Source organism: Quercus robur, chromosome 3 (assembly GCF_932294415.1).
Source record: "Quercus robur chromosome 3, dhQueRobu3.1, whole genome shotgun sequence".
Classification (NCBI taxonomy): Eukaryota; Viridiplantae; Streptophyta; class Magnoliopsida; order Fagales; family Fagaceae; genus Quercus; species Quercus robur.
The window spans coordinates 60,984,763-61,055,445 of NC_065536.1; the positions used below are offsets into that span (position 1 = coordinate 60,984,763).

General features: G+C 32.8%; 4 protein-coding genes and 1 long non-coding RNA gene across 6 annotated transcripts; 2 read left to right on the forward strand and 3 right to left on the reverse strand.

Moving 5' to 3' along the window:
* Window positions 1-12,832: 12,832 nt before the first annotated feature.
* On the reverse strand, window positions 12,833-17,094 carry LOC126718713 (protein TWIN LOV 1). The gene is given in 8 exon segments (XM_050421031.1): window positions 12,833-13,179; window positions 14,411-14,474; window positions 14,559-14,614; window positions 14,723-14,802; window positions 14,946-15,010; window positions 15,128-15,323; window positions 15,924-16,517; window positions 16,520-17,094. Coding segments are annotated over 8 exon segments (1,296 nt in total). The 5' UTR covers window positions 16,608-17,094; the 3' UTR covers window positions 12,833-13,026.
* An 11,906-nt stretch (window positions 17,095-29,000) lies between these two features.
* On the reverse strand, window positions 29,001-35,298 carry LOC126718715 (uncharacterized). 2 transcript variants are annotated; one of them, XR_007653034.1, is made up of 6 exons: window positions 35,170-35,298; window positions 31,487-31,555; window positions 31,208-31,299; window positions 30,907-31,129; window positions 30,694-30,806; window positions 29,001-29,610 (listed from the first exon to the last, which is right to left on the reverse strand). It is a non-coding gene; the product is annotated as an uncharacterized LOC126718715 (long non-coding RNA). The 2 variants fall into 2 exon arrangements; XR_007653033.1 differs by having other exon boundaries at window positions 29,001-30,806.
* LOC126718714 (pentatricopeptide repeat-containing protein At1g79490, mitochondrial-like) lies at window positions 32,349-35,177 on the reverse strand. The gene has a single exon (XM_050421032.1). It carries the CDS (start codon window positions 35,063-35,065, stop codon window positions 32,561-32,563), a length of 2,505 nt encoding a protein of 834 aa, XP_050276989.1. The 5' UTR covers window positions 35,066-35,177; the 3' UTR covers window positions 32,349-32,560.
* A 6,746-nt stretch (window positions 35,299-42,044) lies between the features above and the next one.
* Window positions 42,045-51,554, forward strand: LOC126718716 (uncharacterized). Its single transcript, XM_050421034.1, has 11 exons — window positions 42,045-42,258; window positions 44,161-44,465; window positions 45,113-45,190; window positions 45,305-45,852; window positions 47,778-48,413; window positions 48,625-48,779; window positions 49,475-49,689; window positions 49,792-49,925; window positions 50,022-50,377; window positions 50,472-50,575; window positions 51,158-51,554. The coding sequence occupies exons 2-11, from the start codon at window positions 44,177-44,179 to the stop codon at window positions 51,226-51,228; spliced, it is 2,586 nt and encodes an 861-aa protein (XP_050276991.1). The 5' UTR covers window positions 42,045-42,258; window positions 44,161-44,176; the 3' UTR covers window positions 51,229-51,554.
* Window positions 51,555-63,846: 12,292 nt separating this feature from the next.
* Window positions 63,847-69,233, forward strand: LOC126718717 (serine/threonine-protein kinase PBL34-like). Its single transcript, XM_050421035.1, has 6 exons — window positions 63,847-64,564; window positions 65,656-65,993; window positions 66,121-66,256; window positions 67,253-67,389; window positions 67,471-67,594; window positions 68,349-69,233. Exons 1-6 carry the CDS (start codon window positions 64,351-64,353, stop codon window positions 68,864-68,866), a joined length of 1,467 nt encoding a protein of 488 aa, XP_050276992.1. The 5' UTR covers window positions 63,847-64,350; the 3' UTR covers window positions 68,867-69,233.
* The last annotated feature ends 1,450 nt before the right edge of the window (window positions 69,234-70,683 follow it).

A 70,683-nucleotide genomic window follows, 5' to 3' on the forward strand; every position in this document is an offset into this window, starting at 1 on the left:
ATGTGCCTCCTTTTTCACGGGGGTCTTTCCCTTATATAGTCCCTCCATCTTCAATCCCAACCTTCCACTTGTTGATCATGTAGGTGATCTCCTGGATGATTATCCCATTAGAAACCTCCTGGAAACTTTGTGAATAGCTGTGAACTAAGATATCATTGTTCATGTGTCATTTCCACATAAAAGCGGTCAGTCGGTTAGGTGCAGAGCATTTAATGTGGTGGTAGCAGCCTTCTTCCCATATATTTCTTCCTTTGTTGTTGGTTATCTTCCTTGAAGCTTATCCATAAAAGGAATGATTACCTTTTATACAGCATTCCCAGGATGGCTGGGTTCCAATCTTCCACAATGCTTTCCTGAGGAAGCTCGGCTCCTCAGGAACTACCACCAGTTTGTTGTTATACTTTCTCGTCCTCGGCCCGTTGATCCCAAAACTTAATAAACCTTACGACCATCCTCAGGTTCCTAGGTGTTCTCGGGCGCGGCCTACAACCTAACTCATTTACTCAGCCTGCTTGCCCTCACAACTACAATTCAGCACCCCCCCCCCCCCCCAAGTGAAAACTCCTAGCTACGCCCTTAGCATTGTCGAATAAGAAGTTTGAGATTTAAATTTCGTCTATACCAAAATCAATTGGCCTTTTAGTCTGATAATAAGAGGCCAAGAGCAATCATCATCATGGAGTAAAGGTCATAAATAGTTGACATTTGAACATATTTATAAAAATAAAAAATAAAAAAAAATAAAAAATAAAAAATAAAAAAACCAATAAAGAATGGACAAAGTTTAGGTTCAAAATTGGTCGTAATCTGAAGTTACAACCTTACTCAATAATTGGTCGTAATCTGAAGTTACAACCTTACTCAATAAAATAAAAATTAATACATATTTTGAAATTTAACCGTTGAATTACATGTTTTTTACAATCTTAATACACATGTCAAATTTTGTATCAAACAGATATTATTTAGTATAATTTATAAACTTATATTTTATGTATAATTTTAAATTACAAAAACTTGCAATTTAAACAATTTATTGATAATATAGCTATTGATCTTTACTTTTCTAGAAATTTTGCAAGCATGGAGGATATAAGAAGATAATGTAATCCAATGGTGGATTTGTCCAAACTTACCTCCAATAAAAAGATATTGAGTAAGACTATATCCTTAGGCTACAACCAATTTTGTAACTAAACTTTGTCCAGAAAAAACGAATTTGTCTTTATCACTCAAAAATATATAATAAAAAAAAATATATATATATATATATATATATATCCTCCTGTGGGGCCCAATAGTTTGTGGGTTCGGCCCGCTCGCTTATGGGGAGTCCACAGACCCCAAACTGAAAGAGGCTAGGATCCAAGCCCAAAAATATTAAGCCCAAAGGGGCCCGAAGATATGGCCGAGGACAGCTTAGTCCTCGGCAGACCCAAAGTCTCATTGAGGAAAGTGGCATACAAGCAAACTTAAAAGATCAGAAAATATCTCAGGGAAATTGTCCTTAATACCCCTCATTGATATGACATTGCACCTAACAGAACCGGATTCTTAGGCTTTATTAACCATGCCCTACAATGCTGGGATGGGATTGACGGGACAAATGTCAGTCCTGGAAAAACTGACCCTACACGTGGACGAGGGACAACAAACGTAGGCCAGTATAAAAGGAAAGGTAAACTAATTAGGAAAAGGCCCCCATCTCACTTCCTGGAAAAAACTCCAGGAATGAGAATGCCCGGATAATATATGCGCTCCACCATGGAAAACCCATCGACGGGTAACCGGAGAAAAACACCAATGCTCCTCGGACATGATCCGAGGAGTCCAATCCCTCAATTTATAAAGCTATTGGGCTTGGATATCCGGACTAAAACCTTTTCTAGTCTAGGTTTATCTAAGGTCCGGCCTGTACTAACGCCCCGTGACCCAACGCTAGCCTTTCAAACCCACTCTCTACAAATATTATTGTGGGAGATCTTTCACGCGCGAGCTCAACGTCGTTGTTGGGCCGTTTAAGAGTCGTGTCCCTACACCTCCCAAATTGCACCTTTTTGGTGAAAAAAATACTAGATTTTTATTTTTATTTTTGGTTTCATACAATAATTTTCTATTCATAATATCATTGTTTAATACAATTTGTAATTATAAAAATCAAATTAAATATATATTAACATTATATGTAACTCTAAAATTCAAATTGTAAAATACATATAATAACATGAAAAACGAGGTATTTTAAAAGTTGATGTCAACATTATAAAAATAAAAATTTAAATTTAAATTTTTATATTATATTTAAAAATATTGTATATGTTATTGGTTTTTAATATTAAAAATAGTGGTAAATTAAGTTATTTTAAATTAATTAGAACTCGCTAACATTTAAAAATTAAACATCCCAAGATTCCCAACATTAGACGAATTTTGATCAAAATTAGGTGTGATATTCTCTTGATATATTCTAATTTAATATAATATTAAACATTTTTATGGAAAACACTAAAAACTGTCTATTGAGTTATAAGGTTCTTGAAATTACACTATACAAATTAATAACTGTAAAAATAAAAATAAAAAAATCCATAGAACCAAAAGAAGTGCATAGAAATACAAAAAATCAGTGTTAACAATTAGGAATGTAACTCACAAGGCATCAAAGAAGCCCCCTTAAATGGGAAGGGCAGCAAACAACAAGCAAGTCTTGCTAATGGAATGTTCTAATATTGCAAGATATATATAAATCTTCATAATTTTCTTAGCCTTCAAACTAATGGATTTTCAAACCAGATTCTAATTGGAAAATTTCATTCAAGAATTTTGCCAACTCATTACATAGCTTAACATATTACCGATGGAAAGACAACGATCAATTTGCAGTAGGCAACTGAGCGAGAATATTTTTAGTAACCACTAGACAAAAACTATAACATGTTTGATTTTTTTTTTTTTTTTTTGAAAATCAACTATAGAACATGTTTGATTTCTAACATCGTAAAGGAACTTAACTTGGAAGCAAATTCCAAGTGCTGAATGGTACAATATATACATATTTTTATTAAACTGAATTATAATTAAATTATATATAAATTATAACCTTTGTTTTTAATTTAGTCATATAACTTTACATTTGGCCTTTTAACTTTCATTTATCACTAATCCAATTCTTTCTCCACTTCCGTTAAGTGTATTATTATTGTTAAGTGTTCAAAACGATATAATTTTAATATTTTTGAGATTTTTAAATTAAATAAATCAGGAAATTAATTAAATAAACAAATTATCATTGGATTATTTGGATATAGAATGTCAAGAAACAATATATTAATTAGATTAGTGTACGCATGGTGTAGTACGAATGAAAAATAAAGTCGTATTTAACAAAATTTCATAAAAAAAAAAATTGACAGAAATTTCAATTCTAATATAATGCGCCAGATACATATTGATAGTTCCAAAAAGGAAAAGGGAAGAACCTTAAAATCCAAAGTAAACTAATCAAAATTAACTAAAATATTTTTCTTCACAATTAGAATAAAAAAATTAAAAAATAGAAAAGAAAAAAGAATAACATATTCAAATAAGCAAATCCCTTAAGCATCATAGTCACAGTGAGTCACAATTGTAAGACTGCTTGTTGAAATCTTCTAAAATTCTTCAAACCCCACAGCAAAACCCACTTGCCTTGACAAATATAGCATAATTGATCCTTCATGTAATTGCATCAATCTTTTCCTTCATATATAGATTCTCACATGACAAAATTTGTAAGGAAAGCAGCAAGAGGGCGAGATTGGTGAAAATCAGCAAACATTAACTCATCTAACCAAGCCTCATTTAAAGAAGCCCCACTTTCTTTATGATTGGCAAATCCACATTGACCCACCTTCAAATCTTTCCTTGGAGCCTTCATGTCAAGAACCCTAAGGAATGCTTCCAAAGAAAGAAGATTTTCCATGCAAAAATCACCACCCAAAAACTCATCTATCTCAAGCTTTACAGTGTATGAATCTTCAGAAGAACCTTGCTCCGAAAGCATAATAAAGCAACTCTCATTATCATCACAACAAAGAGCAACGTTTTTCTCATCCGGACTTTGCTCTACTACAAGCGCATGAAAGAAGCTCTCATCAGAAGGGAGGACATCATATGCAGAAGAAGATTTCATCTCCCACTTGTCTTCATTACCAGTAAAGCCATAGAACTCCATGGTTAGTAACCCAATATCAGAACCAAGAATTACTCTTCTTCTCGATGATAAAGGAGAGTTTGTGAGAAACTGAGAAAGTAAAGTCGGTTGCCTTATACTAACTACACCTAGTTTTAAAAGGTTTTAGTCTCGGACTCGGAGTCGGTTTATTTATTTATTATTAATTTTTTGAATATCACTCATAGTCGGTTTAAGAGAAAGTTAATAATTGAGTTTGATTTTTGAAACCTGGAAATTTTACAAGGTTTTACTATCACTCTCCGACTCTGAGTGGGTCTAAAGGTTAAACTCTAAAGGCTACAAGCATTCTTTGATTTTCACAACTATTATATTTCTTTTCTGTTTTTATTTTGTCTTATGATGAAAAAAAAAAAGTACAACCCACCATCAGTTTTTATTGTAAGTAAATAATAAATAAATAAATAAATTCCACCAGATGAGGGCCAAAAAAGTTTGATCGATCTATGCATGCTCGATGAATGGGAAATTGATAAAAACTTTATACATATTTTATTATTTTAATTCTATAAAGTACCGTCAACTACAGGCTTAATTTTTTTTTTTTTTTTTTTTTTTTTTTTTTTTTTTGAGGAACAACTACAGGCTTAATTAGAGATAATTATTTTTTATATTTATATTTTCTGTGATGTCTACATGAGAATTAATCAAATAGGTAGAAAAGTATATAATATGTTTTCCTAATTTTGACACACATTTAGTTATTATACATATATTAGTTTATAAAATACTTTATCTTCATCTAGAACTATGTTCAAAAAATTTATTCTCAAAAAGAAAAATGTTCAAAATTTTTGTACTTTAATACATAACGTAATATATAATGTGTAAAAATAATAATTTTCATATTTTAATTTGGCCCCCTAAAGATAAATTAATTTTGACTCTGTCATTGAATATTCTACTATGTTCTCTACCAATCACAACCTGCCACACGTCCATTTTCTTTCTCATAGAATAATCAAAAGTTTAAAATAATTAAGGGAAAAAATCAGACACATGGCATATATACCACCATTATAAGTACTTTGGTAGACAAAATGGAATACTCATGCTATATGAAGATAGATTTTAGTTCTCTTAACAACTCCACTTTTGTAATTCCCAATAATAAATATGTGACTAAAGAAACCTATTGAAAACTATCCTTATCAAACGGATTAACCATGTTTTCCGCAAAGCTAACCAATGTGTTGATGCATTGGCAAGACTTGGATCGGGAAATATCTCCTTTTTTGTAGTATTTTTGAAACCATCGCCTGTAGTGGTGGAAAAACTGGTAGTTTTTTTATAAAGTTGGGATGTTTTGTAACAAACTTATTAAATCTTAATCTATGCATATCCTATGTTTAACAGAAGTGTATATATTCTTAAAGAACTGAGGACATGTTGAAATTTGATATATTGATGTGGGAAAAACCCCAAAAAAAAAAATAATAATAATAATAAAAATAACCTTAACTCCCATGTATTAAGTTGGAAAAGATTCTTCAAATCTAGTTTAGGGGAAAACTGTCAAAATAAAAAGTGTAATGCATGTGCACATTTTACAATATGGTCCGATAATTTTTAGAAAAAGATACATGAAAATATAAGTATTGCTGGAAAGTTATTTAGTACTGTTAATTAGAGTGTAACGACGTGATAGTTCTATCCTTCACATTATAATAAGATCTATCATTTATGTGAAATGAGGAAGCAGTGCATGATTTTGTACTCAAGATTATTGAAAAACTATTCATGCATACTGATGACAGGCATAATAATGTATTTATATATGTATTATACTACGGTATTGGCATACATTTGCATTATTATTAACACATACTTAAGCGTTTGAACTTCTCCTTCAACTCGGTCATGTGCTCAATGTTGGTGATCCAGAAGTAATAGCCAAGAGGAAGGTCTGCTTGAGAGACACGGTTTTTAAAAATTGAGTTATAAATTATAACTTTAGTTTTTTTTTTTTTTTTTTGATTTACTCATCAAATTTTACATTTATTCATTTAATTTTCATTTAGTTCAATTTTTTATCCACTTCCCTTGAGGGGATTATTATTGTTTAGTGTTCAAAAACAACATAGATTTAATATTTTTGATATTTTTAAATTAAAAAAGAATTATATTAGGTATAGAATGTCAAGAAACAGTATATTTACAAATGAAAAATAAAGTCTTAACAAATTTTAATTCTATTAATGCGCCAGATACACATCCATAGTTCCAAAAAGGAAAAGGGAAAAACCCAAAAAATCCAAAGTAGACTAATATATCAAAATTATCTAAAATATTTGTCTTCACAATTGGAATAAAAACTTCAAAAAAAAAAAAAAAAGGAAAAGAAAAAATGAAAAACATATATATTCAAACAAGCAAATCCCTTCAGCATCATAATCCATCTCCTAGACACAGTGAGTCACCATTGTAAGACTGCTTGTTGAAATCTTCTTAAATTTTTCAAATTCCACTTGATCTTTCATGTGATTGCACCTATCTTTTCCTTCATATATATAGATTCTCACAACCTTACATGACAAAATTTGTGAGGAAAGTAGCAAGAGGACGAGGTTGGTGAAAATCAGCAAACATTAACTCATCTAACCAATCCCCATCCAAAGAAGCCCCACGATTGGCAGATCCACATTGACCCACCTTCAAATCTTTCCTACGAGCTTTCATGTCAAGAACCCTAAGGAATGTTTCCAAAGAAAGAAGAGGTCCCGTGCAAAAATCACCACCCAAAAACTCATCTATCTCAAGCTTTTCAGTGTATGAATCTTCGGAAGAACCTTGCTCCAAAAGCATAAGAAAGCAACTCTCATTATCATCACAAAAAAGAGCAACGTTTTTCTCATCCGGACTTTGCTCTGCTACAAGCGCATGAAAGAAGCTCTCATCAGAAGGGAGGACATCATGTGCAGAAGAAGATTGCATCTCCCAGTTGTCTTCGTTACCAGTAAAGCCATAGAACTCCATGATAGTAACCCAATATCAGAACCAAGAATTACTCTTCTTCTTGATGATAAAAAGAGAGTATGTGAGAAAAACATTACTAACTACACCTAGTTTTATAAGGTTTTAGTTTCGGACTCGGACTCGGACTCGGAGTCGGTTTATTTATTTATTATTAATTTTTTGAATATCACTCATAGTCGGTTTAAGAGAAAGTTAATAATTGTGTTTGATTTTTGGAAGTTTGGAAGTACAAGGTTTAACTATCACTCTCCGACTCTGAGTGGGTATAAAGGCTACAAGTCTACAAGCGTCTTTGATTTTCACAACTATTATATTTCTTTTCTGTTTTCACTTTGTTTTATGAAAAAAAAAATGGGCTCATCTATTATTACTATAAATAAATAAATTATTAAAAAAGATGAGGGCTAAAAATGTTTAATCTGTGCTCGGTGAATAGGAAATTGATAAAAACTTTACTACATATTTGATTATTTTAATTCTCTAAAAGACCGTTAACTACAGGCTTAATTAGAGATAATTATTTTTTATATTTATATTTTATGTGATACCTACATGATAATTGATCAAATAGGTAAAAAGTATATAACAAGTTTTCCTAATTTTGACTCATATTTATTAAGTTTAATAAAAGAAAAATTGATATACATATATTGGTTTATAAAATGCATTATTTTCATCTAGAACAATGTTCAAAATTTTTGTACTTTGACACATAACATAAAATATAATGGGTAAAATAAATTTTATTATCATATTTTAATTTGGCCCCCTAATGATAAATTTCTAATTTTGCCATTGAGTATTCTACTCTGTGCTTCACCAATCACAACTTCTCACACGTCCATTTTTTTTCCTATAAAATAATCAAAATTTTAAAATAATTAAGGGGAAAAAAAATCAAACAAGTAGCATATATATCACCATTATAAGTACCTTGATAAAACATAAAATGGAACACACATGCTATACGAAGGATGATTTTTTTTTTTTGATGAAAAGACTTATATGAAGGATGATTTTAGTTCACTGAACCACTCTACTTTTGTAATTGGCGGTAATAAACATTCTTCAGGAACTGAGGATACATTAAGGGTCCATTTGGATATAACTTATTTTACTGAAAACTAAAAATACTGTAGTAAAATAAATTTTAAATGTGTGAAAAATTACTGTTCACTTTTTTTTTTATTGTTCATATGCCTTGGTGCACTGTTCATATCCCATGAACAGTGCACTAGGCGCAGGTCTCAAAAAAAATAAAAAATAAAAAAAAGCAGCTCAAAACGCACAAACCTGTCAAAACGTGGACGTGAACATGGATCCAAACCCACACTAAAATTTCATACTATTGACGTGCGAAAACCAAAACCAAAACCAAAAAAAAAAAAAAAAAAAAAAAACTTAACTCCTTGTATATTAAAAAAGAAAATTCACATTTTCATAAATAAATAATGCGACGTGTAAGGTTGAAAACAATTTTTCCAACTTACTTTAGACAAAAACTATAGTAAAAAAAAGTGTGATGTATGTGCATATTTACAATGTAGTCCGATAATTTTTAGGAGAAAATACATGAAAATAATATGTATTGCTAGAAAATTATTTAGTAATAGTAATTGGAGAATACCAACATGATAATTAAATTTCCTCCCCTCACACAATAGTAGGATCTACCGTTTACGTGAAAAGATGGAGTAGCATATGTTTGTATTTAGAATTATTGAAAAATTACTCATGCATAGTGATATCATGCATACTAATGTATTTATAATTTTATATATGTTTTTTTTTTTTTTTTTGGTTAAGGAAAAAAACAGCTTCTGTAGTGTTACGGTATTGACATACATGTGTATTACTATTAAGACATACTTAAGCGTTTGAACTTCTCCGTTAGGACAGTCTGCTTGAGAGACACAGTTTTTTTTTTTTTAATTGAATTATAAATTATAACTTTAGTTTGTATTCATTCATTCAACTTTCATTTATATAAATTATAACTTTATTCATTCATTTCATTTATATGTAATGTAACTCTTTAATCTTTTTTATATTTTTAAATTAAAAAATCACTAAATTAATTAAATGAAAAAATTATCATTGGGTATAGAATGTAAAGAAACAATACATTAATTAGATTAATATATGCATCACGGTGTAGTACGAATGAAAAATAAAGTCGTATTTAACAAAATTTCAATTCTAATATAATGTGCCAGATACATATTGAGTGATACTTCCGAAATGGAAAAGGGAAAAACCCTAAAATTCCAAAGTAGACTAATCAAAATTATCTAAAATATTTTTCTTCACAATTAGAATAAAAACTTCAAAAAAAGAAAAAAAAAATTACATATTCAAACAAGCAAATCCCTTCAGCAACATAGTCACCATTGTAAAACTGCTGGTTAAAATTTCTTGAATTCTTCAAAACCCACAACAAAACCCACTTAATCCAATCTTTTGATTCCTTCATATCTATATATATATATATATATATATAGATTCTCACATAACAAAATTTGTAAGGAAAGCAGCAAGAGTTCGTGGTTGGTGAAAATCAGCAAACATTAACTCATCTAACCAAGCCTCATCCAAAGAAGCCCCACTATTGGCAAATCCACATTGACCCACCTTCAAATCTTTCCTAGGAGCCTTCTTGTCAAGAACCCTAAGGAGTGTTTCCAAAGAAAGAAGATTTTCCATGCAAAAATCACCACCCAAAAACTCATCTATCTCAAGCTTTTCAGTGTATGAATCTTCAGAAGAACCTTGCTCCGAAAGCATAAGAAAGCAACTCTCATTATCATCACAACAAAGAGCAACGTTTGTCTCATCCGGGCTTTGCTCTGCTACAAGCGCATGAATGAAGCTCTCATCAGAAGGGAGGACATCATGTGCAGAAGAAGATTGCATCTCCCACTTGTCTTCATTACCAGCAAAGCCATAGAACTCCATGGTAGTTGTAAGGATTGAATTTGGATTGAACCCAATATAGGATTGGGTTTTAGCCCAATAAGTCCAAACAATGAATTTGTAGAGCGTGGGTAAAATAATTAGTTCTATTTGGTAAGGAAGATAATAACAGTTGTTTATTTAAGAGAATCAAACACAAGTGAAATGAGAAAATTTGTCCTCGACACAGTCCGAGGAGCTATATTATAATATCCAGTTGATGATCAATGTTACAAGAGTTTAAAGGATTATTACAAAGATTTCTTGACTTCTCGATCTCTTTTTTTTAGGCCACCTCTCCATGCTATATACTATAATTTTGGTATCATCCCTACCATACACGTGTAGGTTAGTTTCTAGGAATTCCTTCTTGTCCCATCCAACACCTCCCAGAACCTTCAACTAGCAGCTGTAAGGCTGCTTAACCACTGTTCAGGTATCACCTCCACATTAATGCGGCTAGAGAATTAGTTGTGATGCATTTAATGTGGAGGTAGCAGCTTTTGAAGATATTTGTTGCCTCCCTTATCCAATGTCCGACTTCTAATCGTGATGCAACCTTGAAGGACGTCCAGGATGATAAAACATTCTTACTGACCTCGGATCTTTGTTTCTGAAATGACTTTTCTCCTCGAACATATTTTGGACTATCATATACAATCCTTATTTCTTCTTCTTAAACCATTCCCATAATAACCTTATTTGACCGTCCTCGGATTAGTTAATTTCTTCGAATTGGGCCATAGGCCCAATTCATACAATTTTAATAGTACATTCTGACTAACTGGCCCCCACAGTAGTAACCCAATATCATAACCAAGAATTACTCTTCTTCTTGATGATAAAAGAGAGTTTGTGAGAATGTTAAGTTTGAACTTTTGTAGCAATACTATAACTATACCTAGTTTTATAAGGGTTTTAGTATCAGTGTCGGTTTATTTAAATTTTTTTTTTTTTTTTTTTTTTGAAACACGCATAGTCGGTTTAGGAGAAAGTTAATAATTGTGTTTGATTTTTGAAATCAGGAAATTTTACGAGGTTTTACTATCACTCTCCGACTCTGAGTGGGTAAAGGTTGTAAAAGTGCTTTAACTTTCACAACTAGTCTATTTCTTTTCTGTTTTTATTTTGTTTTATGAAATAAAAAATGAAGAAAAAAAAAAAAAAAAAAAGTTTCGGCCGACCCATCTGTTATTAGTTATTAGTTATTACTGTTTTACTGTAAACCAAAATAAAAAGAAATATTACCACCAGATGAGGGCTAAAAAAGTTTGTTCGATCTGTGCTTGATGCGTAGAGCAATTAAATTTCATAAGGAAATAGGAAAAATAATGTGTCCCAAGTAATGTTTTTCTTTACTTTTAAACTATAAAAATAACTATTTGTAGGAGTGTGCATCCTACATGCCAACCCAACCTCTTTGATTGGCTATTGGAATTTGATTTTAGGTATTGGGTTGGGTTGATTTGGTTTCGAGTTGACAAATTTTTCAATCCACTTGATCCAACGCCACTTAATATATATATATTAACTTATTTTATTACCTTTACTTTAATATTTTTAGTTTGATTTAATTTGGTATTTAGACAATTCATTAGATAAATTTAAATTTTTGAAATATAGTTTAGGCATATTATGTGAATTTTAATAATTTATGAAACATTACTTAAATAGTTTATGAAAACTCAATTTTTAACAAGGCATAAAATATTTAAGCTCAATTTATTGATCTAACCCGACCTATGTGGAAAGAATTTAGTGGGATTTTACACGTGTGATGGTTGGAATGGATTGAAATTTTCTCAATCCGAGTTATACACACGCCTCTAAGAGCCCCAAGATAGGAAAAATACCTATAATAATATTTTGTTGACCCATTTTAATAGAGTTTCGCTAGTCTAGAACTTATAGTTCAACGGACACTTTTTGATATATTTAACCCAAATATTAGAGTTTAAATCCTCTTACTCAACTAAAAAAAAAAAAAAATCAATTCATAGATTTTTTGTCCTCCCAAAAGTTTAAAAGATAAAAGTTCGTAGATGGTGCCAATCATATGATAAACTTAATGTTAATAATAAATGTTCAGTTTTCTAGAACTCTTTGCTACTTCGGTATGATACATATAGACCCATCGGAACCAACTTCGAACTAGCCAATCTTCTTGTCCTTACGCTCAGTTATCCCAGCTAGCCAAGGATATTGCCATGAATTCATCAATCTCCAACCAGCTCGCATACCAATAATAAAAATAACTGAATTTTACAGTATAAACGGAAGATGAACCACCAGAGTCACAGTTTCAAGCTGTAATTTAGGTTGATATAGCTGTTTCTTCTTATTACAAAGTTCCTATTTTCTTCCCAAAAAAAATAAAATAAAACCTGATTTCACCTCCACGTTTTAAGCCACCTATCCAAAATTCACACTGATTCTATATCAAATTTCATTGCCACCTTTACGAGAACCAAAGGCCATGCACTATAGCTCTATTATCGTATCTATGTAACACATTAGCCTGCCTAGGTAATACTGAGAGAAATGTCACGCAACAAATATTAGTTCAATTTGGGGTCCACATAAAAATTTGACCCTGATAGCAAATTATGTGCTTTTCATTTTAAAAATTTTAACCATAACGATGGTTCAATATGTTAATCACACAGCAGCAAATTAATCCGAAATCGGATATGTCTGATCATCAATTCTAGTCAGTCCCAATTTAACTGAAACATGCGCATGCGTAGTTTCAACCTTATATTGAAACATTTTATATATAAACAGTATGAATCTAACAAGGTTCTACTAGCGTGACAAATAGTATTTAAAACACAAGCAATCAACAGATAAAGAATGCAGAGGTTGTTCTATGATCTAGAAGGGCCAGCACCCATAGATAAGCTCCTTACTGCAACCTTAACTGCGCCAACGACACTACGATGCCTCATCTCAGGGCAAAGACCATTTCTGTCTTGGTTCTTGCAGCCTTCTTCAATCTGAACACCCACAAAGTATGCTACCTGAACAAGCATAAACACAGTAAGCTAAGACAAGAACTGCATTAGGCAAACACAAGAAGGAGATGCCAGAATTGCAAGTGGTATAGTGTAAAATCAGCAGTGAAGTCTAATGTTTGACCTGATTACATGGGTTTTTCAGGACTTAAGTCCATGATTGTTCAACAAAAGCAACTGGCAGTGGAACAACTTGGAATGTACCAAAAGTCCGCAAAAGTTAAACAGTTTTTTCTTCATAAGTTGATAATTGAAGGTAATTGAAAACTGTCAAGCTACTGTAACTTTTCAGTGACCAATACATTTCACTTTAATCGTTATAGCCAGAGTAAGGCAATAGATTTGCATTTGAAACCTACACCAAAAACATCTTAAATCTGCGCTTGACTTGGACACATGCATCTATAAGGAGACAATTTGTTGGCACGAGGGCAAGTAACAAGGAATTAAAGAATGTTAGGGAGAGAAAATTTAAGCCGGTAAAACACAATTTGTTCATCAGCACTGCATAACTTAAGTCATTTCATTTTCCAAATCATCTTAAATGTAACCACTTTCATCATATCAAAATTAGTAAGAACACCATAATTTTACGGACGTTGATGGAATTTCATCATTTGTGTTAGTTGCTTTCCCTTTAGCTAACCATAAAGAATCACAATTATATGTAAAACCCATAGAAATTTATTCTTCTAGTCTACTAGGGTCAAATGTCTAGCAACATTAGTTCATCTCTGAATAAGCGCCTTTAACAGCTAGGAATCCATATATTATGAAACATGCAGTCCAAAATTAGCATATTATTCAAAATATGAAAGTTGCAGAGCTCAATGACAAAATTAGGGGATTCGGTCTTGTTCAAAACTAGAAACCACAAAAGGCTTCTTGCAGGTCACACTATATCTGAGAAATTTAGAATATCATGATATACAAAGAAGTTTCCCTTAGAAACCAGCTTCACCAAAATGAGTGTATAATGTCAACCAGTTTCCAAAACTAACAAGAACCTACATAAACAGTCCATATTATAAGTAAAATCACACCAACTTTCAAGCATAATAAGAATTCAAGTTCACACATGGGCAAAATATTAATCTCCTCACTGTTCGGACACTGTAACAAGAAGAAAAGACTATGGCTGAATGAAATGCATTATCTATCCCAATAATCTTCAATCAATCCAAAAGCAAATCAAGTTGAAAAGTACCAGGTGTAAAAACTTAGCATATAACAATACCTTTCCAGAAGCATTACGAACAGGCGATATATGGAGATAATTCCAAAACGAACTCTTGTCTTTCCTGAGAATTAAATAGCCATTTATCTTGAAAAATTATCACAAGTTAAATCCTTGAAACACATTGCTAGCATAGTTAAGTTTCAACCTGTAATTTAAGATACGTACTGTGCATGCCTGCTCAGTTTGTATGCTTTCCTTTATCTGAGAAACAATAAGCAACATATTTAACAAGGTGTATACTATCCATAACCTTAGTCACTAAATCACATAGAAATTCAAATAATTATAGAAATGAATAAATGCAGGTACTTGATATAAAGTTGAGAAATCCGTATCCGCGCCACTTAAAAATCTACAATTGTGCCTCAATACTTCATCTCTAGCATAACCTACAAAAGTAAGAAACTGATATAGATAACTGCATATAGAGGACTGTTTAACATTTATATAAACCACATGGTCTAGAAGAAATTTATTGTAATGAATTCACCACATGGAGGATACCATTGTATATTTGGTAAAGCTCTGATACCTGTCAATCTTAAGAAAGCATCACTTGCGTAAACTATAGGCATGTCAGGTAGGTGTGGGTCAGTTCTGCAATGGCAACACATAAATTGCGTTCACACGAAACACAAAGTAAAGACATCAGAAATCTTCATAATGCATGAAATCCACTGTAAAACAACAAAATAAGAATCTGCAACAACTCACAATACAAAGCTTTGTTTGATTCTACCAAGAGAGATATTTAAGGATGAACTAAGAATGCCTGCCCCAGGTAAGCTGTGTCTCTCTGCACAAACAAATCTGCTATGGCGGGTTAGCACAGAGAATATTTTGTTAATGGCATCTTCAGCCTTTTGCCTCTCTAGTTTACTAGCCTCACATGTTTCTTCAATACCTAATCCTGTATGCCGCAGATAAATCAGAACACAACCAAAACATAGAAAGAAAACAAAAAGGATATCTAAAGAAGTATACCTAGTAGGCTAGTACACTTTAAAAAGAAATCTAAGAATGATCACTGAAATTGAATGTAAAATGTGCAAATTCATTTCAGATTAAAAGTCGGTGAATACAAAACAACAATCAAAACCAAATATTACACTCTATATATGCAAGTAAACAGTCAAGATTATTAGCAAAATCATAATGCTTGAGAGAGAGAGAGAGAGCTCAGAACACATTCAAAAAATAAGCACCACACTAAGACATCAAGTATTAAGAACTCAAATAACCAAGTGCATACTATTAGGAAATAAAGAAACGATATGAAAAAACACAATACGGAGTACAAGATAAATTACACAAACAACATGACCTTCCATCCAAAATAAGCTGCAAGAATTAAGTATGAATGCACCATCACAAGCAATACAAACGGAATTCAATCATACAAGAGCTAAACATGAACACAATATCACAAGAAGTATAATATAATTTCATCATACAGTGTACAACAACTATAAGTACAAATCATATTAATTCACAAATTAAAAACACAAACCTCTACTACTATCATCCAACACCGACTTCAAGCCCAAAACACGACTCAATTCCACCGAAGTATCCGAGCACACTTCCCTCCTACATGATCCAAACATGATATTAGTATTACCACACACCCTATCCCCCTCCTCACACATATTCGCCCCATTCCTCACAACCCCACTTGCAGACCACCTCGACCGCCACGGAGGCAAAATGGGCACCTGAACTCCCACAAAATGGATGACCCTCCCATCCTGTTTACTAAAAACCGGGCTCAAATGAAACAACATCCAAAAGGGTGTCCCATCCTTGCGATAATTCAACAAATTAATCTGCATAGACCGCTCTTCACGAATGGCCTCGCGTATTTCCATAACCGACTTCCGGTCAGTTTTTGGGCCTTGAAAAACCCTGCCGTTCTTTCCAACCACCTCATCTTTCGTATACCCGAAAACCTTCAAGAACTCTTTGCTCGCAAACACAATAGGGTGGCCAGAGATGGACGGGTCAGTGATTGTGAAGCTGTGAGGCAATTCGTCGAGCTCTTGGCGTGCATAATACGAGTAGCAACTATCGAACGAATTTTCTATATTGAAATTCAACTGCGATTCCATCCTCTTCCTTCCTCTTCTTCCTCTTCTTCTTCTACTACTACTACAACTGCGAATTCTTCGATTCTCCTTGGTCGGTCCAATCCCATGTGGCACTCTCAACCTCGTTTGCTTTCAACAAAGCAAAAAAAAAAATACAAAACCAAACACCTAGAAATTCAACAAAAACCCATCTCAGAAATGATATAAAAAACACAGAAATGTCACCTTAAAAGCCATAATCAAAGCGAAAAAAGCTACATCGCGTGGAGGAGCAGAGTTAGAGTGAGACTAAAATAGTACTGTAATGAATTATTACGGAAACCTGATTGTGAAATTAGAGACGAGAAATGCAAAATATCTTGATCAAAACTTGTGGTATAGAATGTGAGAACGATGGTTGAGAGATGCCCATCAATCGCCTTTGGCTCATGAATGGAAAGAAAGAGAGATTTTGATCTCAACACTCAACAGCAAAGCAAAACAACACCACCAAAGCAGTACAACACCACCACCACCAAAGTATGCAGAGTCACACAAAAATTTTCTAGATTTTTTGTTTCTACTTTAATTTTCTCTTAATTTTGTTTTGTTTTGTCTGGTCGGCTGTGAATGGGAAGCCCTTTCTTTTTTTATTTTACTGAGTTGTCGTTTTTTTTTTTCTCTTTCTTTTTCAACTTTTTTGAAATAAAATAGGTGTCAATTTACAATTTTAGTTTGTTTGGGTAAAAAAAAAAAATTATCATGAATTAGATTGCTTATGATAGGTGAATGTTGTTATACCTTTACAACTCATTACGGGTCAATCGAACGCGGATATTTACATGTATCTTTAATCAGTTTGAAGGAAAGCTTTATTTTGATTAATTTTACTATGTTTAAATTTGGAGAATTGTTATTTTTGTCATTTTAGTTTTAAAATTTTGACAATAACCCTTCTATTATTATTTATTTAAAATTATTATTCTTCATATATGTGGTACTTGGGCTTATCGAGGATTTTTTTTTTAATGAACAAAATCATCAATTTAAATTGTTGTCTATTTCTTTCTTGTATAAGGGAAGGCACAGGACTTTCGGTTTTGGGTTAGCTGGGTGGGGCATGTAAAGATGAGATAAGTAGATAACACTAAAACAGAACTTTAAAGGATAATGTGAGTAATTACCAACTAGACTAAGTGTCAAAGTCAAGAGGATAAAATATAAGGATAAGACAAAGCACTTGTTAATATGATAAATTGTTATTGATAAGTAAAAAGATAACATCGATAATGAATCTATATAAAATTTTGTAAAAATTTGTCAATAAAACTAGTGTGAAAAATGTTATCGAGTTTTATATATATATATATATATATATATATAGCATTACTCTTTCTAGAGATTCGTGCTTTAAATAAGAATCAATCAAGATGCAATTAAATGTTTGTGTGAAGCACTCTCAAGCCTCAAGTTGTCACGTTGATGGTCACTTTACTCTTTTATTTTTAGAAGGTTAATGGTCATAGATGAATCAATCTTTATGCATTTACTTGTTTTTATCATTTTCGGATTTTGATCCAAGGTATAATTTAACCTTTCAATAAATTTAATTAGGTGACGTGTTAATAATGATAAAATATTGATAATATGATAGAAAATTAAATGCATGTCATGTGATCATATCATATGAGTTAACGTTTTAATGGAAATTATACTATAATCTCTGGGTAATAACTTTTTTTTTTACAATTAATATCTTGCTAACAATGCCCTTCTATTTTTACTTTTTACAATTAACACACTTTATTACGAAGTCCAATTGTTTTCATTCATTGGATAGACTTTTTTTTTAATAATGCATTGGATAGACTTTGAAAACTCCAAAGATATTTAACCAAAAAAAAAAAAAACGCCAAAGATGGTCACCTTCAGTCTGGCTTTGTAATAGAATGAGTCACACTCAATCTTGTAAATGTAGGCCCCAACTTTCCTCAATTATTGATCGACTTGAAAGTGTTTATTATCTCCCTGTTTTGTTAAGGAAAGTTCCCTCGGTCTTTTTTTTTTCTTTTCTCCTGTCTTTTTCTCTCTCTGTTCTCTCGCTCACTCTTTCTCTTCTTTTGTAGGATCACATAAATTGACATAATTTTTGCCATAACTCCTCACACGGAAAGTTATGACAAAAATTATGTAAATTTATATGATCTCAACATTTTAGGTTTTTTTTTTTGGTAAATTACAACTTATTCACCTGTGATTTGGCTGAAATTTAAATTATCTACTTGTAATTTAAAATTTGACACTTTACTCACCTGACGTTTAACCAAAATTTAAATTACCAACTTATGGTTTGAAATTTCATGATGGAAGTGTTCCGATAGATAGTTTTTTATCTTATTTGATCTTGTATTTTTATGTTTTTTGTATTTTTGGAGGAGAGAGACATAAAAGTAGAGAAAAATTACATATTTAGCTCTGTTTTTAACATAGATAGGTTATAGAAATCTAACTGAGCTAACCTCAAGTAAGTAAAGTGTTAAATTTCAAATTATAAGTAGGCAACTTAAATTTCGACAAAATCACAAGTAGGTAAATTATAATTTGCCCTATTATTTTTTTGTTTTTTTAACCCCTGGTAATACGTACTTTGTTCTACACAATAAGTAGTAGGAGCTCAATATTTTCTAACAGTGGTATAATAGGTATGATAAATTTTATAATTTTTTTAGGATAAAAAATTATGATGAAAATAATACTATTTTCATGTGATGATATCATTGATAGCATTTTTATTGATGTCAATCACAATATATCCCTTGAATAATTATATTAAAAAAAATATGTTTTGAGAATTTTCTTTTCTCTTTTTTCTAATTATCACAAATATATTAATATCGTAAGGGCCGATGCTGGTGGACTTATTAGAGACCGGAGAGAAGTAAGGATTAGTGGGTTTTTCGGAAGTATTGGACACACTCACTGACTCACTCCACGGCAGCAAAATTTTAGAGTAATCATGATGGACTCACCCTTGCAAATGAACTCAACATTCACATTTCCTCATTGAAATCAACACATAATCTGTTGTTAGCATTGTCATATCACAATGCTCTATATTTTAGAGCCTTTCACTTTTACGGTGTTTTAGGGGTTATTTGATACATGTTTTTAAATAGCAGTTTTCAGTGTTTAAATAATAATAACACTTTTGATACATTTTTTTATAACACTTAAGCACATATTTCTACAATACTAAAAACTAAACAAAAATACTTAAACACTGCTACCAAACGGCCCTCAATCTTTGATTGCAGGTCCTCCTCCAAATTTTTAAAGAAGCTTACATCCTCCTAAAAAAAAAAAAGGCTTACATCCACCGTGATTGAAACCATTATACGAATCATTTGGCAAACAGTGGAATTTTTGCTAGTGATAATTATGTGTTGTACTCTTTTCCTCCTCCTTGTATTTTGTACTTGCTTTTTTATCTAATGCTACGTGTACTATGTACTGCTTAACTTGTTTTAATAAAATTTCCTTTAAAAAAATAATTTTTATTACTTTTTTTATTTGTCTTGGGATAAAGTACAAGAAAAATATTTGATTCTTTTCAAATATATATATATATATATATATATATATTTGATTTGAAACTTTAATATTTTAATATAGAACCTCTTGACAATTCACAACCTGATATGCCAAAAATTATATAAACCACTCGTTTTAACACATATCTCACATTCTCACCTCATAGATACAAGTCTATACATATATTAATTTTTTTTTTTTATTAAAAGGGAATTGCATTAACACATATATTAATTCTTTCCTTAATGGAAATGTATTGTAAATGAGTATATGAAAAAATTATATAAAAATAAGTGATATTACAAATTTTAAAAATTTTATTAAATAAAAAAATCATATAAGTTGATATGTCAATTTTTAAGTATAACAAATCAAAAAAATTTAATTATATTTTAGTGTGGAAATATTGATTATATTAATTCTCACGATAATTTATTTTAAAAAGGATTATAAAAACAACAAACAAAAACTGAAAAAGAAAAAAAAAATAAACACAAACCAAAGCTGAAGGTCCTTATCCATTCCACGTCATCCTGAATCGTCCCCTGTTATTTTATACAGTGCCTGATCTAATCCGGATCCAATAATAGTAAAAATAATGTAATAATTAATATAGTCCACTTAGCTATAGGGAGGTGACCAATGTAAAATAAAGTTACTTTATTTTTATGGAAAAAAAAAAAGGGTAGACAAGACGTGATATAATGACACTTTATCAGCTAAGTTTGGATCTATAAAAATTGGAGACTTGAATAAATAATAACTGTACATTCAGTCCTATCAAAATTACTAAATTTTATTTACCTTTTTAGAATAATTATTAATAAAATTATTTTAAGAAAATTTTAGGCAGAACTACATTATTAGTCCTTGAAGTTTACATGTTGAGCGCATTTAGTCCCTAAAGTTTCAACTAAGCGCTATTAGTCTCTAAAGTTTCAAAACTAAACAAAATTGGTATCTCCATTAACTACTGTTAGTTTTGTGCTTATGTGTCTAATGGAAAAATGAGTAGGCATACTTTTAATGACATTGCAACATTTTTTATTTTTAAAAATCCCAAAAATCTCTCCTCTTCACTACCTCTCATCCTCTCTCTGTGTAACTTCAATAAAATCCATGTCAAAAATCTCCAAAGGCAACAAGACAAGGAGATCCGCAAGCGAGAGTTTTGTACATTAGTGCACAGCTAGTCCTACATATATTCAATACCTGGAGCAAATCTCTTGTTGTGAACATTTAAAATTAAATTTCTCAATAACCCAATAGGACCCTTTCATTTTCTCCATCTATTTCTCTCTTTTTTTAATATTATATAATTTGTCTTGGTATTTGACTTGATCATTGGCCTAATCTCTGCGCAAAAATTCAGCTTGAGTTGAACAAGAAAACTAAAACAGTCTAGGTAAATTCTTTGAGCGTTGCTTTCCTGAGATTTATACGCTAAAAATTGGGCTTCGTGAATGTTTTAGTTTAGGATCTTATAAGACTTTAGGTGTGGTGCCTCTCTTTGAAGATCTGAAGGTCTTCGGAGACTTTGTTTAAAATTTACAGAGAAAGAAAGGAGTCCCAGAGGGGAAAAGAGATTTTAAGGTTCCGTTAGAATTTTGGTGACTTGGTTCTGGGTTGTATTTTTAAATGAAGTGTCAAATTTTGATTCGGCCACTTAAGTTACATTGCAACGATTTTACTTTTAGACATTGCAGCTGATATGACAAGGTTGCAACGTCACTAAAAATATGTCTACTTATTTTTTCCATTAGACAAGTAAGCAAAGAAACTAACGGAAGTTAGTGAAGTGAGCAATTGTGTTTAGTTTAAAACTTTAGGGACTAATAGCACTCTATTAAAACTTCAAGGACTAAAAGCGCTCACCAGGTAAACTTTAGGGACCAATAGTGTAGTTTTGCCAAAATTTTAATTACTAAAATACATAAAAGGTTATTGAAAAAATTAATTATTTTCTTTTCATAAAAAATTTATAAAAATATTTCTTACACCAGTACTTTAGCTTTATAAAAAACTTATTTTTTTTGTCTTGTTTGAGTTTGTAGCACCGCGAATCGCCGCGTTCCCACGTGTCCCGTGCTGACTCATCAACAACTAATGAGTACTTTACTCCAAAAAAAATAAAAAAAACAACTAATGAGTACTGATTAGATTAGAAAAAAAGAAAAGAGTTTAAGATTAGGTTGTCCATATTATACATTCTCATTTTGTCGTCTTATATAGCAGTTTAGCATTCATTCATTCAAAAAAAAAATATAGCAGTTTAGCGGGCAATTTCTTAATCTTAATTAAGCTTTTTGTGTGCGCCTTCTTATTTTGTCCCCTTGCCCATGGTATATTAAAATCTGTGTGTCCTTTCTCTTTCCATGTTCTTGACTTATTTACAACTCATTTGTCCACCTTTAAAACTACCCTACCCTACCCTACTGCATTGAACTACTGTCATGTCATAGGTAACTTACTTTTTTTTTCTTTTTCTTTATTTTTTTGGAATCCTATTAGTTTTCTACTCCAAATTATAGTTGATCTTGAAAAAGTAACTATAAATCTATGGAATTATAGTTTTCTAGTCTAATTAGTGGTGGAGTCAAAATTTTAGCTTAAATTGACAAAATTAAAAGATAACTTTGAAAGTATAAGGACTGGATTTAGGTTCCCTAGCCCAAAGGTTGGTGGACTTAAGCTCAAAAAACCTAAAACAATGAATTTGTAGAGAAGTGAGTTGGAAAATTGGGTTTTAATAAATTAGACTAACTAAAAAATAGGTTTAAAGGAGAAGAAGATGTAAATGAACAAGTTTATAATGAAGAAAATCGTCCTCGGCAAAGTCTAAGGAGATCTGTTCTTATGTATTTATTTCAAGTTTGATTACAAAGTCAGTTCTTGATACTACAGTAATTTTTCCTTTCTTCTTCGATTCCCTTATCTCACTCCCCCCTCCTTCTTTTATACTGTATTTCCTTTTCATATCCACCTTCCACGTGCATGCCAAACGGTCGGTGTGGATACTTGTCCCATCAACACTCTCCATAAGTCCTTATGTAGTAGCTGTAAGGCTGAAATCCACTGTTCAGGCATCACCTCCACATTAATGCGACCAAAGAGTTAGCTGTAATGCATTTAATGCGGAGGCAGTAGCTTTCTCCTAAGATATTTTTAGGACTTCTCCCAGTCTGATTTCCCTATAATACATATCTGCATCTACGGAATTTCCGGGATCATTACCCTTGTTGACAGACCATCTCTTAGGACCTCGACTTCGTCTAGCCGAGGACGCATTCATCCTCGGCCCACTCTCTTTAGCCATTATGACCAAAACTAACATTTTTATTCATCAACACAGTCTCTTCTTATGAAGACCTCTCCACCTCGGACAGATCCTTGTCCTCAGCTTGGGCCACAGGCCCAACATACAGGTAGATAATGAACTCTTGGGCCCAAAAGCCCTACAGAAAGTATAATTAATCTAAATATTGTTAATTAATGTTAATAACAAAATAGATAAACAATTATCTATACTACTAATAACAAAATTAGTTTTTATCATTTTACGTATTAAAATATCTCCACATAGATTCTTAAATTCTCTAAAATATCCACATCTTTTAGTTAAATAATTTAAGATTTAAAAGTACAAACCAGTTAAAAGAGTAATTTATTATTTTAAAAAAAATTCATAAGTTTTAGACTTTCAAACTTTTATCAAATCTCAAATAGAAAAAGATTCAAAAAATTAAGATACTATCTCTATCTCACTTTTAAATATTATTTCACTAAACCCAAAATAAAAAATAGCCTAATCGCATGCGCTTTGCAATAATATATAAACTCTAATTTATTTGTTCATACGTAGTTTAATTTACTTGATTGTAAGAATGAAAGAATACACCTCGGTATGAGTTTGTTTAGAATTTGAATTTAAATCATTATTATAATTTGGTTTCTCCAAAATCTCAATTGATTACAAATATGTATTTCATATTATTAAAATAAATAAAACAAAAGGTGTTATAAAGTTGTATTTTTATGGTTTTGTATCATTGTATGCTCTTAAAAAGATATGTAGAATTTAACCTGGTCTTTCTCTATTCTTTTAAGTAATAAGTAGTTAAAATTTGGTTCTATAGTAAAAAGAAGGGTCTGATTGGTAAGAGGATTTTTATTTTTGATTTCAAAACAGTATAAAAACAATTTTTTAAAAATTGAACTTGAAACTAGTTTTTAGATAATAATTTTTATATTTTACGTGTTTAGCTCCCACTTTTAAGAACAATTTTCAAAATATTAAAAACAAAAAATAATTGTTTGGGAGACCATTTCTATTTTTGAGATTTAAAAAAAATATATTTACAAAAAGTAATGTGTAAAATTTGTAGATTACTTTTTTTTTTTTTTTTTTTTTTTGTGGATAATGATAAGGGAATAGAACTCATCAATTTTTTTTTTTTTTAATGATAAGTTTCAAATTTGAAGTGTAAGAATTTTTTTTTTTTTTGTGATAAAGATAAGCCCCTTAATTTAAGAGATAAAAGAGTTTAGACAAATATGTGGGGTCCACTATTTTTAATTTATTTACAACTATGTCATTAAAAACATTTTTTTATATCCTGAAAACACCCCTTTAGCCGTTTTCAAAATATAGGATACAAGTTTTAGAAAACTATATTTAGAAAATATTAGCCAAACAATATATTCAAATGTGGGACCCACCATTTTATGGATTGCAAAACAAAAAATTATATTTAAATACTCTTACCAAACAGACCCTAAAATGTTTCAAAATTGAAATTGTGAAAAAGTTAAAATAGAAGAGAAAAAAATCAGGGAAAGCTAAGGTTTTAGTTTGATTATTATGTGGGGTTACCTCATTCAAAGAACAAATTGACCCAAGAAAAGCACTCGGGAAAAAAAATTGCTAGTGCTTGAGAGCATGTGGCAAGGAAAAAAAGTATGGGTTTTAAGTAGGACCTACAAAACTTTGTTTTGTTTGGAAAAAAACAAATATAATGTTACAAAGATTTGCACCTAATATAGCTTTCTTCTCTAGGTGTGGAACTATATTGCCCCTAACTCCAATTATAGTTCTTTTCTTAGTTGCTCTTTCTCTTAGGTTAAAAGGGAGTTAAATTATAAGTTACTCATGCCTTGGCTAAGGCTGTCTCTCCCCTCAACCTAAGTTATTGTTGTAATATTTCTTCTTTGCCTTAGTCTATATTGGGTGCATGGAATATGGATTTGGCTTCCTTTTAGTTTTAGTGGATCTTGTCTTAGCTAGTAAAAAAAAAAAAAAACTATGCACCTTTCATTTTGTGAATACATCTACCTCCTTAATATTGGTTTCTCAATTTGTAAATTGAGTATTACTATTAATAAGAACATCTGTTTAACAAGTGCCCTTAAATTACTTATTAGTGAATTATTTTAATAAAATTTTAATATCACTTTTATGAAATTTTTAAATTAAAAAAATTGTCAAAAAATTAGTTTTTTTTTTTTTAATATCTTCCTATAAAAAAATTTCTGATGAATATAGCATAATCATGAACAGTCCGTTATAGGCTTAACATGGTATATAAGAATTGGGTATAGTCTGTTATAGACTTAACTTGAAACAAATGGACCCTGAGTTTGTCTTCTGTTGTGATGGACTACAAAGACCTTTTGACCATACCGGACAGTGTATCCGCATCACGTGTGAAGCTAAAGTAGACTCTGGGAAAGAAAATTAGTAAAAAGTTTAGTTACAAAATAGGTTATAATTTAAAACTATAGCCTTATTTTATTATGTACATTACTACATAGTTTGAAAATCTAACCGTTAAATTGTATGTTCTTTATACTCTTAATATACATGTCAAATTTTATTTACAAAAAAAATATATATATACATGTCAAATTTTGTGTCAAGATATTATTTATTATATGATCTATAAGTTTATATTTTATACATAATTTTAAACTACAAAAATTTTCAATTTAAACAATTTATTGATAACATAACTATTGATCTTTAATTTTCTATAAATTTTGCACGTATGGAGAATATAAAAGAAGATGTAATCCAACAGTGGATTTGTCAAAATTCACCTTGTATGGGCAAGAGCCCAAGATCGTATATTGAGTCTTGGGCTTTATCCGAGGATATAGATGGATCCGAGAAGGAGCAAATAACTATTAGATATTCCCAGACTAGGTTCCATAAGTAAGGAGCAAATGAAAGGTTGTCTGAAGAGTAACTCCTCCTCGGACTTGATGAAAATGGTTCAAAGTATGTAATCCAGCAATTAAAGTGACCTTTCAAGAAACTTCAATGATAGAGATGTGCCTCATGAACATACGAGAAGGAAGGAGACCTAAAAATATCTAAGGGAAAGCTGTCATCACCGGATTAAATGCATTGCAGCTACTTTTCTGGCCGCATTTATGTGGAGAAGACCCCTGAACAGTGCTATCTTGGCTACCGCAACTCACAGAAAACTAGAGAGGGTGTCTGATGAGACAAGTACTCAAGTAAATGCTCGGATAATCAACAGGTGTAGGACGAGGATGGTCCAGAGGAGGATATATAGTGTGAAAGATTCTTCATAAAGGGGGGATAAAAAAAAAGGAGAACGAAAACACTGTAGTAATCAAAATTGTCTCTGTATTTAATTGTGATTAATATACATAATTATGGCCTCTTCGGACTGAAAGTCTATTGATATCAACACATCTTGTTAGTGCCTGATTGTCATTTAATTCCATATTAGCCGTTGTTTAATTTATTAGGGCCTAGTTCTTTGACCCACTCTTTATAAATTTATTGTATTAGGCTCATTGGGCCGAGATCTCATATACTTTGGGTTTGGGCCACAAATCGAGACTTCACACACTCCAATAAAAAAATATTGAATAAGGTTGTATCATAATATTACAACTAATTTTGTAACTAAACTTTGTTGAGAATAAACATTAATAGTTTTTTTTTTTTTGGATAGGATAATTTAGGTTTATATAATAGAATATTATACCTTGTGCCTTTTATTTCTTAATGTCCGTTTGGGAACGGTTCATTTAATTGAAATTGAAAACTTTTTGTTAAAAGTATGGTAAATAAAGGTAAAAGTTAGCTGAATAATATAATGAGACCTATGAATAGTATCAAAAAATACAGTGAAACCCATGAATAGTAACAAAAATAAGTTGAAATTGCAAATAAGCTGAAATTTTCAACTTGTCCCAAAACCGACACTTGTTAGTTTAAAAAATATCTCAAAAGAATCTGCTTTATGTATATATTATTCTAGTAAAATAATAACTTTCTACAAAAAAATAATAACAATATAATAACATAAAACTGCAATGATATCTTAAGGATTGGCTCAAAGAATAAATTGATATTATAATATAGTCAGAGTCCCCCCATTTTTAGTAGTGAATTGCATTTCCTTCCTGGGATTTTCTCAAAAAAAAATTAAAGAAAAAAAAGAAGAAGAAGAAGTCCTAGGATGATGCTTTCCAAGTTTATGAATTTTGCCCATTCACGACCAACATGGCTGCACCACCCTCAAGTACCTTCGAGTACTGTGAGAGTTGAGGAGAAGATATATTATGCATCTAATGTATCTCAAGTACCCACGAGTACTGTGAGAGTTGAGGAGGAGATATATTATGCATATAATGTATGATATATTTTTCCAGAGTTGAGAGCTGGTACTTGGCTGACTACACCGCAAAAAGTAAACTACATGGTTTCGACAAACTATTCGATCCCATGATTGTAATTACATGTGATCTGATGACAACATCAAATTTAACCTTGAAGAACTCAAACGGACAGAGGACCAGTTGATGGCAAACAGTTTTGTTTGTCTTGAGGTAAGCTGCCGCTAAAAGCTTACGTATTGTGGATTCAGTGATGAATTGGTTTGCTAGAGGTGGACTAAATATTCTGGAACTTTTTTTTTTTTTTTCATACTTTTTTATATTTTGGTTAATAAAAATATAGAAAGTAACCTCAAATCTGTTTGTTTCAGCTTTAGATTAATGAACAATATATAGTTTCAGAAATCATTATTCATCTTTATTCATGGTCCATGTCTAAATTTATAAAAGGTTGATTATAGCTTGATAAAGATAAATCCAAACCCTTTTTTTTTTTTTTTAATAAAGTTAATCATAACTCATCATATATAAACCAAATTAATTTATTTGAATCTATTAAAACAAACTCATAATCTAATCTAACTTAGAAATTCCATCAACAGACTGTAAAATTACTCATCCAATACTAACGAAAATAATACACATAACATCTCCCTTTTGCTGAAAGAATGAAAACTAATCTTAGAATAGCATCCCCCCTTTAATTCCATTATTAATATTCATAACAGATAGAATCCCTTTTGTTGAAAGAATGAAAACTAATCTTAAAGTAGCTTCTTGATTTCTCTTTCTTTGTTGTTTGTTTATGTTTTCCCGTGTTCATCATCATGAACAACTTTTATTTTTCCTTTTCTCTATTCACCAAGTAAATCATGTGACACATGTACAACTAGCCTAGCCAATAAAGTCTAGGTGTGTTCTAATGGTGTATTCATTTTTTTTTCTTTTCTATTTTTTCTCTCAATACAGAGTAAATAGACCAGAACACGCTGCTTGCCATCACATTGACTCTTTTTCTCTCTTCTTCTTCTTCTTTTTTTTTTTTTTAATGAATAAGAAATTTTATTCAAACAAATGAGAAAAAGATGATAAAACAAGACAAAAACACACAGCTATGCTGCAAACTCCACTCACAGGACACCAGCTCAACCTAAAAGGGAAAAACAAACTTCAGAAACTACAAGTCTACAACTGCGTAATATAGAGCGCAAAACAGAATCCTACTAATTACATCAAAAACAGAAGCTGGTAACCTCCAGAAACTACTCAAAACTGTCTTTTGTCTTTTCTTTTTGGATAATTCAATTGTTACAATAAGTGGGGTAGGGGGGATTTGAACCTTGGTTTTCTTCATAGAGGAGACAGGCAATGCCACCGAGCTACGATGCTCTTGGCTACTCAAAAGTCAAAACTGTCTTGAATTGATCTTTTTAACCCTCTTTCTAGCCAACAATCTGTATCTCATATCATGCATGACAGTTCTTTTTCTTTCTTTTTTTGGGTTCCCTGCCTAGATATTAAATTTGACTGAAATCTACTGCAATGATGGTCCAAGTTACATGTTGAAATCAAATGCACCCATAATGGGTGGTAGCTTCATTTCATACAATGTAACCATTGTACAGATATTTACATTGTGGATTACAATAGAGAAATAGCTGGACTAGATAATACATCATCAAATGTATTCCCAATTTATATATCAAATAATAGTCACAACCAAACAGGGCGGTGCAAGGGGACCCCTAAAATATAATCACGTGTACCTGATTTGCTGGATCCCCGACTTCTTCAAGGTCTAAATTCTGTAAAATATGTTCTTCACCAGAGTTGATATTTGCAACTTCATTGACATGAAAATGTCATCTTCAGAATCTCAACAGCAGACTACAGTATTCAAACCACATTTTGTGTATATTATGAAAAGACAAACAATTTAAATCAGAAGAACAGAATTTCTATTGAGTATTAAAATTATCGTTCCCTTGGTTTTACATTCAGCTATAGGATGGTAAAAAAGAGAACCTAACGACACTGCTACAGAATAATTTTCAAATTTTACAAGTAGTCCAAAAGTAATGGTAGAATTCTTAGCATGTTTTTTTGTATTTCATTTATATATTAATATAATCAATATTATCTAATGTGAAAATAGAGAAAGCACACTGCAGACAAAGGCATTCCTTTACTTGCTTTAAAGGAGGATCCCTTTTTGATAGACCCGTTTTGGCCAACCAAAAGCAGATTATGCCAATGTCAATCACCAAATTATCAACAATAAGAAGTTCATAGCTTCATCAATAACAACTTATAAAAAAAAAAGCTTCATCAATAAAAAATGCGGGACTGATTTTTGTTTTATTTTTTTGAGGATCAGAAAGTTCAGGGAAGAAAAGGTTGCTGCAACAGAGAAGTAACAGTAGGCTTTAGCTTGTCTAATCTGCTCTCTATAAGACTATAACCCACCGGCTTACATGAAAATGTAAAATTGTACAAACAAAAGATGATATTACACTTCCTTGCATTATTTAAAGCAAGAAGATATCTCAATGACCAACAATTTAATTGATTTTTCTTGACACCATGGTCAAGTAACAACCACAATCCAATAGTAACAAGGAAAACCAGTGATTCCAGATTAAAATGATTTTTTGCCAACAAATGGAGTTGCTTCTAGTTGATTTTTTATCCTGTTACACGTGCCAACCTTTGACCCTGCTATAATAAAAATTTCAAGAAAATGCCAGTCATGATAACAAGATAGTTGAAACTACACAAAGATATGCACATGTTGAAGTCTTGTACTGCCGGTTTTAGGAAATCTTCATTGCCAGTATTTAAAGAACTGACATAAGAAGAAAACAAAGATAAATAAAATATTCCACTAAAATGGCTAATTCTTTAGCAGACTTAAAATCTCCATATTCCATAAATTAAAGAATGAAGGACAAAAAACCACCATAGGTTTACCTATATGCAGTTTTTAAAATCCTTGTATTTCTTTTATTGTAATGCTCAATGGCTCTCCTGTTTGATAGACGATCCATATTTGCATGGTAAGGAAACTTAAGAGCATCGTCCACCTGAAACGATCAAAGGTTGTAGTCTTCTGGCAATTAACTGTGGATTATACAGTCAAGCATCACTGAATCAGTGAAAAAGGGTTTTATTGCAGGAAATTACCTGTTGGCCAACATATATATTTCATCCATCTGCATGAATTGAACCATTGGATAATTCTTATATCAGAAAATGACTGGTCCAGAAAGTTTGTTTATCCAGAACAAATTCATCAGAATGTACGATGATTTCAGACGCCCTAAATAACCCCAAGACAGCACCAATGTCTTCACATATCCTCCAGGGGAACTGGAGAAATGATCTTCTGAATGTCAGGTAAATGGATCTACAAAACAGGATAAAGAGATTAAAACTTACCTAAACAATCAAAATCATGTATGCTGTCTCCTAATTCAGAAAATACCTGAAGAAACATCATATCCATTAACACGTAGTACCCGAAACACCATTGCACAGGGGGCAGTATCTAAGAATATATCCTCCTCAGTCCTCACCCTGCAGCCAATATCTGCTTGTTGGTAAATATCATCTCTCCCAATAATCAAATACTAAATGCAATCTACAGACTCAAACTAATTTCTGGCTTGAAAATTTAATTGAAGAGAATGGTATGAATTTATTAATCTTCAAAGTGACTATCTATCACACCACAATTGGTGCAATCACCTAAAAATGACATTACCTGTACGTTTCATCCAATACACTTTTGATCTCCTTCCTGAAGTGCCAATTAATTCACAACCTTTCAAGACTGACAACCATACAAAGATGAGTATTAAACTGTAGGAAGAAAAAATCAAAATTGAAAACAACCAAATAACTATCAGAGAAATCAGAAATGTAGCTAAAAATACATAGCAAAATATAGACAAGTGTGGAGGGAGGAACCTGCATCCCCAAACTTATCGAGTGGCCAAACAACTATCAGAGAAATCAGAAATGTAATTAATTTGGGCTGTGTGGCAAGCAGCTCCATTGTATCCATTTGGTCCATTTGGAAGGAACGTAATGCCAGGTGCTTTGAGGGCAAAGAACTTGGCATGACCAAGCTGAAATATATATTCCTCAAGTCCTTGTATGAGTCGATATAGCCGCCTACATCATTTTCAATTGTGGGGTTCCTAGATTATTTGGCCTCCTTGAGATTTTCAAAGTTCTTTCTTTTTCAGATTTCTTTTTTTTCTTTTCTTGTATGTCCTGTTGTTATACAGCTAGTGTATTGGGATCACACTTTTTTCAGATTTCAATAAAATTATTTACTTATCCAAAAAAAAAAAAAAACCATAAGATTGGAAGCCACTAAAAGCGAAGTTCAAGTTTCATTGATATTAGAACAATCTGAGTTTCAGAAATAACATGGATTTTCAAAATACAACTCAATGTGTAAATGTTTGTCAATGACTCAATCATGAGATTAACACCTCTTCTTCTTTGAATTTTTATCATTTGTTATTTATTTTGCCAATACTTCCACTTATTTTGGCCTATATGCATGTCTCATCAATATGAAATAAGAGACCCAAGGTAGAAAGAACACACCGCTATAAGATATAATAACTTACAGTTCCATTTCACAAATACAAGGCCTATAACTGACATCAGATGTGTTTTTTTTTATAAGTAAGAAAGATGTATATTCAAAAAGCTGCTTTATGCAAAAAAGGCACAAAGGAAATCAAAGGTTACAAAAAAGAGAAAAGCAAAAGAACAAAGAAGGAAATTAATTACAAAGAAGAAGAGCTGATATCAGATATGTTTACATTGCCCTCCTTGCAATTAGAGGCTTGGGAGGAGACATAGATCTAATTTCAGGTGCTGAACTGGGAAAAAGTGTGTTCAGCTTGTGCAGGAGGATATCAGACCTTGATGGAATCTCATTTAGAAGAAATTTTTGAACAATTGGTTTCTTAAACCACTCCATGACAGAATCTCCAGGGGCTCTTAGAACCACCTTACTGACCTCAAAAGGAGATTCTACTGAACTCAACATTTGTGCGACCACAATCTTCAAGGTAGGTCCTGTAACCAATTTAATGCGTCTTGGGACAGCACCATAATACAACATGCGCTTTCTGAATCTATGGAGGGTGTGTGCAACTGCTACAAGAGCAGCTCCCACCGACAAGTTTCTAACATCAAGGGACCAAGCAATATGTTGATCAAAGACTATTGCCTTTGGGAAAAGCTTATTCTCATAGGCAACCTTCCAAACACATCGAGCTCGGTTTATCTGCCCCATAAGAACAAGATAGTTGAGAAGAACATTGACAAAGTATCTTGCAGCCCCCTCTTCCAACTCATAATCAATGCTCTGAAAGAATTCCCTCACAAAAGACAAAACTGGTTGCTTCCTCTGCTCTGGGCCTGTGAAGAGTCCACACATGAAAGGGTGTGCCCTATGTTTGGTAGCACTAAGAATAGACATCAAATGCTTCTCATTCTCCTCCTCCTGGCATCTGACAAGATGCGCTAGAATTGATGTGTATAGTATGAGATCAACTTTTGCAGCAGAGCTCACGAATGTTTCAAGGAGAGGTTTGGCTGACTCATACAAACCATTCTTCATACATGATTCAAACAACTGTCTGATTATAAAATTATTTGTTCTAATACCTGATGAGCCCATGAAACGTAACCATCTCAAAGCAAGATCAACAGAACCATCCTTGATATACACCATCAAAACATCACTAGCACTCACATCAACAGAATACCCCATGGCCTTCATTTCAAGTAAAATTTTGGCAGCCACATCCACAAGCTTCTTGTTAGCCAAAAGCGTCAATAGGGCAGTATAAGTACTTAAACCTGGTCTCATACCTGCATTCGTCATCGAGTTATAGAGCTTCATGGCAGAATCTACTTGTCCAGTGGCTGAATGCATTTCCAAGAGACAAGAATATGTAGATGGGGTTGGTAAAAATCCAGCCTTCTCCATATCTTTAAAGGCAGACATCGCAATATCAAGCTTCCCTGATTTTGCGTGCGACTCAACAATCAATGTGTACAACCCAAAGTTAGGCCTAAACCCTGTTTTCTTCATCTCATCCCAAAGCCTAAGAGCAGTATCTAACTTCCCGGCCTTCACATATGACTCAATCAAAGAAACATACATTGTAGCAGATGATCGGAGCCCATAACCCTGCATTTCCATGTACACCTTCATTGAGGTGTCCAATCTCCCAGCTTTGCCCATTGAATCAACAAGCGACGAGAAGACATTGAAGCCAGGCCGAAAATTCCTCTCTTTCATCTCTTGGAAGAGCTTAAAAGCAGCATCAAGACGGCCTGATTTCGCCAAACTTGGTATCATCAACTCATAAGTTGACCCATCCAACAAACACCCTGCTGCTTCCATGCTTCCATATATCTCAAATGCCTTATAAGGCAAACCCTTATTCAAAAACAATGTAATAAGAGAGTTATATGTTTGGACATCAATTTTACAACCTGAATCCTGAACCTTCTTAAAACAACAAAATGACACCTCCAATTTCTCAGCTTTAGCCAAATACTGAATAACCCGATTATACGCAGTAAATGATGAAATCCCATTATTACTAGAATCACCAACCATTTCATCAAACAACAATTGGATTCCATCAAAATCTCTATTTTGGTTTAACCCATCAAACAGCATCGCATAACACTCATCATTTGGCAGATACCATGACTGCCTCCTAGCCCATCTAAACAAACTCAAACAAGCATCACTATCCTTAACAACCTTCAAGGCTTGAGTAATGTGAGTCATAGTTGGTACAAATTGGAGTTTATCTAACTGGGTCTCCAACTCAGGTCCCCATTTCCACCTCTTCACAACCTCAACAATCTTAGCAACCGCTGAGGCATTCAAAAATGGTTTCTTTATCCCACCCACCATCACATGGTCATCAACACCAGGCTCAACTGACCTCACACCTTTCCCACTGTAAATAACACTCCCTGATTCATCTAAATACTCTATTTCCTCAGTCCAATCACCAGACCCACCATCACTGTTCTTTCCAGAACAGTAATTTCTTCTAAAACTAAGGTCGACAAAATTAGGGTCTTTTGGTATAGAAAGCTTTTGGGAAATTGTACTGAAACCCATTATAGAGCTCAAAAAACTGAAGCTTTTGCAACATGAATACAGTTCAATCGTGTACAAATTAGGGGTTATTGAATTGAAAGAGTGAAATGAAGAGGTACAGCTAGAAGTAGGGTTTCTGGTGAGTGAATAGAGAGTTCTAGGGTTTAATTTCCTACAATTAATCATTGAATTTTCGTGGGGAAACCTGAGTAATTAGGAATGTAAAGAAGAAAAAAAAAAATTTAGGGGATTTGGATATTGGAGGGGATTTGGATATTGGAAATGCTTACCCGGCTAAAACCCTTTGCATTGATGCCTGCTTGTTTGCAATTTCAGCACTGAAGAGACTGTGAGAGAGGGGAAGAAGAGTGGTAATGGGCCGGGTTTTTTTATGAGGGCCAAGACCAAATGACTGGTTTGATGGACGAGGCCCTATCAAACTTTATGGTGACTAGACACCATATCATATTTGATATAATAGATGCAGTAATTTGGTGCTCTTCCTTAGATTCTCCTTTTAAAATTCTGCTATGTGAATTTTTTCTTATGGAGAGGAAGTACATTTTTTAATTAAATAATCATATAACTGAATCTTAAGAGGAAAACTTAAGGAATAGCACCTAAGGTATTGTACTTAAGTTTTGTCCTTCATATAAAAAATAAAAAAAACCACGTATTGTAATAAGTTCATACAAATTTATAAATTAAAAAAAAAAAAGTATTGTAAATTTGTAATAAGGATTGGTTGATTATTTTCAAGTCAACATCTACGAAAAAAATACCACAAACCTCATAAAATTAAACAATACGAGAAATAGGTGAAGCCATTTGGCATAATCTCACTTTCTAAGCTCAACCTGTAGTATATAGTATACTAGTTGCTATTAGAAAAACTATTGGAAAATAGATTAATCCGTATTTTATTCTATTAAATTTAATATTTCTTTTAATCTTTTAAAATAAGAGTTTAGGTCTAATGATAAAAAGCAATCATCGTGTAACAGATGCAATAGATTGACATTCTATTGAAACTATAAAAAAAAGGGTATAACATCATTTTGAGTAGTAAATCTATAGTTTTATAGCATCTTATATATATATATATATATATATATATTTTTTTTTTTTTTTTTTTTTTTTTTCTTAATGGCATAATGTGTTAGGATCACAAAAGAGTATGTGTAAAATCTAACAGTGAAAAGTTGTTCTTAGAGGGCCAAAAATGCATTAATTTTGTTAAATAAAATCATAAATTTTATCACATTTTATAATAACTTTACGAATTTATAGCATTTACCTTTTAGTTAAGGTTGTATTAGAGGAGTGGAGTTTTTCTTAATTGGATGTGTTTATGGTTAATATTTACTATTATTTACACACCTTTGTTTCCATGTCCAATTAATGTTTTACAAAATTGACCAAAGTAACATTTTACACTTGTCAAAGTTTGCATCAAATTTTTCAACACAAAAAATTAATAATAAATTAAAGAATAATTTGAACAATTATTTTACATGAACTTTTCACTGAAGAGCCAATCTAGATTCAACTTGCACTTAAAGCACGCAACAAACCATTTCCCAATTTTCAATTTCATTATTAATTGTCTAAACTTCATATTGCTACTATACTAAATATCTCTTTAGATGCGTACTTAGAAGCGTAGCATCCCATAAAAACCTCTTGCCCAATTGACATTAAGCCAAAAGAGCAAACAGCCCCAAAAACATGCAAATACTTCACACTCTTGGCTTTAGTATTCTTGGAACCAAATGCTTACTAAACATCATATTTTGTAAATCAAATTGTTGAACACTTTGAATGCTTTTATTCATTTGATAACAATTTTCACAATTACTACAAAAGACCATTGAAAAAAAATTTATATAGCAATAGTAACTAATAATGCTAGGTCTATCTTTTTCTTAAAGCTAACATAGTGTCATAGGGTCAATTTTTCACTCAAATTTTTTGCATGTGATGGCCCTAAGTCCCTGACTTAGTCTTAGCCAACACCACACACTCACTACAATAACACTTAGAACAGATTATATAGGGACGTTTAAATACACAACACACACACACAATATTTATAGGGAACCCACCCCCAACCTTTATTACTTAATCTCAAGGACAAATGAAACCCTTTTACAAGCCTAGAGAATTACACAGAATTTTCCTAAGGCCAAAATACACTCTGTTGTTGACACCCCCAATAGCCTTAAGAGTTAAATATACAAAATTAACTACTACGGTAGTTACTAGGTGGACAATCTGCCACTTGTGTTCTGACTTAGGACACCTTCAACTGATACTGTCTTAGCTTGCTCTCCACGTTTCCAACCCCTACACAACAAGTCTGATCATCAAGAGAGCTATGAACTACTTGGTAACTGCTTGGTAATTGCCACTGCATATGCTACACATGTACAGCCCATGGGGCCTCTGCCCATCCTCTAGCAGCCCACTCAACATGTTCTCACACATTTTGGGGAGGCTAAGCCCATGCTCAAGGCCTCCCATCAACACTATAGCCCACACAACATGGCCACATGCAGCACACAAAGTAATTGTCATTAGCCCACTAGCACTTGTTAATGCATCCAGCCATCCCCCACTAGTCTAATGCCTTGCACACAACATTTAATCATCACAGCAGCCCAGTCATGCCTTGCACTCAAGCCACCAAGCCCACACATAAGAAACTAGCAACTAAGCCATCAATGCCATGCACCATCACATAGGGTCAGCACCACCTGCTGTTGCACATCATCACAACCATCTTTGCCCACCATGACTCTCCTCTGCCATGACCTTAGAGCATCATGTGGAGTAAGGTGCTTCCACATGTTGTCCCTTATTATGTTCATCGATCCAACTCGAGTAGGGAGACTGGGCAAGTTCCCCTCAAAGAGTCCTTAGGAGCATCACTAGTCAGGCATGAGGAGCCATGAGTGTGTTGAGAAAACATAAAGCCAAGTGATTAGCCCAATGCTGCCCAAGCACCCTCATTCCTCGTGCCATCATCAGCAACATGTAATGCTCCTAACACATAGTGATGTTTAAGGGAACGTTTCACCTTAATGGGGTGCAAGCAAAATGCAAATCAAACTAAACTCTTAGGATAAACTACTGCTATAAGCAAATGTAGGTCCTCCCATTCCTTCTTGCAAGCCAATAATAGCTGAAATAATTATCATGATTGCTCAATTCCATGAAATTCAACAGAAACCAATACTAAAAAATCACACACACAAACCAAAATTCAATAATATCAATCAAAAAAATCAATTGGTACATACAATTCAAAAGAAACCAATACTAAAAAAACACATTCTCTACTTCTTTTCGTTTGTGCCCATCTTTTTGTTTTTCTTCATTATTCGACCTTAATCAAAACCAATAACCCAAATACCTAAATCAAAGACACTCAACCCAAAATGAGAAGACTTAAATCATATTTAACACCAATTTTTCTTGTTTTAAAATATATGCACTATAGCGGTTCTGGCGATATATAGGTGGAGGCTGGGGTGATGGTTTGACATGGTGGTAGCCTTCAGAGGTTTTAAGAAAGACAGAAAGAATGGCTAAACTTGTCGAAGGAGAAGGAGAATCAGAACTGAAGAGAGAGCATTTGAAATCTGAATGCGTAAGGTTTGCATAAAACTATAAGGGGAGTCAGGTAATAGGTCTGAATAATTTTTTTAAAAAAAATCAAAAGAGATTAAATTATACTTAAAAAATAGAAAAAAAAAATTCTAATGTAAAAATTTGGGGAGCTAGCAAAACGAAAGTGACATCATATTATGAAGTCAACTGAAAGTCAAATGCTTCGGTTTTATAGTATATATATAGATGAACACAAATAATAATATTGAATATTTATGCAATATTTTTTTTTTGTCTCTCTCACGTTACACCACAATAAATTAACGACCGCTATATTACAAAACGACAACGTATGCAGGTTGGGAAAATCCGAGAGCAAAGCTGTGCGTTTTGATAGCCGGGTTCGAAAACCAAAACGACCCGAACCCATATAGAGCCCCAAGCAACAAAAATCCATGGTCTGCAAACTGCAAAAGAATCAAATCGAAACAGAGAGAGAGAGAGAGAGTGTTTTAACTTTTAAAGCCCGAAACAGAAACACAAAAAACACTTTTGTGTTTTTTTGCGTCTGCAAGTGGATCTACCAAACATTCACTCTCTCCCGCGTGATCTCTCTTCAGGTAAACGCTTCAAAACCCTCTACGGTATTGGATCACCAATCTGACCGGTCTTATTAGATTTGATCATCTCTGAGATTGATTTAAAGTCCAGAAATGTCTGATTGTGTCAATTTGAGTATTGAATTTTGTTTGTTTTGACTGTTAATGAAAATGCTGTGAGAATGAGATTTTTAATTTTTTTTTTTAAATATTAAGTGGCTTTTACTGCTTAATCCAAGTGCAAATTAGTAAATTTTAATGTTTATATAATTTTTCTATTTTGTGTACTTATACATGGTTTAATACTTGGTGGCCACTAACTAGCTGAGGCCAAGGGCGGCCCTAGACATTTTGGGGCCTAAGGCGAGAATTAGAAATATATGTGTATGTGTATGTGTATGAGTGTGTATGTGTATGTGTATGTGTATGTTTATGTGTGTGTATGTGTATGTTTATGTTTATGTTTATGTGTATGTGTATGTGTGTTTATGTTTATATTCATTTATATTTATGTATGTTTATATATGTGTGTATGTTTATGTATGTGTATGTGTATGAGTGTGTATGTGTATGAGTGTGTATGTACGTGTGTATGTTTATGTATGTGTGTATGTTTATATATATTTATATTTATAAACATAAATATAAACATAAACACATATTTACATAAACATACATAAACACAAACAAACATACACAAAAACAAACAAATATAAACACACATACACATAAACACGCATAAACAAACATAAACAAAAACAAACAAATATAAACACACATACACATAAACACACACACATAAACATAAACATACATAGACATAAACACACATACAGACTGAAAAAAATTAAACCTTCATATAGATTAGAAAAAATTGCAAATTAACACCAATCCTCAAACAATTTCATTAGTTACTTTAGTGTGCTAAATCGAGCCTTTATGTGTGTTTATGTTTATATTTAAGTTTATGTGTGTGTATGTTTACGTTTATTTGAGTTTATACGTGTTTTTGTGTATGTGTGTTTGTGTTTATGTTTATGTATATGTATATTTATGTGTATGTGTGTATATGTTTATGTGTATTTGTATGTGTATGTATATGTGTATGTGTATGTTTATGTATGTGTGTGTATGTGTGCTTATGTATGTGTATGTGTATGTGTTTATGCGTGCTTATATTTATGTATGTTTATGTGTATGTGTATGTGTTTATGCGTGCTTATGTATGTGTATGTGTATGTGTATTTGTATGTGTATGTGTATTTGTAGATCTCTTTGTCTTTTTCAGATTCAGGTACAATACCCTGATGCAATTATAATTAATGGCTGAGATTAAAAGTTGAAAAAACAACTTTCAATCTCAACCATTAAATAAAATATATTAAAGGAGAGTTAAAAAGTTTTTAAAAAAAAAGAGTAAAAAATGTATAAAAAAATACCTGCTATGCACCTGATCTCAGTTCGTCTTTCTTCTCTCATTATTTTTCTTTTCTTCTTTTTTATGTGGTGCTTTGTTCTTCTTCCTTTTATTTCTCTTTATACGTCGTCTAGGCTGACAGGAGAGGAGCGAGCGAAAGCCACGTCAAGAAAGGAAATCGAAGATTGTGCTGCTGAGCCAAAAACTATGAAAATCTCTTCCTCTCAACTCAAACGATCCATTTAGGTGAAATTGTGGCTCACGAGACTTCACCAGATTATGGTGTGTGATTTTTGTTTATTTATTTATTTGTTTGATTAATTTGGATTTAAAATTAGTTCAACAAGATAATTCTTCTTCTAAAATATAATAACAAAACCAATATATGTTTTTTTAATAGTGGGTTCACTTTCAGTATTTTCATTTTGTGATTTTGGTTGTTTTGTGGGTTTTGTGTTTTGATTTCGGTGGGTGTGATTTGATTTGTGATTTGGTGGGCTTTTGGGTTTTTGTTGCGATTTGATTTTGGTTGGGTTTTGGCCGTGGTGGTGGTCGTGATTTGATTTTGGCTAGGTTTCAGTAGTGATGCATGATTAGAGGTGATGAGCTTAAAAAGCTCTGGCCATGGAGGTTTAGAAGGAGAGCTTGGTGATCAGCCATGGAGCACGGTGTGACGTGGGTTGAGGCAGAGAGAGGATGAGAGGGAAATAGGGGTGGCCCTAGGCATTTTGGGTCCTAAGGTGAGAACTAAAAATTGGGCATTTTTTTATACTTATATGTTAATTAAATTAATGTTTATTTAATATTTTTATATTATATTTTTCATAATTATTTTCATTTTCTTCTAAATTATTTTGAAGTTCATTATCAAGATTTGTTGTATTGCAAAATTGAACATCATCTTCTTCTAAATTATTTTGGTGAATTTTTTGCTCATTTGTGATATTTTCATCTAAATTTTGTGTTATATTTTGTTTATTATTAATAACAAATTTATCCATTGATCCTTTTTGAGACTCAATTAATTTTTTTTTTTTTTTTTTAAAGTTTTTCATATCCAAATATATATTTTCTAGTAAACATTTCTAATCAAACAATATATTTATAAAGACTAAAATAAAAAAATAACTTTCAAGTGTAGAGCAAATGAGAAATAGAACTTGATTTATATAAAAAGTATTGTTGTAGTTTCATTGAACAATAACAAGTTTTTAGCAATCTCAAGCTACATAAATTGAAAAAAAAAAAAAGCACAAGCATAACAAAAATTTAAGCACAGCCATAACACTGACACAAGACTTATTAATAAGGCCCACCCACCAAAAAAATAAAAAATAAAAAATAAACAAACAAACAAAAAACAAATCCTATCTATAACTAAAAAAAAAAAATGCAGACTTTAAAAAATAATAATAATATAAAAAAAAAAAAAACCTTGAAGGCCCAAACTTAACACCCAGTCCAGGGAGGGTCCAGGCAGCCATAATGATAAACTGATAAGTGATAAACAAAGTTACAAAACCAGCCAGGGAGGGCCCAAACAAACAAAGTTATCTTCTTAAGTTGTTAACAAATAAAATGCAGTGCCCTGTGCCCTGTGCCCAAATATTTATAATTTTATACCTGATTCCTTCCTGAACCTCAGAACCTGATACGGTGAGGTGAGCAGTTGAGACTTGAGAGAGGCGGAGAGCAGAGAATCAGAGAGAGGCTGAGGCGGTTCAGCTGGAGACTGGAGAGTAGAGAGAAAGGTAAAATTTTTAGGGTTTTGAGTGGATTTATTTGTTTTGATTTGATTTGTGATTGTTTTGTGGTTAATCTCTTAGATCGGATTTGTAGTTTATCTGGTTGATTTTTGGTCAATGATTTTGTTTAGAACCAATGTTTAATAGGATTTACCAAAATTTTTGCCTAAGGGAAGGGCCGGCCCTGGCTGAGGCTCACTAAACTTATCTGCAGTATCATTTAATACTTTTTCATACCCGGGTCTGTGTCCATGCATCCTAGACTAAGACATTTGGAATTGGATTCAATTTTTGATTTGATGTTGCTTTTTTTCCAGGTATAGCTTTAAAAGCGGGTGTCACGTCTATGTGTGTTTATTATTATTGGGATGGCCTAAAGGCATTGGTTTTGAAAGTCTTTTTAGAAACTTGGTATCAAAACTTTCCTAAAATGGTCAATTAACAAATGCCCTAAGGGCACCTGTTAATTGGACCCTTATTGTTATTATTAGAATAGGGATCCTCTCTATTTTAATTGAAATGGAGAGAGTTTATTTTAGGGTTATGGTTTTATTTCTTGTATTTAACAGTGTATATGGTGCCGTGTTGTTAATTTTAAATAACGTGGCATTAGATACGCTTTTAGACTTGTAAAATTTAATCTGAACCATGAAATGGAGAAGATCCTATTCCTTATAAGTTCAAAAAAGATGTGCTACTATGTACGCCTTCAGGTTGTAATATTTAATTTGAACTATGAAATGGTCCTATTTGAAATGGAGAGGGAAGAGTGCTTTGTAAGCTGACTGTGTAGTTTTTAGCATCTGATAGCTTAAAACATTTGGTATTGGATTCAAATTTTGATTTGATGGTGCTTTTTTTCGAGGTATAGCTTTAAAAGCGGGTGTCATGTCTACGTATGTTTATTATTATTAGGGAAAAGTTAATGGATGCCCTAAGGGCATTGGTTTAGGAAGTCCCTTTAGAAACTTGGTATTAAAACTTTCCAAAAATGGTCAATTAACAAATGCCCTAAGGGCTGTCAACTGGACACTTATTATTATTATTATTATTATTTTGATAAGTATGTATGTTTATTAGGTTTAGGGTACTATTTCCTTTACCACATTCACATTAGAATAGGGATCCTCTCTATTTCAAGTGAAATGGAGAGAGTTTGTTTTATTGTTAAGATTTTATTTCTTGTATCTAATAGTGTATATGGTGCCATGTTGTTAATCTTGAATGATGTGGCATCAAGTACACTTTAAGATTTGTAAGATTTAATTTGAACCATGAAATGGAGAGGAACCTATTCCTTATAAGTTCAAATGATGCGGTACCGTGTACGCCTTCAGGTTGTAATATTTAATTCAAACTATGAAATGGTCCTATTTGAAATGGAGAGGGAAGAGTGCTTTTTAAGCTGACAGTGTAGTTTTTAGCATCTGATAAACAACTTTCCCTTTGTAATTGTTGTTATCCATTTGCCCCTTTGTAATGCTTTTCGTTTTAGTGAATGACTCAGAAATTGCAGTTTTCATTTAAGAAGAAAGTGCCAACCGTTTGTTTGGTTTTTAGGTTTAGTGTGAGAATTTGTATGTCATTGGACATTTCGTGTGAGGAGTTTTTATGATTCTTGAGGTTGATGATAATGCCCTTCATTTCATTAAACAATGTTTTTTTATATTTTTTTTTTATATAAGTAACAAAAATTTTATTGAAAAAAAAAAGCCACCTATTTCATTAAACAGTGTTATGTTGTGTTTACTTTTGTTAGTATCTATGGAAATATACAGATGTTATGACACTGGTTTGCAATTTTCAAGCCAGGCATGCTTGTAAACTACTATTTATTTTTGGGGTAATTTAATAGTTGATTTAGATATTTGATGTTGTAATTAGAAGATGACATCTTTTATTGTGCAGAGAAATCTTTGGGACAATGAATTTTCTTCTGCGGCCTACTCAAAATGCAGCTGCAGAACAGCCATCTATTCATGAATCTGCTTCAGACACGCTTTATAAGCCAAAACCTGGAACAACTTTGGAGGGTCTTATAGCTGAAGATCCAAATCCAGAGTATTCCCCAGTTGAAGATCATTATGGAGAGACTGTTGGTGTTGAAAGTGAAAATGGCAATGTTGGAGGTCCATGTGCTAAGGACGAGTCCCCTGCTCTCATGGAGCACTCTGATGTTTCTGAAGAAGAAGGATGGATTACCATTCCATATAGTATGTCCTTGCAAATATTGTCAACTTGTGTAGTGCATCTGGTTGCATCATATGTTTATTTTGTGTGAATTTTGGATTAATGCATGCAGAAATCAAGAAGAGCTTTGAATTGAGTCAATTAAATTTGATGGGGAAGGTAATTATTAAAAGAATGTCAAATACAATTTTCTTATCAGCAAATATTGTGCTAGTAGTTGATCAAGCTCACTTGGGTAGATGGGTGGTGATGGTGGGTTTAGTTAAGATTTTAAAAAGCATGGAAAAAGCTGGTATTCTGCAACGGTTCACTGTTGACCATTCCCTCTCTGTCTCAAATTTCGAAAGTTAAAAGATCTCTGCTGTTCCCTTAGTCTTTTAAAGAAATCTCAGCGTATTCTTACTATAACAAGGTTCAAGGGATTGCATACACTTTGGTAAGACATAGATAAGGATTTCCTGACTTTGGTTCATGGCTCAAATGCTTGATTTACATCACCAATTTTATTTTGTGAATTATATTGTTTAATTAGTTTCATTCAAGCTTTGCTTAGTTTGTGCTTTGATGTGCTGTATGAGGTTCTCTTCATTGTTAATTTTCTTTTCTAATTATCAAAAAATTATTAATATGTTCTGTTTTGGTATACCTAATACATGGTTTGTTTTTGTAGAGGAACTCCCTGACAGTTGGAGTGATGCCCCAGATATTCACTCATTACACTCAATGGACCGCTCCTTTGTTTTTCCAGGTATTTAATTCTTTTTTGATTCTTAACTTCTTTCACTTCTCACATGCACCTGTTCTTTTCCCGTGAGAGATTTTGCATTTATGACACGGGACCTGAGTTCTATTTCTTATGCAGGTGAACAAGTTCATATCTTGGCATGCTTGTCAGCATATAAGCAGGATACAGAAATTCTTACTCCATTTAAAGTTGCTGCTGTAATGAGTAAGAATGGTAAAGGGCAAAGCCCCCATAAACAAAATGGAAACACAAAAGGTGGAATGAATTCAGTGTCAGGAACAGGGGAAAATCCTGATGGTCAGGATATGAATCAGAATGGTGAAAGGCTATCGAAAGAGAAGATTGATCCTGTAAAGGATGTTTCTGTTAGTGAATCTCTTCTACGAATGGAAGACCACAAAAGGCAGACACAGATATTATTGCAAAAGTTTGAGAACTCCCATTTTTTTGTTAGGATTGCAGAGTCAGATGAATCACTGTGGTCGATAAGAAGTTCTTCTGAGAAGTCTTCAGAATCTTTGGACATAAATGGTCTAGATTCTACTGCAAAAAGCATCTCTCATCCTAATGCAGTTATCGATAGAGGGAATTTCAATGCCAATATCGCTGGAGGAGTGGCAAGAAATTGTATTAAGTGTTGCTCCCTTTCTAATGGAGACCTAGTGGTATGTGCCACAAACTTCTAGTTAATGATATAAACTATGTTCAGACATTTTATTTTTGTACTGATTAAACTTGTTCTTGCTTAGGGTGTATTTTTATTATACCATGCTGTGGGAGCTTTATACTATTGTAACTTATGCTAGATGCGTCTGTCTGATATGCTGGATGTTCTGTACTGGTCCAGGAAACCTTTCTGTCAGTGATATAAAAATGAAAATTCATACATTGAGCTGTAGATTTTGTAGCTATTGTTGTCTTCACATTTTCAAGCTGCAACTTGTACCTCAGAATTTCATCTCACTATTATGGTGCACATTTTACTATTGTTATATTTTGATCTGTGACAGCAAGCTCAGTATTTTGGTTGCACCTCATGACTGACATGTATTTATTTATTTATTGCTGAATGAAATGTATCTATTTTTATTACACTGCATAAATATTAGCGGAATCAATGTTTTGGAGTCAAGTAACCAGTATTCTCTTAATTGTTCTTCAACCAGAAACTCCCTATGTCCTAATCAGTTGAGTTATTCTTAATTAAGGTTATTTGAGGACCTATAACTATAAGTTTTTGATAATAGATTAATAGTTTTTTTTTTTTAAATTTATTTAGGCAAGCTAAATAATTAGAGAACTAGGGAAGGGCTAAACTAGAAAGGACTTTTGTGGTGCATCACAAGACACTAATGACAACCACTAATGAATCTAGCTCATATGGTGCCTCCTTTGTTTGTACAAGGTGGAGGGTGAGTTTGTGGGTTCAAGATCCATTAGATGCATATGTAACTCACCATTAAAAGATAGAGCATATTGATAAAAAAGAAAGAAAAAAAAAGACTTCTCTAATTTTTATCATATTACCATTGAAGAACATTCAGCATATAACATTGGCTATTGACATTTCTAATCTGGTGGAAATCTGGAGCACTCGATGATGATTTATGCACTACTTGGGTTGGCTTCACATTTTTCCCCCTTTTATGATAAATAAAGGCTATTGATCATATGGAATCTTGTGATAACATCACTAAGCTAGCTAGATTGTGAGTTTTAAGGTGGGGAATTTTTCTGTTACAATGAACCTCCATATGCTGGCTAGTTGGTCTTGAAATGTTTTGGTGATCATTTAGACTAGATCCTCCTCCACGATCATGCTGATGCCCTTTCTCTTCCCTATCTCAGTTTGACAACCTGAATCATGGCAAAAAAAATGGCGACTAATGTCTTCATCTCTCCACTACGGATTGTAATCTTCTTCAACTCTGCATAGCTAAAAAGGATTGTTGATGTCCCACCTGAAAAGAAGGGATTGCTACACAGTTTGACAGAACTTTGTTCTGAGTTATGCTTTATACTTACTCCCAGTCAAAAGTGCATTTTAAGTTACCTAGCTTTGTGCAGAATATTACTGGAGGAAAACCCTAGGAGATCCTAATTCGTATTAAACTTCTTCTAAAAATAAAAATATATATTTTTTAAAATGTATTAATCTTAAATTGTAAATGGTGCTTGTTAAATTACAGATTCTCCCAAAAGTTTAAGCTATTAGGATATAGTAAATTTAATCATTTAACTGTATACTTTTAACACTCCCCCTCATGTGTGGGCCGAAACTATCTTTTAATTAGGTGGGACCTAACACGTGGGAATTTAAATGAAAGGTAGAGCGAAGGAGACAAGGATCGAACTTAGGATCTCATGCTTTGATACTATGTTAAATTACTGATTCTCCCAATAGGTTAAGCTATTAGGATATGGTAAATTTAATCATTTAACCATATATTTCTAATAGTGCTTATGAATCTAAACTAATATTGTAGCATAAATATGATGTTTGAATGTTTATATTCCTGATGCATATTGCTGTTTTCCAGTTGTTAGGATTGCTGGTTCTCATCTTGTTCGCTTGTTTGGAATGATGCAGGTGTGTTTACAGGTGAATGTTGGTGTTGATTTTTTGAGAGACCCTGTCATTGAAATTCTTCAATTTGAGAAATATCAGAGCAGAAATTTGTCTTTTGAAAGCCAGGACAATTCGGTTTTTGCAAATCAGGACCCATGTGGAGAACTGTTAAAATGGTTGCTTCCCTTGGATAACACTCTCCCTCCATCTCGTCCTTTATCTCCTACTCTAAGCTCTAGTTCAGGAATTAGTAGCTCAATTCAAAGGTCCGCTCCTTCTTCCTCATCTGGCTCTGGCTCTCAACTATTTTCTTTTAGCCACTTTAGAAGCTACTCCATGTCATCTCTTCCTCAAAATACTGCACCACCCCCTGGACCTGTTAAAGTCACCAGTTCTAAGCCAAGCTTTGATCTTGATGATTGGGATCAATTCTCATCTCAGAAGCCTTTGAAGAGTAAAAAAGTTGGGAGTGAAGAGCTTTTATCTTTCCGAGGTGTGACTTTGGAGCGAGAACGGTTTTCTGTTCGTTGTGGACTGGAAGGCATCTATATACCAGGTAGAAGGTGGAGAAGAAAACTTGAAATTATTCAACCTGTAGAAATCCATTCTTTTGCTGCTGACTGCAATACAGATGACCTTATTTGCGTCCAAGTAAAGGTGTGAACGATTTATACTACTGAGTCTAGTTATTTGATAAATATACTTCTTCCCCATAATTGATATAATATTTGACCAGACTATATTTGATAAATATACTTCTTCCCCGTAATTGATATAATATTTGACCAGACCATGTAGAAATAACATACTTGTTGAGTTATGCATTTATCTTTTGCCCTAATTATGTAGCATATCCAATTGTTTGCAGAACATTTCTCCTGCGCATACGCCAGATATTTTGGTATACATAGATGCTATAACAATTGTTTTTGAGGAGGCTTCAAAAGATGGATTACCCTCGTCATTACCAATCGCGTGTATTGAAGCTGGCAATGAACACAGTTTGCCAAACCTAGCCCTCAGGTTGTTGTTCACTCTAGGTATCTTAATTTACTTTCTGTTGTTAGCTCTGGTACTGTATTCCCTGGATCTATCACTGTTGCTATTCTTGGTGGTGGTTATGTATATTTATATCATTTTAAAGGATAATTAGTGTTTAGAAGTACATAAATATTTGTAGGCTATGTCAAACTTGGGTAATGACAGCTGTTGCTGTGCAAATTCTGTTTACATGGGGACAATGCCTTAGTTACAAGCATGGTAACTAATGAAATTTTGATGCAGCAGATCTGGTACTAACTTGATGCAGAAAAAAGGCCTTGGTCTTCTGTAATTTGGCATGGCAAAAGGGCACTTGCCTGAGTTTGGTCTGTCATAATCTAAACATGTTTGAGGTCATCCAAAATCTTTTAATTCTATGTTGGGTTTGGCTTGTATTAGTTGGACATCAAGAATTGCTCACCCCTTTTTTTATGATGTTTCCAGTGTGTGGACATGTTGATGTCAATTGAATCATGATTCTAGTGTAACGGATTGCATCATTCTAGATATTTGTCCTTATTGCTGAAAAGATTATATAGGAGAGTATATATGTGCCAATTGAAGGGAAGAATAGAGATATTTCTCGAGTGTCTAGGGAGTAGTGTGTAAATGGAAAGAATCTTAATTCAGTATAATCACAAGTTTATATGTTCTCTTAAATCTTTTCCTCATGACAGGAGGGGAGAGGAGCATTCTTTTATTCTTAAACCTGCAACTTCTATGTGGAAGAAACTCAAAGCTCATGGTGAAAGAAGTTCCCAGTCATCACAATTACGAGCTGGAAATGCTGCATCTAGTTTGCGTGTTCTCCCCAAGACTGTTGAAGGAAAGAGGAGTGCTTCAACTACTGATCAGTATGCAATTATGGTTTCATGTCGGTGCAACTACACTGGTATCTATATTGCTCTTAGTTTACCGTATTATCTGAAAAATATAAGCAGTTACTTGTTTCTAATTATTACAATGTTTATCGCATGGTTTTTGTTGTGTGTAGAGTCAAGATTGTTTTTCAAACAGCCAACAAATTGGCGACCACGTATGTCAAGGGATCTTATGATCTCTGTTGCATCTGAAATTTCAGGACAGTCTCCTGGTCCCAATGAAGGGGTCTCCCAGCTTCCTGTTCAGGTTTCATATGAATTGATTATTCATTTGTCAGTGTGTAGGTACTGTATATCTACTCATGCTACTACATAATTTCATCTAACTAGTTCAATTTCTCAGGTCCTAACTCTTCAGGCTTCAAATTTGACCTCTGAAGATCTTACTTTGACAGTTCTTGCTCCAGCCTCATTTACTTCACCTCCGACTGTGGTGTCCTTAAATTCTTCACCATCAACACCAATGAGTCCATTTGTTGGATTTTCTGAGTTTACAGGAAAGGCAAGTGCTGACCGACATGGTAGTGCTATGCAAAGGCCGGGATCAGCACCTCTTTTATCGGATTCACAGAAGCAGAACAGTGATGGTGGAGCGCGGTCAGTTTCCTTTAATGAGCATGCTTCTCCCACATCTGATGTTGTTCCTAGCACTGGTCTGGGTTGTTCACATCTGTGGCTGCAGAGTAGAGTTCCATTAGGGTATTCCTTCATTCTTCTTCTTCTTCTAATCTCTTGCTCTCTCTCTCTAAATATATAGTTATGCTCATCATTACAATTTACTGTGGTGCATCAGATGTGTTCCTTCTCAATCTACAGCTTCCATCAAGCTTGAGCTACTTCCACTGACTGATGGTATAATTACACTTGATACCTTACAAATTGATGTCAAGGAGAAAGGTAAAGGAATTGATGTGTTTATTTTTACTGTTTGACTTCTTCATACCTGCATGCTTGAGCTGTCAGAAGAAATAGTTATTTATGTGTTTCTGTTGACCCATACTAAGTTCTCATCTAATGGTTGGAGCGTTAAAAGATGCATTAATTCTGAGGGATGCTTTTTCTTTCTTATATCATAGCCATGTTGGGTTTCAAATACAACTCTTCATGGATAGAGCTACAACTTATCATTTATCTAAACACACTGACCGACCCCCACCCCACACATGTTCTTTCATGGATTCTTGGAGGTCTATCACTGATACTTCTATCCAAAGCCACTGTCTCCAGTTCTGATTGTTTAGTATTACTGTAATTCCAAGCAGGTAGCATTCTTTGTTTAATGCTGATTTATGAATATTTTCTAGTCTAATACATGTTGTCATTTGTCAATGAAAAGGCTTATATACTAGAAAGCTCTTACTTGGTTTCATGATCACTGCTTCCTGTGTCCTTTTTCTCATGGTTATCCTATAATCTTAATCCAACAAGCTAACTATTTTCCCTTAAGTTCTTATGGAAGTTTACTTTCTGGCATAGCAGGTCTTACCTATGTCCCTGATTACTCACTGAAGATCAATGCAACTTCCAGCATTTCCACAGGTATTATATAGGATTGAACTATAACTTCCATTTTTCACACATCTTATCTTGAACAGCGGAAAGAATTACTCATCCAGTAAGCATATTAGGCTTTGCTGTTTGCCATCCAAACAACTAGCATCAAGTACATTTTTCCTCTCTCTTGAGTGTAGTTGGTATTGTCGTGTTAAATTTGTTTTAGAAATATAGCTTCACATTGTGTGTTGTAAACCATGAACTTGAGAAGGGGAGTTGTTACATACCCTTTATAGGAAAAGAATGTATGCTTTGTAGAGTAATTTACTCTCTTGAAATTTCCCGTTCGATACTACTGAATAAAAGCAGAGAAATTATTACAGCGCTTTCCACAGTGATGATCAATCTGTATCTTTGGATTTTCAATGGGATTATTATTTCCCTTTTTTTTTTTTCAGCCTTTGTTCTTCTAATTATTAAAGTATTTATGCCGTTCATTCATATTGCTTTTGCCTTCTTTCCCTTTGTTGTACAATGTATCAGCAATAACAAGTGTGGAAATTTAGAGGACAGTATTATGTTTGATTTAGATCATAACATACCTGGGAATAATAGTATAATTTTTATTCTGGATTTTTAAAAATGCTGTTGCATTATTTTGCGCAAACAGCAGCCTTTTGGATATTCTTGTACTCTCTATCAATTTCAAATAATATGATCTTACACATTAAGCACAACATGCGGCACTCATATTCTAGTATACTACAAAAATATTCCGTTACAAACGTAGCTTCATTGCAACCATAAGCATAAACTCATTTCATATTGAATTAGCGAAGTTCTTAAGATCATGACATGTATAGCATCTCAATTCATATGTTGATAAATGCTACAATATCTCACTCTCCATCTAAAATCGAATTCAAGGACACAAATTGAGTTGCTAATTCTACGTCATGGCACAATATGAAGACAATATTATGTTGCAATCCCCCATCGAAAAAAAAGTGTGTATATGAACTACACCGTTTATGTTTATGTTTGTTTGTAAAAAATTAGTATTTTTGAAAATAAACTAGCTTCTTTTTTTTTTTTTTTGGTTACACATTTAACATAAAAGTTGTCAAAAGCTATATATTTTGATCAAAACTATTCAATTGATATCTCACTTAAGCCTAATTTAAGCTTGTTACTACAAGAATAAAACTTTTGGCAAGCCTTGGTGGCAGCTATTAAATATTGCAAAAATATGAGAGAGAGAGAGAGAGAGAGAGATGGCAAAATGAACCATATTAAATATTTAGCAAAACTTTATGGGGTCATGCTAACAAGTGTTTTTAGGGCAATGGTAACAATTTATTTTAAGAAAGTTTTGACATCACTTTTATGGGAAATGGAAAAAAAAAAATGAAAAAACGTTAATTGCTTTTTTTTTTTTTTTTTTTCTTTTTTTCATAAAAATTTTCTTTAAATTGATTGTTAACCATTGCCTAAGGGCATCTGTTAACATTTCTCAACTTAATAATGAAAAAAACAAGCAATAGAATAATCCAAAGCAAATCTTGGAGTAATCAATCACAAAATAACTAAATTCTCCAAAGGATATCACTCACCACCATCAAAATCAAAATGTCTGCAAATAGGGAAAGGTTTTGAAATTAGGTATTGATAGGTGGGTGGAATAAAAGTTAACGGAGAAAACAAGAAAGAGAGGTTGTCTCTAAAATAATCAAAAAAAGATAACCTCTAATGAATTACCACATTTTTTTGGCCAAGTTTAGTGTAACTTAGGCTAACCCAAGTTGGGGGCTGGCTAAGGAAACTTAAGGTTAAGTCAATCATTAAAGTTTTTGTGAGTTCAAAATTCTCCTAGTAACATTATTTTTAGGAAGAAAATAGCATACATTGGTTAGTGAAACTGGTGTGTATTTCCAAGGATAAAGGAGACTCGATTTTTTTTTTTTTTTTTTTTTTTGCTAAAATGTAAAGTGTCCTCTTCTAAGTTTGACTGAAATTCATTTCAGTTTTTTAACTTTACTTTCATTCAATTGAGTCGTTTAAGTTTTAAAATTATTCAATTCTAGTTTTTTATCAAATTTTGTTTAAAAAAATTGGCCATTATTTTAAGGGTAATTTTTAACAAAATTAGACAAATTGTCTAAATTGAATAAATTTGAAATTTAGAAAACTTAACTGAATAAAAGTAAAATTAGAGATAAATGGTGCAATTTTCATTTTAACTTAAAAAAAGAAAAGAAAAGGAATCATGCCTCAAAATAAGGCTTAGGCTTTTCAGTTGATGGGATAGGTTCTGGAGCTCACTCTTGGGCCAAATGGACCCAAATCCAACCCTGGACTTGCCAAGTCTAAGCCCTTCTACCTATCATCTTCAAGATGTCATATTTTGTAAAGTGAAAAACAGATTCAATTTTTCTACCTTGTTAAAGATAGTGATGCCTTTTAATATGCAGTGCACCCTACACACAAATATATAACTATTATATCTAATTATCATTAACAAGTTTGTGCTTAAAATGAACAACAATGATTTTTTTTTTTCCATTTATATTATTCACAAATCACGACCCAATTAATATCCTTAGATTTGGGGGATGTTTTGCAAGTTGACAGAAAATATAATTTTTGTCTCTTTCTTGATCCACTCTTGTATACACTTTTTCCAAATCTAGCATAAGAACCTCAAGGAAATATTAATAATAAAAATAAAAATATCCAGCAACATATTTAAATTTGATGGGATTCATAGCAGACAACCTAATTTTTCTCCACCACAAAGCATTAGGATAGGAGTACAGTCCTCAAATGAAAACTGAGCCAAGAATGCTACAATCTTACAAGTGGAAATACATATAGATCCAAACAAAATAAAGGAGAAATTACACTTTATTACTCTAAACTATATCATTGATTACACTTTGTCCCCTAAACTTTTTGAATGCATGTACACCCTAAATTATGATCCTAGTTGCATTTTGCATCTTGACATTAAGTTTGTTATTAACTTTGATAGAAAAATATGACACTACATGAAATAACTTAATTATCCTTCTTCTTAATTCTTTAAAAACAAAGAATAAATTATACTTAACCATCTTAAACTATAATTTTGATTATACTTTGCATTATAAATTTTGAATTTTCATTCAATTTAACAGCAAACTTAAAATTGTGATGCAAAGTGTAATGAAGCACATAATTTAAGATGCAAAATGTACATTCGAAAAGTTTAGATTGCAAAGTGTAATATGGGGTATAGTTTAAGGTAGTAAGATATAATTTCTCCAAAAATAAATTAAAAATGCTCTGCACCTCATTTTAGCCCAAAGCTACACTACATTACGTGAGGGTTATTACTAAGCAACTGAATTGGTTAAAGAAATTAGTTCCCAAGATGCATGTGTGCAACTTAACTTGGACTCTTTATCTTAGAAAAAAGCTCAAACATACTTGGGATATTTTTTTTCTTTCCCTATTTCAAATATTGATGCTTTGCTCTAATTACAATTTACCACCTTAATAATTATTTTTAAAAAAAAATAGTGAATATTTTTATATCTCTAGCATTACTCTTTCCCTTTTATTGAAAAGACTTTAACACAGCACATAAAGAAAGACTGAGCTGTTCTGATTCTGCACCATTCTAATTGCAAAACTGACCTATTGATCAATGTCATTTGTGCAGTTACTCCTAAGAAAGAGACCACAAGCACTATTATGTACCCTCATGAAACTATATATAGGAACTGATTTTGTGATACTCCGATTTATAGATGTGTGAATCTCAATTGGAGTGTGAATTTAGTTTATTTAAATTGTTATATGTGAATCTTTCTCTTTTTCAACATGGGATTAAACATTTTACTAACTCCTTATCTTTCATATTAACTCTCATATTATTATATTTATGTTATAATATTAATCCTTTTTTTTTTTTTGAGAAAAAATATTAATCCATTTTAATTATATAATACTCCATATAAAAATGCTACAACATTATATACAAGAGTTTTATGATCTAGTAAATGTGGTTAAAGGCTTAAAGCTTTACTAACTTGTAAGTTGTGACAAATGGGACATGTAACCCATCCAAATTAATATGAGCATAGAAATGGACGCTCATATTTTTTACTAAAACACTACTAAATTACAAGCAAAGAAACACACACACGTTGACAGGTAAGCAACAGCTTCTCCAACCTTCTTATCAGTGAAAATTTTGAAAACAAAAGTTGTAAAATTGGTTTTGTAACCTACCAATTTATGTCATTGATAAGAGGAAAAAAATTAATGTTTTTTAGTTACGACAATGTTATCTTGGCAAATTAAACTCTTCTCTCTTTTTTCTCTGACAAATAAAGGAGAGAAGATTTGAATTCAAATTCTTCGTTTGGAAATAACCTGCAGATAAGATCATCGAATCACAAAATTCTTACCGACCGTCCAAACCCCGTAACTAGTGAAATTTTGACATATGGCATTATATAGGTTGACATGGCACCATTCAGATGATGCCACATCATAGATCTGTAAGCTTAGATGCCATAAGGATTGGGATGAGAGAGAAAAATTGAAACAAAGATTAGATGCGAATCTGAGAGTAACACACTAATATTATTGCAATTAAAAATTGGTGAAAGTTTGAGAAGTAGAAGTATGCTATATCCTTATGAATAATTTATAATTATCAGTGTTAAAATGTATTAAGCATACTGATAATACTTATATAGATTCTGGCCAGTGATGGTGGCGCACGTGTTCAAACTTCAATGTGAGTATTTCCTCATGGATCTTCACCGACGAAATATTGGAATCATTTGATGAAATATTCACACAATTTTAAAGAATGTTGCACACAACTTGTTGCACACAGTGATGCACAATTTTGAAAATCGTATTTTTTAGTTATAATTTTGAATTTGTGAAAACAAGACTTCATAATTTAATTGAAATTGTGTTTTGAACACATGATATTAATTGACATGACGCATACTCTATACACATCACAATTCACGGGTGCATAATAATCAGCATTATGCCTTCACAGAAATAGAACACATGGGACAAATAGTTAACAATTTTTACGTGACCTTGAGGGAGTCTCTGTTCAGTCTATGACCCTGTATTAGTTTATGTATTTTATACATTGATTTTTCAATAAATAAAGGGTTTATCCTTTCTCAAAAAAATAAAAATAAATAAAGGGTTTATTATGATCGAGTCCAAGTAAAATAACCACAATTGCTCGCTTTCGCTCATTTTTTTTACGGAAAAAAATCATATACATGCACGTGCCCATTTGCCAGGATTGGGTTTAATAATTGGTATGGCGTATGTGTGAGAAACTCTAATTCTTTTATGATTTTAAAAAAAAAAATGTTATCAGATTCGATCCAGCTCCCTTGTCTTATTACCGACTGTGCTTAATTGAAATCATTAGTAGAATCCAATCCTATTTATCCGAAATGATAGAATGTCTTTAAAATATTAATTTAATAATAATAATAATAATAACAACAACAACAACAACAACAACAATAATAATAATAATAATAATTCTTATCACCATGGGATAGACTCATTATTTATGATGGGTTTTACTGCAAAACTTGATGATTGTAAAAAATATAGGGATTATATATAATAGTGTATATATATATATATATATATATAGGAAAATGCTAGTGCTCTTAGGGCACTGGTTAAGAATTCAATTAAAAAAAGTTTTTATAGGAAAAGAAAAAAAAATTAATGTTTTAATAGTTTTTTTCATTTTCCATAAAAGTGATTTCAAAACTTTCTTTAATTGGATTCTTAACCAGTGTCCTCGTTAGCATAACTCATATATATATTGGGGTTTGGTAGATCTTTTCAAAAAAAAAAAAAAAAAAAGGGAAATTGGTTTTTTGTTTCTTTCTTTTACGGACATGGATCTTTAATGGATTCTACGTTATGTAAACTATAACAATTGAAAGATTCGAAATTGGTTCACTTTTTCTTTCTTTTATTTTTTAAAATAAATAAATAAAACTCCATAATATATAGGAACTCCAAAAGGGTCTGTTAATGGCATTTTAACTGTTACACCTATATACTTACATTTGCCTGATCAAAGTCTAGGTTTGTTCTTTCAAAATTGGTTCACTTTTTCTTTCTTTTATTTTTTAAAATAAATAAATAAAACTCCATAATATATAGGAACTCCAAAAGGGTCTGTTAATGGCATTTTAACTGTTACACCTATATACTTACATTTGCCTGATCAAAGTCTAGGTTTGTTAACAAACCTAGACTTTGATCAGGCAAATGTAAAACTTTTGGTTCGAGCGAGCATGGTGGCCTCAAGGCTATGTCTTTTAGATTTTATATTCAAAGGTTATTAGAACTTTGGTATTATCTTAATAAAGAGACGTAATGACATAATAATGATTCAATAATTAGTCAACGGGGCTTGGTTCAGTTGTTAAGGCTCGAATGCTTCACCCAAAAGACCTAGGTTTGAGTCTTATTACCAGCAATCCTTCTTGATGGGTGATCTATAAATCCAATGTAAGTCCTTTTTGAGGCTTGCGGCTTGCCCTGGCTCTAGTATGGGGTAGTCTCCCCTCACCTAAACTTCCTTTAACCTCCCCCCCACCCCCCACCCCCCAGAAAAAAGATTCAATAATTATGTAACCCTAATAATCTCTCCAAAAAAAAAAAAAAAAAAAAAATCTATATCCTTAACAAAGTAGCGGATGTAGTGAAAGGAGAAAGGTTAAGTAAATCTATCATGAATTGAGATTTGAGATTCAATACTATAGTTAGAGTTATTTCACCATGCAATAACACTTTCAATAATTGAGTTTGAATGTTAAAAAAACTTGCTCTTAATCTTAACCAATAACCCTTGAATCTTTTTTTTTTTTTTTTTTTTTTAAACTTTTAACTTATTTAATTTGTTACCCTACTAATGTTTACATCTCACTCACATAAAAGTAGTTATTACATAATGTAATAAATTTGACTATAACTATTGCATTGGATCCAAATCCATCTATCATACACTACTTATTGCATTCCAAGTGAGATGCCCAAGAGAAAAGGAACGAGGGGAAGAATCGATGAGAAATCCATAACAAAAAATCGTGAATAAAAAAGCGTGACGAGAATTCTCAACCCAAGATGTTAGAAGGTGCAAAATCAATGGGTGCCGGAGCTGCTACAATTGCTTCTCTGCCGTATAAATATGTGCTATAAGGTGTAGGCTTGGTTGATCACGTACTAAATTATTATTATTATTATTTAATCAAAAATTCTTTTCTTTGTCACTCTTTATAGTCCTCGTCCTACTTCACCTCTTAACCCTAATTATTCATATTTTACCATTCATTCAAACTATAATATCTATCCACATGACGTTTAATTCTTCATATTTTGCCGTTTGAGGTACTATGATATCCACATGACGTGTGAAGATTACCTGAATGTCCTAATAGATATTAAATTAACGTGTTTCAAATTTTGTGAAATCAAAAACATGCACTAAAACATGTCATGTATGCAATAAAAAAAATAAAAAAACCCACATAATAAATAAATAAATGCCTTTCATTTCGAAAATCTATAAGCTAGATTGAAGATGGCATAAATAGATTTTAAAAATTAAAAAAAAAAATTTATATCCACAGTTAAAAAAATAAGTGAAATTTGACTTGTTCATAGTACTTTAATACTAAGTTTAGTATAGAGTATTAAAGTATAATAGAGGTCATAATTTTATTGAGTAAGAAAAAAAGAAAAAATTGCATGTCATGGATGAGATCAATCTGACGCGCGCGTTTGCAATTGTGATATGTGTCCGCCCACTGAAGGCAGCCACGTCACCATCAAGTGGGTCCCACTAATCTCTTTTCTCTCTCACCTGCCCGAATTGCCCCAATTTTTCCCACTTCTCCCTCTGCCCGCCGTTGTCTTTCTCTCTACGCACGCCCACCCTCGAGCCGTGCTTCCTACCAATAAGTTTTCAATTTTCATCTTCTTTTTTTTTTTTTTTTTTTTTTTTTTTTTTAAGAGATAAATGTTAATTCCACAACATTTTCATAACATTTTTATATAAATTTTAAATAAAAAATTGTTAAAAAAATAATTTTAGTTGTAGGTTCAAATTATAAGCAATAACAAATTTTTTTAGACATAATTACAACATATTGTTAGTCTCACAACTCAAACCATTTATTCCCTAAACCCTAAAAGTACTTCATATATGGAGAAGTCCACAACATTTTCATAACATTTTTACAACAAATCATTGGTGGATAGTTGTTATTGGTTCAAATTTGAACCTACCATTGTGACTACTTTTTCACCCCAATAATAACAACCAGTAACAACTTGTCTTTTATGATTTGTTGTGAAAATATTATAAACATAACATTTCTCTTATATATGGGGAGGCGTCAATTCAGTTATAAAACCAACTTAATACCTAAGATTTGTTATAAAAATATTGTGAACGTAACACTTTTTTTATTTAGACAAAATGATATTATGTTTCGGATGTATACACTCAACTCTCTCACAATATGTGTGACCCATACATATCTAGGCCTAAAACATGATATACCCTATTTACTTATAAAATATAATCACATCAAACTATGTTAACATTTATGGAAAATACTATCTTCGTAACATTTCTCATGAATTAAAAATAGTAAACTTCACATCTTTCACAATTGTTAAGGATTTCTTTTTCTTTTTTCTTTTTTTGGTTAACAGGACGAAAAAAAAAAAATCCTTAACAATTGCGAGCATTTTGAGACATGGCGTAAATGAATTAATTCATTTGTAAATAATTCAAACTTTATTCGATAAATAGTTCATCCATAAACAATCCAAACTTGAGCCTCAATTTTAGGCTTATTTAATAAACAGGTCAAGCTCAAGTAAAAATATTGTTCATGAATAGACTTGTGAATAATAGAGTTTAATAAAAAAATAAAAAAAAATAAAAAAACAAGCTAAGCTTAGGCTTGTTTATGAGCTTAGTAATATGCTTAACAAATGAACCCATATCTTATAAAGACTTTAATTAACTAAGAGTAAGGACTACTCGTCCAAACCAAATGGGCTTAATAATAATATACTTGTGTTGGATCTCAAACTCAAAAACTTGATATTAAGCTTAAACTGGGTTTGATTAATGAATCAAATTGAGCCAAGTTGAGCTTAAACTCAAACATTGTTTGTAGGCTTGGTTTGAACTTGAGTCTGATGGGGTACTACGTAAATGTCCCATGAGAGTCCTATTGTTACCCAACCTTTGAGAGTCCTTATCTTTTCTACTAGTTATCTTATCTTTATTTGAGTAGTCCTAGTTATCTAATATCTTATCTCTATTTGAATATTTGAATAATTATCTAGTAATTATATCTAGTTATCTTAGGAGATTGTTGTTCTTTAAATAAATGTGTATGGCATTAGGCCAATTGTTGAGGAATTTGCTATTGAACTGTGGTTTGTCTTCCACCCAAAGGAAGCCATTTATCAATTCCATCTCTGTTGCTATCAATTGGTATCAGAGCATGGCCACCAACAAGGACAGGATCGAGAAATTAGAGAGTGAAATGCAGAAGCTGAAAGAGAGCATGCAAAAGATGACCATAGAGTCCCAATCTCTTGGTTCATCTATGTGTGAAATTAAAGAGATGCTATCCGAATCCCGTGACAAATCGGATTTCCTCTCAACCCCAAAATCAGATGAGCAAGGGACCTCATCACACATTGGAGAGAAATTAGATCAGTCAACTGGATTCAAAACTACAACACACGATCAACCACGACCCACCAAGCTGGATTTTCCAAAGTACTCGGGTGATGATCCAACGATTTGGCTTGACCGTGTTATGCAATATTTTGATTACCAAGGGACATTTGAAGATCGTAAAGTCATGTTGGCAGCCTTTCATTTGGAAGGGGAAGCGAACCAATGGTGGCAATGAATGAAGAAGGTGTATTGCAAGGAGAAGATTGAAATCACTTGGGAAAAATTTAAACATGAGTTATTGGTCCGATTTAAGCCAACTGAGGCTGAGGATTTTGACAAGGCTTTGTCTTGAATATGTCAAAGTGGGACACTTAGGGAGTACCAGCGAGAGTTTGAGAGACTTGCTAATCAGGTCGATGGTTGGCCTTAAAAGGCATTGGTGGGAGCATTCATGGGTGGACTGAAGGATGACATTGCTTCAGCCATTCGGATGTTCAAACCAAAAACACTCTCAGAAGCTATTGAGTTAGCTAAAATTAGGGATGAGAGTGTGGATAGACGTGACGACAAAACAAGGCAGATCAACCACAAACAAATAAGGCAGCTGTGTCAGAGCAAAGTGTCAATCCAACTAACACACCTGGACCAACGAGTCAAACAAATAGAATTGTAAGTACAAACAAAATTTATTAGGAGGAAATGCAAAGGTGGAGGGAGAAAGGGCTATGCTTCAATTGCAATGAGAAGTTCACACCAGGACATCGCTGTGTAACTTCACAAGCCTTTGTCATTGAATTTTTTCCACATCAAGAATTCTTAGAAGATGGTAGAGATTCAGCTTTGGATGACAAACATTGTGGACAAGATTCAACTTCAAGGGGGGGGGGGGTGAATGATGGGGTACTATGTAAATGTCTCATGAGAATCCTGTTGTTGCCCAACTTTTGAGAGTCATTCTTATCTTTTCTACTAGTTATCTTATCTTTATTTGAGTAGTCCTAGTTATCTAGTATCTTATCTCTATTTGAATAATTATCTAGTAATTATATCTAGTTATCTTAGGAGATTGTTGCTCTTTAAATAAACGTGTATGGCATTAGGCCAATTGTTGAGGAATTTGCTATTGAACTATGGTTTGTCTTCCACCCAAAGGAAGTCATTTATCAATTCCATCTCTATTGCTATTAGAGTCAAGCTTGAACATTTTACTTTTGTTGTCAAGTTGAGTTTGAAGATTCACTACCTGGAAAAACTTGGCTCTTTTACAACCCTAGCTTAGAGTTCTTTAAATACCTGACTATTCCCTAGACATGAGTAGCTTCTCACCCTATAAATACCCAATATTTATAAAAAGAACTATGTAATCCCTTAATAGTAGCCTTAAGATGTTGGCTAAAAGTTTAGAACTCAAGACCTCATGAGGTCATGGAATTCACTAAACTAATCCCTTAAGTTTCACATCTATTAAGTTAATAATGTATGATTGGTGTATAACAAATTAATAATATCAATATGGAGGTGGTAGATTGTAATTTGAATATAATAAAAATAATGTATGCGGTGACTAGTGTGATCTACATGACAAGTGAAGTTAACTAAATAGTAAAAAAATATGTGAAATAAAAATAGATTAATTGTACTTTTGTGTAAAAAACTATTGTGTACGCTTCAATCTCCGCACTAAACTTTTAAGTCGAGCAATATTCCTCTTATGGATAAATTGATTATTATCTAATCCTCTTTCAATAGATATAGCCTAAAACAATACATATGCGTCTAGATTGTTTTTAGCTCATATAAGGAATTATTATTATTATTATTTGTTGAGAAAACTCGTATATGGAATGGTTCAAGATGTTGACTACTTATATGCTTCAAGCCATTTTTTCTCACCCAAATCAAACCTAGTCAAGAGCTTAGGAATAATCCAAAAAAAAGTTTGTGAGCTCTGATAGAGTCTCTATAAATTATCAACATATAATATATTACGACAATAGCAAATTGAACAATAGTGCACACTTCAATTTCCCCACTAAACACTAAAATTGAACAATATCTTCTATAGTATATTAAAAATTAGTAAATTACCCTGTGTTGATAATAATTATGGTATTCATAATTTAAGAAAAAATTAGCAATTTACCTTGTGTCAATACTAATTTTGGTATTCATAGTTTAAGTAAGAAAGTGTAATTATTTAGGGCATGTTTGGTAGACTATAATAGGCTTTGTAATGTAATAATTATTCCTATAGTTTAGTTATTCTTTAGTTTGGTTATATTTTTATTACAAGAAATAATCATTCTTTATGAATAGCTATTATTCAAAATGATGAATAATTATTCATCTTTAAGAGGTTGTATTAGCTATTCCTTAATAAGTGTAATAATTTCAAAACTTAATATATTTCCAAGTAAATAAACTTTCCATATATATATCTAACAATTATAAAAATAAAAAATTATAAAAAATAACACATATATCTCTTAAATTTAAAAATAACAAATTTTAAGGAGATATAATTGTATGAGTAAGAAATTTCTTAATATAAATGTTAAATTTCATTCTAATGTTAACTCACAATCAAATTAATGAATAAGTTTAGTTATTACATTACAACATATTTTATTCTCAGTAATAAAGATTACAATTTCTGTTGTAATCTCCATTCAATGTAGCACAGGCACCCTTAATCTAATAAAAATCGGGGAAAATTATTTAAATCCTAAGCTTAATGCCCTGTCCACTCCACTGTCCAGTCACTCCCAGTGAACCATACTACGGGCAGTTTGGGCAGCTAAACCACACTACCCGTTAATCTCCGGGCAGCTAGCTTTGCTTTTTCCTAGTCTTCTCGATTCGATTTTAATAAAAAAAAGACAGAGAGAGAGAGAGAGAGAAAGAGAGAGAATCGATAATTCATAGTATTATTATGTAAGTGATACTGTTTATTTTTTTTTCCAAATTTTCTTCTCTTTCTAGCTTTAAACGGGTCAGCTTGTAGAAGAGTCCTTGTCTGAGATTTCTGTATCTTTGAGCAGACATTTCTGGGTTCCACTGAGATTTGTTGCTTCTCTCTGGTTTAAGTTAAGTACTTTTTTTCTTCTTCTTCTTCTTCTTCTTCTATATAATTTTCCACAAGTTGATCAATTTTGGGTTTTCAAAATTTTAGTAAAAAATTTGATCTTTACCTTGTGATCTAGCTGTTTTCCCATCTGGGTTTTTCTAATATTGTCAGCCTAAGTGGGAAAAAGCCAAAAAGGTGAAATTTTTTAGTGGTATATGGTAATTTTCTAGGTGGGTTTTTGTTGGTTAAGGAAGATTGACTACCGGTTGTGGTTGGGGGTGGGGAGAGATGAGAAGGCTGTGATGGTGTGTTGGGTTTGAGTGTTTAGGGGTTATTGAGAGAGAGATGGGATTGGGTGGTGAGAATGGTAAAGTGGAGAGTTGGGAAGTGGGAAAATCAAAGGTTGTGAAGAAGAAGAAGAAGAAGGAAGTGGTGGAAGCTAAAGGTGGTGTGGAAGAGGAAGAAATTGGGTGTTGGGTTAGGCTAAGGTTTCTTGGGAGCTGCATTTCTTCAAGATCCAAAGTGGATAGCTCAATCAGTGGAACCACTACTCATTATGGTAACTTCTGCTTATCTTTTTGGGAGAACTTTGTTTTTTACTAGGTTATGATGTTTTCCCTTGTTTTTTAGTAATTATATGTTTCTGGTTTCACAGTTCTAGTTATGTTTGATTTGATTTCACTTGGATGTCTTATTTTTGTTTCTATTTTAGCATGTCTTGTGGTTCAAGTCCATTTTTAACTAACTACTGCATGTTTTGCTCATGTAATTATTATCGTGATTGGGACTGATTTGCTCAAAATATTGTGCAATTAATTAGTGGAGAATATGTAGAAACACTGTGAAACGTGAGGCTGGGTTTAGGGTGCTAATAAAATAGCTGCATCAGGGTCAAGGTCAATAAATAAAACCTCGCTAGTTATGACTTATGAGCTAATATGGAAACTTCTTCTTCTTCTTCTTCTTCTTCTTTTTTCATCTTCTTCCTTTCTTTCTTTCTTTCATAAGCACACCTGGTATGGCCTTGGTTGTTTCTGGTCTTGGTTAAATCTCTATTCTGCTTTGTATCTGGTTATCAACATGATCAAGGAAAAGTAGAGGGGTTAATCTCTGAGTAGAAGGTAATAAGAGCTGCACTTGATATCCCAGAAGCAGAAAGCAAACCCAAAAGTGGAGCTCCTCTAATCCTGAAAGAAACTGTAATCTGCCTAAGATTGTCACAAGTGTGTGAGTGCTTGCTTTCAGGCCTATGCATAATTCCATGGAGGGAAGGCAATGTGTTTAAATCCAGGCAGGGCTTATACTTCAAGCAAATATTTCCTAATCAAGTCGAATAAATGTTTAGATTCTTTTTATTATCCAGTGCTCTCTCTTTCTCCCTTGCCACTCCTCTAGTGTCAGATACATCTAATTATGTTACACCATATTTCATATATTTGTCTTATGTTTATTATGGTTTTCTGTTGGAAACTTCATACTCTCATACTCTCAAACTCTCTTCCAGAATCACTACTAATATTAATTTGTTATGTTTGCTCAAATCTGATTTGCTCATTGTTACAAAGTGTTGTAATGCGTGATGTCTACCTGCCTGGCTTATTCATTTATGTTAGTTTGTATTCTTATATGTTGGTTCTTTGCTCTGTTCAGCTGAAAGTAAATCAACCAATGATACAAGCAGAGACCAACCTGCAGCTCCAATTGTCCCATCCTCAACCACTAGTAATGCAGAAAGTAATTCATCCACTTCCAAGCTTGAAGAAGAGCTTAAAGTTGCTTCTCGTCTGCGAAAATTCTCATTTAATGATCTTAAGTTGGCAACAAGAAATTTTAGACCTGAAAGTCTTCTGGGTGAAGGAGGTTTTGGTTGTGTGTTCAAGGGGTGGATTGAAGAAAATGGAACTGCTCCGGTGAAACCTGGCACAGGGCTTACTGTTGCTGTAAAAACTCTGAACCATGATGGGCTTCAGGGTCATAAAGAATGGCTGGTTTGTAACTTTCCTAATTACTTTTCATTTATGAAATTTCAACAACAATTTTCTCTCTTTTCTTTGCCTGAATTTATTGATTTTTTTCTTATTATATTTCATCTATTTTCCTCATCTTGTGTAATAGGCTGAAGTGAATTTTCTTGGTGATCTGGTTCATCCTAATCTGGTCAAGCTTATTGGTTACTGCATTGAAGATGATCAAAGGCTGCTAGTATATGAGTTCATGCCTCGAGGGAGCTTGGAAAACCATCTATTTAGAAGTATGTAACTGCATTTTTGACAGTTTAATTGGCTTTTTTCTTCCACTTTCAGTTTTGGATTATGAATGTTAGATTCTTCAGGACCCATATGCTTGTAGGTGGATTTTAATGCTACTCAGTTCTCATAGTCATTTTGTTACCTAATTCTGGTTACTCATGATTATGACATGCTTCCTTCCATAGAAAGGGTGATTGCTTACAAAGACATGAGCATATTATTTTTAAAATTTTTGATATCAAACAGGCAAGAAATGTATTTTCTTTCTCATATATATTGTTTCTGGTGGAAACCTTGCATGTGATGGGTTCAATTGGATGGAAGTCATAAGTAGAAAACAAAACAAAATGGAAGCAAGGTACCTCTGAGTTTTGGTAGTATCAATTAGGAGATAGAGTTATCGCTACATAAATAGCAGTAACTTCTAGTGGAGTAGCACCATATTGCAGTTGAATTTATTGTTTGTTTGAGAATTTTTACCTTTTCTGGAGATCCTTCCATGGACATATTGTATTAGAGTTGGTTATTCGAAATTATGAATTAGGAAATTTGGACTGAATCTGTGAGCGGATTAGGACGGTCCTCAAATACTCTGCAGATATTAATATGGAGATAAAATTTCTCCAATCTGGTAGTAATTTTTATGGTAAAGATAGCTTCACCATTGTGGAATGATCTTATTACTTTAAGAGAGAGAGAGGAGCTTAGGATGAGCAATTTTAAGAATCTTGAATGCAGATTTAATACATCTCTGCATAATATATATGCCAATGGGTTTTCCAAAAGCTAGTTCTTAATGTGCTGTAGTCTATCCACATCATGCTTCCTATTTAAGAGAATTGTGGAATCTCATCTCTGCTCCGTGGAACATGTTACAATTATGACTGTTATTTGGCTGAGTGTAGACTTATTAGCAGTTGCTGCTTTGTGATATTATTCTTCTTTCTAGATTGCAACCTTATTTGATGTCCTTTTGTATCAATTATTTTTGTACACAGGATCCCTGCCTCTTCCATGGTCCATTAGGATGAAAATTGCACTAGGTGCTGCAAAGGGTCTTGCTTTTCTTCATGAGGAAGCAGAAAGACCAGTTATATATCGTGATTTTAAAACCTCCAACATCCTGTTAGATGCAGTATGTGACTTAAACAAAAGCAACATTACAATTGTTTACCCTTAATATCATTTATCAATTTAATAACACAAGTTATTTCAGGACTACAATGCGAAACTTTCTGATTTTGGACTTGCCAAAGATGGTCCTGAGGGTGACAAGACCCATGTTTCTACCCGTGTGATGGGAACCTACGGTTATGCAGCCCCAGAATACGTCATGACAGGTAAGTGTTGTGAAATTCATCTAACAGCCCCCCCTCCTTTCCCTCTCTCCCCTTTTTCGAGTTTAATGCATGCATGCATTATACACATTCTGGTTGAATGAGTAAGATGGATTGTGATTTGTCCTCTGTATGACTATGTATTTTATATTTGTCATGCAACTGTTCTAATATATTTATTTTTTTATGTGAGTCTGACTATGAATTGCCTCAAATTTTTACATAAAAGATAAAATTAAGACATAGAAGGTGCAAAGACCAATTTTTATTGCATGTTAATTCTTTTACAGATATTTATCTAACCTGGCATTGTATATGTTAAAGGGCCATCCTTCAGCAATTGCCATTGAATGCCTATGCAAACAATGCTTGTGTTTGTTGCATATGAATTTCCCTAATTGCTAGGAAGCTTAAAGCACTTGGATTCCTTTTATTTACTGAAAAAAAAGTATAGTAACTTGTTGCATTAGGCCCTATTGCATTTTTTTCTAGTATTATAGGTTGGCTAGAAGCTGATATACCCTTTAGGGCCTGGTTTAGTCAAATCTAGGGTTCATCACCTCAATGTTTGAGCATAGATCTATGGTATCTCCACTATTTGCCTTTAGCTAATAAATGTATTTCACTGGCCCCTATGGTGAGTCATTTGGTGTCCCGAGCATGTAGTAATTAGACTTTCATTATTTGTGTGTGATACTCTTTAATACATGCCAAAATTCTGAGATGCAATAAATGCTTACCCTTGTTTTTGTTATAGGACATCTTACATCAAGGAGTGATGTCTACAGTTTTGGTGTGGTTCTACTTGAAATGCTGACTGGCAGAAGATCCATGGACAAAAACCGACCTAATGGTGAACATAATCTAGTGGAATGGGCTCGGCCACATCTAGGAGAGAGAAGAAGATTCTACCGGTTGATAGACCCTCGGCTTGAAGGTCACTTTTCAATTAAAGGAGCCCAAAAAGCTGCGCAACTGGCTGCTCACTGCCTTAGTCGGGATCCAAAAGCCAGACCCCTGATGAGTGAAGTTGTTGAAGTCTTAAAACCACTGCCAAACCTTAAGGACATGGCAAGCTCATCATATTATTTCCAGACCATGCAAGCTGACCGCGTGGGGTCCAGCCCAAATGCTAGAAATGGCATCCGAACACAAGGAGGATCCTTTTCAAGGAATGGGCAGCAGCAGAGGAGCCTTTCCATAAATAGTTCCCATGCTTCTCCGTATCACCATCATTACACTTTTCAATCCCCAAAACCCAATGGTAAACCATAGCATTCGCTTTGGTAATATCTGTTTCTTTTCTCCACCCCATTGGCTTCTTTTTTCCCTCTTCTTCAGTATAGATGTATCTTCTGCTAAAGCATTTGTTCTTAGACAACTGAAAAAAAGCAACACAGAAACATGTTTGCTTTGATGATGTGTTTAGAGTGGTGAACTCCCTGCGGGGGAGAATGTAAGGGCAAGTGAAAGCTTGTTGAGCAAAATGTCTTATCTCAACCAATGTATCTTCAGTTTGTTTTTTAATGTTAAAAGTGTATTACACTCCCCCATCCCCCGCCCCTCTCTCTTTTTCCCCCCTTTTTTGGTCTTCTTTTCATTTCATTCTTGATTAATACAAGTCTGCTGTGTTTTATGGTCAGGAATGGTGTGTATCTGATAATATAAACCCTGTAAGCCTGTATCATGTAGACAGACTGCAAACAAATACAGCATTGTTTTTTACACAGCTTTATATGGATTACTGATACAAATTGTTGTGAATATAACTGAGGGCCCCTTATGTTGAGATTGAGAATGTGTAAATAAGATGGCACCTTGCCCCCTTACCACGGCAATCGAGTCCTTGGGGAACTATCAGCTCATTTGTGTTCGGATTAGTTTTTTTCCTTCCCTGTTGGCTTATATGTTTTTGTACAGTTCTTTAAAGCTTTATTTTTTTTAAGGCATAATTGTATTTTTGTCATTTTGAGCAAATATAAACAAATAAATTTTAGGGGATAAAAGAAAAAGGTCATCCAAAAGGCACACGAATTGAATTGGGATGGTGGGACTTATGTCCAGTCAGGGTAGCCTTGTTACGAGGCATAACACCATGTTTTCCTGCTGTAGCCTTGATACCAGGCACACAATGCTAACACCTTCTTGTCTTCCTGCGTGGGTCTAGCCACCATCACTCTGTCTCCTCAGATCAGCCCCATAATGTCTTCTTGTTTACTATGACCTGTATTGAAAAATTTTAGGTGCACAACTAATTTCACACTCATTTTTACAATTATGAGAGTGGTGGGAAAAAAATGATAAATTTATGTGAAAGCAATAAACAATAAGTCATAGTCTGTCACATAAGATAGTTATGAAAATGAGTATGCAATTGGTTGTGATTCTAGAATAACTCGAATAACTTGCCCGTATTTGGTAAGATTTGTAATTGAGGAAAAAATTTACTTGTATTTGGTAAGATTTATAATTGAGGAAAAAATTTACTTTCACTTACACATAGTCCAACTACTAGTATTTAGTAAAAAGCAATCAAATCATCACTTCACAATATGTTAAAGTTTGACACGGCGCTGGTCAGAGAGAACCCTTAAATACAAATGTGTTGGATTTTCCTAATATCATCCTTGAAGAAGGTGATGATGCATAAAATGTGTTACATACATCCCATCAAAGACACTCCAATCTTCCTGACTTGGACAATTGTAGCTATTGTGTCTCATATAAAGAAGATTTTGCTAAGTTTTAACTTTTTTCTGCCCATTGTTTTAGCCTACTAGTGGGTTTTCAACTGTAATAGGATGTGGTTGATTCCCATCTGACTTGATGGCAGATGTTGGAGAAAGATAGGGGCCATGTTCTGCTTGGTCATGGTTTTTGGCTAGTCAAATCTTTATTTGGATTTTTTTTTATATAAAAATAATAATAATAAACCTAAGACATAACATTTTTACCAATTTTTTAACTGTCACCATTTTTTGTGATAATGCATAATTAAAGGCATCAGCAAGAGACCAAGTAAAAGTGATATTATTCCAATCCGAACTGATTATATCAATAATTTTGATTAAAAAAATTGTGTTTCTAACATT

What these genes read in the sequence shown, in the direction of transcription:
- LOC126718714 (XM_050421032.1), bottom strand. Translation starts at nt 35,065, where the DNA reads ATGATTAATTGTAGGAAATTAAACCCTAGAACTCTCTATTCACTCACC.
- LOC126718716 (XM_050421034.1), top strand. Translation starts at nt 44,177, where the DNA reads ATGAATTTTCTTCTGCGGCCTACTCAAAATGCAGCTGCAGAACAGCCA. An exon ending in TTATTTGCGTCCAAGTAAAG is followed by an intron (nt 48,414 to 48,624) that starts GTGTGAACGATT and finishes AATTGTTTGCAG; the next exon opens with AACATTTCTCCTGCGCATAC. An exon ending in AATTGATGTCAAGGAGAAAG is followed by an intron (nt 50,576 to 51,157) that starts GTAAAGGAATTG and finishes CTGGCATAGCAG; the next exon opens with GTCTTACCTATGTCCCTGAT.
- LOC126718717 (XM_050421035.1), top strand. Translation starts at nt 64,351, where the DNA reads ATGGGATTGGGTGGTGAGAATGGTAAAGTGGAGAGTTGGGAAGTGGGA. An exon ending in AGGGTCATAAAGAATGGCTG is followed by an intron (nt 65,994 to 66,120) that starts GTTTGTAACTTT and finishes CTTGTGTAATAG; the next exon opens with GCTGAAGTGAATTTTCTTGG. An exon ending in CCAACATCCTGTTAGATGCA is followed by an intron (nt 67,390 to 67,470) that starts GTATGTGACTTA and finishes AAGTTATTTCAG; the next exon opens with GACTACAATGCGAAACTTTC.